The 71,356-nt window shown below is 33.9% G+C and overlaps 3 protein-coding genes and 2 long non-coding RNA genes across 7 annotated transcripts in view; all 5 read right to left on the bottom strand.

The window, feature by feature from the left end:
• LOC112035124 (uncharacterized) overlaps window positions 1–4,068 on the bottom strand; it is a 20,131-nt gene extending 16,063 nt beyond the window's left edge. The window contains exons 1-4 of the mRNA XM_065775993.1: window positions 3,939–4,068; window positions 3,171–3,327; window positions 2,683–2,755; window positions 1,957–2,167 (exon numbers count right to left, since the gene is read on the bottom strand). Coding sequence (XP_065632065.1) covers window positions 1,957–2,167; window positions 2,683–2,755; window positions 3,171–3,327; window positions 3,939–4,068 — 571 coding nt within the window. The remainder of the gene's footprint in view (window positions 1–1,956; window positions 2,168–2,682; window positions 2,756–3,170; window positions 3,328–3,938) is intronic.
• Window positions 4,069–19,933: 15,865 nt separating this feature from the next.
• LOC112017391 (uncharacterized) lies at window positions 19,934–28,815 on the bottom strand. The gene is made up of 4 exons (XM_065776013.1): window positions 28,673–28,815; window positions 28,377–28,540; window positions 27,163–27,373; window positions 19,934–24,930 (listed from the first exon to the last, which is right to left on the bottom strand). Exons 2-4 carry the CDS (start codon window positions 28,536–28,538, stop codon window positions 20,204–20,206), a joined length of 5,100 nt encoding a protein of 1,699 aa, XP_065632085.1. The 5' UTR covers window positions 28,539–28,540; window positions 28,673–28,815; the 3' UTR covers window positions 19,934–20,203.
• A 4,139-nt stretch (window positions 28,816–32,954) lies between these two features.
• Window positions 32,955–39,193, bottom strand: LOC112017378 (uncharacterized). Of its 2 annotated transcripts, XR_002883469.2 has the most exons (4): window positions 35,871–39,193; window positions 35,346–35,420; window positions 33,511–33,669; window positions 32,955–33,417 (listed from the first exon to the last, which is right to left on the bottom strand). It is a non-coding gene; the product is annotated as an uncharacterized LOC112017378 (long non-coding RNA). The 2 variants fall into 2 exon arrangements; XR_010629978.1 differs by lacking the exon at window positions 35,346–35,420 and having other exon boundaries at window positions 35,871–39,192.
• Window positions 39,194–44,536: 5,343 nt separating this feature from the next.
• Window positions 44,537–47,084, bottom strand: LOC136068626 (uncharacterized). 2 transcript variants are annotated; one of them, XR_010629977.1, is made up of 2 exons: window positions 45,822–47,084; window positions 44,537–45,057 (listed from the first exon to the last, which is right to left on the bottom strand). It is a non-coding gene; the product is annotated as an uncharacterized LOC136068626 (long non-coding RNA). The 2 variants fall into 2 exon arrangements; XR_010629976.1 differs by having other exon boundaries at window positions 44,537–44,946.
• A 10,175-nt stretch (window positions 47,085–57,259) lies between these two features.
• On the bottom strand, window positions 57,260–57,637 carry LOC136068615 (serine/threonine-protein phosphatase 7 long form homolog). The gene has a single exon (XM_065775992.1). It carries the CDS (start codon window positions 57,635–57,637, stop codon window positions 57,260–57,262), a length of 378 nt encoding a protein of 125 aa, XP_065632064.1.
• Between the last annotated feature and the right edge of the window lie 13,719 nt (window positions 57,638–71,356).

Here is a 71,356-nt window from a genome sequence, read left to right as displayed (position 1 = left end):
GGGGGGGGGGGGGGGGGGGGTGGGGGTGTGCTTAAACCCTAGGAAGCACGGGTGCGGGTGCAGTGTGGCGACACAACAATTTTTAAAAAATTAGGACATTGGTGCGGCAGGATAAATTTATTAATTAATTATTAAATATATTTTTATTCATATTTTCTATATATTGCTAAGCATTATATATATATATATATGATGGTAAACATGTACAAATTTAAGAGTATTAGTAGATAATAAAGAGAATTGAGATGACTTTAGGGTTTTTCTTTTAAAATTTGCCAACAAAACGATGTGTTTTGATCTAATATTTTATGTTTTTTTTTTCCTAACAAGAATATTGGCCCATATCGGACCATTTCGAACTGAATTGGGCCGAATCGAAAAAATAAATAAATAAATCTCCACAGACACACGTGCAGCCGCGTCCACGGCCACATGGCACGTTCGTGTGAATCAAACTCGAGTGCACCAGCCAAATCAGCACACCTGTGCTTCCCAGCTTAAACCTAGATGCTATCTTTCATCCCTTTTTACAAGAGAAAGTGTCATTTGAACTAGAGCTTATTGGAGACTAAGAATATACATTGGGTTAAATAACAAATACTAATACACATTATTTCTATTAAAATTAATTGTCAAATATTAACATTCCCTCATACCTTCACTTGTTTGTTCATGTTTTCTATAAAGTGTATTTTGACTTTGCAAAATTTCATCATGCAAGCAGATTTATTTATTGATTTTATGTTTTGAACTCTCTTTCCAAGGCAACAATATTTCATTCCTAATTCAAGCAACTTACACATGACTTTTAAGTGAGCATTACTAATTTCCAAGACTCTTAACTAACCATTTATCACTTTAGAGTATATATGTGAAAGTTGCTCCTTTTGTGAATCAAGAAATTTTGATGTTTGACATAAACAAATAAGTCAACAATGTTATGCTTGTTCTGACTTCTTTCCAAGTCAACCCAATTAAATTATTAATAGTCTTCTTGACAAAATAGCATTTTAAGTAACCCATATATAACAAATTTTGGTGTTACTAGTTCTCATAACAATACTTACACTAGAGTGATTCTAGGAAACTAGGTAAAGTACCTTTCTCTCCAATAAAACCACGTTTCCTGTTGCCTTTCTTGGTGGACCGACCAATACTGCAAATAGAGTCAATGTTTTTTTATGAGAAACCTTTCTCATTGTTGAAAATCAGCAATGTTGCTGTAGCCATTGTGTTTGTAATGTCCTCAGAAGTTATGACAAACTCAAGAGACGGATCCTTTCCCTCCAAGTAATCATTATCTTCAGCATTCTGACGAATAAAAAAAAATTCAACAATATACATAAGTAAACAAAAGTCAACCCTATTCTTTTGCTCCAAAAATACATCTAACACTAAGTCTATATACAAAACTTTTTTCACAGAAAACTATCTTTAGAAGTTTGGAGGGGGAGAGAATAGAGTGGAAGGAGAGAAAATTAAGACTAGGAGAATGATTGCACTTTCCCCCATTTAAATGTTTTAAAAATTTGGTAAAAAAGTACTCTACTTTGTTTGGATATTAATTTAGAAGAAGAGAAAGTGATAATATCATATAAATTAATAATTATAACCATTTTTCACTAATTAAGAGTTCTTTTGTGGCCTCTTCAAAAAAAAAAAGAAAAAAAAAGAGTTCTTTTGTGGCCATAACAAAATTTCATCATTTATCACTTTAGAGTATATATGTGAAAGTTGCTCCTTTTGTGAATCAAGAAATTTTGATGTTTGACATAAACAAATAAGTCAACAATGTTATGCTTGTTCTGACTTCTTTCCAAGTCAACCCAATTAAATTATTAATAGTCTTCTTGATAAAATAGCATTTTAAGTAAACCATATATAACAAATTTTGGTGTTACTAGTTCTCATAACAATACTTACACTAGAGTGATTCTAGGAAACTAGGTAAAGTACCTTTCTCTCCAATAAAACCACGTTTCCTGTTGCCTTTCTTGGTGGACTGACCAATACTGCAAATAGAGTCAATGTTTTTTGATGAGAAACCTTTCTCATTGTTGAAAATCAGCAATGTTGCTGTAGCCATTGTGTTTGTAATGTCCTCAGAAGTTATGACAAACTCAAGAGATGGATCCTTTCCCTCCAAGTAATCATTATCTTCAGCATTCTGATGAATAAAAAAAAATTCAACAATATACATAAGTAAACAAAAGTCAACCCTATTTTTTTGCTCCAAAAATTCATCTAACACTAAGTCTATATACAAAACTTTTTTTCACAGAAACTATCTTTAGAAGTTTGGAGGGGGAGAGAATAGAGGGGAAGGAGAGAAAATTAAGACCAGGAGAATGATTGCACTTTCCCCATTTAAATGTTTTAAAAATTCAGTAAAAAAGTACTCCACTTTGTTTGGATATTAATTTAAAAGAAGAGAAAGTGATAATATCATATAAATTAATAATTATAACCATTTTTCACTAATTAAGAGTTCTTTTGTGGCCTCTTCAAAAAAAAAAAGAAAAAAAAAGAGTTCTTTTGTGGCCATAACAAAATTTCATAAGCGGAAGTGTCAATCTATCATAAGTCAAAATAAAATAAAATTACATCCGAAACACTCAAATCAAATTAAAATTATTGTAAATGTTGTAAGACTTTCTCTAATTTCTATTCCCTTCCCTTTACATCCCTCTCCTTCTCTTTCATCCAAACATAATTGTAAGAGAATTTGTGAACATAAAACAACAAAGTGGTGTCCCTAGTGGGCCCGTGTAAAATTAATAATTTGTCAACCAGTGAGTTTGGCATCCCACAAATTTTAGTAGTTTATCTGTTAAAAGATTTTGTAACTAAGTTTTGTTAAAAAAAAAAAAAAGTTAGTTAAAATATTTATATAAAAAAAAAAACCTAATCTTGTTACTTCTACGGTAAAAAAGTAAAAAAAAACTAAAAAGTGTAAGATCAAGCTAAAATCTTCTAGCCAGTTAAAACTGTGAAATCACGTACTCACTCAGTTAAAATTGTAATAATCATTACTCAAATATTTAAAGATTAATGACATGGGCATTCTAATTCACAAACATATATATCAATATCATTTACAACCCATAACAAAAACACACACAAACAAACATATAATATTAAGAAAGAAAGAATGAGTTTGAGAAAGTTACCTGAATGAGTTCCATGAGACATCCTTGGCATAAAGCTCAGCAGAGAGGTTCTTGACAGCTTGATGAAGATCCTCAGTTAATGGGTTCTGTTCCCCTCCAATGGAGAACTTTTTTCTACGTATCTCTTCAATGTGTTCTGTCGCTGCATCCGCCATATCTGTACACACACAAAACTGAAAAACCAGAGATTTCTACTTTTGCTTACACAGAGAGGCAGAGAGAGAGCAGAGTGTGTGAGAGTGTGTGAAATGTACACACATATATATGGAACTCTACGTGGAAGGTGCTGACGAAGCTTACTTCTCAGTTCTCAACGAAGTAGAACAAAGAAGCTGAGGTTGCTTTTGAGAAAAAGTTGAAAAATGCGGGTTTTTTTTTTTATTTAATTTATTTTTATTTATACTACTATTTAAAGGGTTGTACCTATCTGGATCGGATTTTTTTTGTTCCAAAATACTCTTATTTCTCTAGATTTAAGTAGAGATAAAACTGAAGGATAATTTGGTAAAATATATGTCTAACTTGCACTAAAATATTATCTAAAAATAGAAATACTCTTCTACTAACTCATTTTTATTGTTTTTTTTTTAACTTTATTATTATTTAAAAAGAAAAAAAAAAAAAAAAAACCCCACGTATTCAGGGTTTTGAAAGTTTCCAGGTGGTCCAGAGGATCCTTCACCCCGTCATAGCTATCTATATTCGGCATGCGAAACTTGTGGGGTAGGGGGAAGGAGTTCACGGCCATAGTGAAGGGCGAGTTGGTACGGTTGACTAGATCGTCAAGATCACTAGAGACTCGCCCCTTGAGGGCGTTCATCATAACCTCCATTTGTTCCCTCATTGCCTGCATCTCGGCGGTAATATGTGGTGGAGTCGCATCCGTGAGGGATGGCATGCTCACGTGCTGCCTTTCCGGCCTGCTTAGGGCGTGGCTGCCCTCAGGTCTCTCCTGATTCCTCTTTGGAGCGCTAGTCCCTTCCTGATCTTCCGGTTGGTCATTTAGTGCTGCATCCTTCTGGCGCAGCTATTCTTCCAAGTCGAGGTTCTGTTTGGTGAGACGCTCCACGGCGGCACCGAGAATCCGAACTTGTCTCTCGAGGGTAGTCGTGGGTGGTTCCTCTCCTTGTATGTCATTAGTAGTCGCCATTGAGCGAGTGAGTACCATGCAACCCTTTAGTCCGGGAAACGATAATATGGCTTAATTACGAGTTTCCCACAGACGCCGCCAACTGATGATGCCGAAAATATCAACAGTTAGTTGCACAACGCTCGTACCCTCGAAATGACACCTGCACAAAGAAAAGAGGACCTAACAGAGAGCACCGGCGTGGCGCCGGCCAAATACCCTCCGAAGGTCAAGTTAGAACTTCTTTCAACTCTAGAGTGCTAGAGAGGGGTTCATTATGCGTACTTCGATTTATGAGAGTATTAGGCTTTTATAGTAGTTGAGGGTTGACCTTTTTCCTTGGAGTAGAAGTCTTTTTCTTATAGGATTCTAATACTGATCGTGGGATACGAATAATTTCCTTAAATACCACGCGTGGAGGCCAAGTCAGAATTTTACACATATCCGTCGGCATAGGGGTCGTCGGCTTGCCTTATCCCCGTCAGCCATGTCGTCATCAGTTCATTGCCGCGCTACCTAAGGGCTTCGAATCCGCATCCGTTAGCCTTGGATCCCTCTATTTTTCCAGTTGTCCGAGGGCATCAGCTGGCGAGTTGACCATGATTTATTTTTACGTATCACTACTTTTGCTTACACAGAGAGACAGAGAGAGAGCAGAGTGTGTGAGAGTGTGTGAAATGTACACACATATATGGAACTCTACGTGGAAGGTACTGACGAAGCTTACTTCTCAACGAAGTAGAACAAAGAAGCTGAGGTTGCTTTTGAGAAAAAGTTGAAAAATGCGGTTTTTTTTTTTATTTAATTTATTTTTATTTATACTACTATTTAAAGGGTTGTACCTATTTGGATCGGATTTTTTTTTTGTTCCAAAATACCCTTATTTCTCTAGGTTTAAGTAGAGATAAAACTAAAGGATAATTTGGTAAAATACATGTCTAACTTGCACTAAAATATTATCTAAAAATAGGAATACTCTTACACTAACCCATTTTTATTGTTTTTTTTTAACTTTATTATTATTTAAAAAGAAAAAAAAAGAAAAAAAAAACCCCACGTACTGATAGTTAAAATAATAATAATAATAATAATAACACACATAAATGTCCACTAACCCACTTTTTTTTTAATACTTTATTATTATTTAAAAAGAAAAAAAAAACCCCCACGTACTAATAGTTAAAAATAAAAATAAAAATACAAATGTGCTAATTTAAAAAAAAAAAAAATACTAACACACATAAATGTGGGTGTTGTGTTTACATACATCTACAGTTATTGTAAGAAAAAAAAAAAAAAAACCAACTGTACACTCACATTTTAGTCACACACAACTCCAAACTGCTACCTAACAAATTTAAATCTCCTTAACACCAACTGTACACCCACATTTTAGTCACACACACAACTCCAAACTACTACCTAACAAATTTAAATCTCCCCAACAATTATAATGTTTTCAAATTACTTCCCATCTCTTCCATAAAAAAGAAAATACTCACCATCTCCATACTCAAGTCCCTACTTTTTATACTAAGAGGAACTATAGTAATAGGTGACTACATGCCAGAGGAAGCCACTTAAAAAGGTATTTAATCATCATTTTCTTTCCATTCATGTCAGATAATTTAAGTTTTTATGTTTTTCCAGATCTCTGTCACCAAATTCTATTTAATACAACAGTTCAATAGCTTCTTTTGGAATATAGCTTCCATTCATGATTCTTTTTTTTTTCTTTTTCTTTTTTAAGAGATTACGCTGCTACTTGCTTTCCTAATCAAACACAAACTCTAATAAAGTATCTTAGAATCATTAATGGTGGATAAGTTTTGACCAAGACCATCACTACTTTCTCTGGTAAATTCTTCCAAAAACCTTAATCAAAATGAATTATAGACACTTTGTATTTTTTTTTTGCCTTTGAATTGTTTTTTTAGTTTTAAATCGCATACCCAATATATGGATACTCAAATGCACATTAATGACACACACTTTAAGTTGATAGAAAAAGAGTGAATTTATAGTAAACTCTTTAATAGCACGCACACTAGGTACTTGGTTTGTAGATTAAGTTGTTGTTGTTGTTGTTTATATATATGTGTGTGTGCGCGTGTTTGTGTTTTTCTCAAATAATTTTTTTTTTTTTAATACTTGGCTTAACATTAATTCTTTTATTCTTCTTAGGTTGACTTGATGTAGTCACAAATTTATTGGATTGCATTGAAGAGGCATTGGAATGGAACATTAGCATTGACGAGGTATCGGAATGGAAAGTTTGGGTGACAGAATTAATAAAAATTATTGTATTAATTTACTATGGTATCAAAATTGTTACTTACCTTTTCTTGGTTTTAAAGGTAGTTGATAAATTTTAAATTTAATTTCTTTTTAACTATTATTATAGATGTGTAGTAAGTGGCTAACTCTTAAGATTAAAAAACTAAATTTATAGATTAAAAAAAATTGATAACCGTTGAGCTTTCCTTAAAAAAAATAAAAAAATAAAAAACTTTGAGCCTTTTATCGTATATTAAAAAAAAAAACAAAAACAAGTAGTTGCAAAATTTTAAAATTAAGCTTTTATTTACTTTTTTGATGGATGTGTAGTAAGTGGCTAAATTTTAGGATTAAAAAACTATATTTAGGATTAAACAAAAATGATAACTATCATAAGTATAATTTAAAAAAAAAAAAAAAAAAAAAAAAAAAAAAAAAAAAAACAACAACAACAACAACAACACCAACACCAACACCACCAATTGAAAAAGTCAGCCTTTTACCATAAAAAAATAAATTAAAAAGGTTTAGTTGTTAAATTTTAAATTTAAGCACGTTTTAACTTTTTGTTATGGATGTGTAGTACATGGCTAAATTTTAGGACTAAAATACTATATTTAAAAGAAAAAAAAAATCTACAACAACACCCAAACAAAAACAAACGTGGATCTTGGATGCTTTTCATTTAACAAAAATAAAATAGAAAAAAATACTAACACAAAAGAAAAAAAAAATGGCAGCCATTTATTGTAACAAAAATAAATAAAAACTATTAAAATTTTGTACTTTGTTTTTTTATGAATGTGTAGTAAGTGGCTAAATGTTAGGATTAAAGATAAGTACTAATAACTAGCCTCTGAGCACGCGCTCACGTGCGTGCTCAGAGACTCTTCTATTTTTTTTTGGAAAAAAGTTAATAATTTGCATCAATTATAATTTGGGATTATAACATTTTTCAATCACAAAAAAAAAACTAGGGGTGTGATGAGTATTATGCGCTTGCAGGTGAAATAATTTGCGCGTGCTCAGAGGTTCTTCTATTTTTTTTTTGGAAAAAGTTAATAATTTGCATCAATTATAATTTGGGATTATAAAATTTTTCAATCACAAAAAAAAAAAAAAACCATAGGGGTGTGATGAGTATTATGCGTTTGCAGGTGAAATAATTTTTCATCACACCCTTAGCTTTTTTTGTGATTAAAAAATGTAATAATCTCAAATTATAATTGATACAAATTATTAACTTTTTTTTCAAAAAATAGAAGAATCTCTGAGCATGTGCTTGAACGGGTACTTAAAAACTAGTTATTATTTACGAGTTTTATTACACCTCTATAGTATTATTTATAAGTTATACTATAAGCTGTTCCAAACAAAGTCTCAAGTGATGAAAAGAAAAGGGTCCTAGGAATGTACGGACAGGGAGCTTTTCACACTGATTCGACCCCCTGGGTCTCGTCTTTTTTTGTTTTTTCTTTTTCATATTTCCAAAGGTAACTGGCTAGTGGGCGTGGAATCATAGTGGACGACTGAAAGACTTTTGGATTTTTTTTTTTTCTTTTGCAAAGAGAGATTTTTGAACTTTGATTTGATTGGTCTCCTTTTTACTTTGTAAAATTTTAATGCAACATCCAAAATTACAATTTTGCTCATAACTCGCTTATATAGTAAGTTGTAATTGATAGAAAGATGATGGTGAATTTATATGGAGACACTTTTCTACTTTCCACAACTCATCATATAAGCAAATTGTGAATAAAATTGTGATTTTGAATGTGATACCAAAATTATTTTTTTACTTTTCCAAGAATGTTGTCTTTTACTTCCTCCGTCCCATTTTTTTTGTCCTCTATTCCATTTTAAGATGTCCCAAAATATTGTCCTGTTTCTGAAAATAAAAGTCATTAATTTACTAATGTTCCTATTATACCCCTATTAATTAATTAATTCAATTTTTTAATAAATTTTTTAAGGATAATTTTGGAAACTTATACATTTTTAAAAGGTAGACAAAACAATAAATGATGTTCCCTTAAAAAGTTTAACTTTTCAAACAGGACAAAAAATTTGGGACGGAGGGAGTATTTATTATTATCACTCTTGTGGTTCTTTTGGGTTTACTAACGTACGATGCAATTATTGACGTGACTCCTAGTTCTTAAGATTTTTTTTTTTCCTATTCTGGTATATGGCACTTCCAAACTATACCTATACATTTACCTTTGGACTTAGAAGAGCACATATTAGGGAATCCAATTCCTTATTTTCCAATAAATCTTTATCAACTTTTTTGGCCTGGTCCCACAGGACATTGCACTGTTAAGCAACCTCAAAATTTTTGTTTCTTTGAGGGAGTAGAATCTAATGCAGCTCACTGGAATTGGATTTGGAAAATTGCATGTCCTCCAAAGATGAGAATTTTCATATGGAACTGCTTTCTCAACCGTCTCCCTACAAGATCTTTTTTATCTTGCATCATTCCGAGCTTTCCTAACTTTTGTCCACGGTGTCTCTGTCCTGAAACAACTTTACATATCATTCGCGATTGCCCATGTGCTAAAGATTTTTGGTTGTCTCTTCCTGGAACTAGATCTCTCGATTTTTTTCTCTTTGGATCTTCAAGCATGGCTAAGGGTTAACATCACTAAACACCAACTCTTTAGCCCCTCTTCAATCCCATGGCATTTTATCTTTGCACAAGGCCTTTGGCAATTATGGCTTGCTCGAAATAATATAATTTTTTATCTCCTCCTTCAAATTCTCGTAATCATCTTCTCGACAAAACTTTAAATCTTGCTTTGGAATTCTTCCACGTCATATCTCCAAGAAAAACTAAAACATCTACATGTGTGAAATATATTGCATGGCAACCCCCTCTTTTTCCTTTTTCATCGTTAAACACGGATGACAACTTATTAGGTAATTCTGGTATTGCAAGAGAGAGGTCTAATCCGTAATCACTTGGGAAAATGGGTGATTGATTTTTCTTGCCACATAAAGATTGCTTCTAATAATAAGGCTGAATTGTGGGCTATTAGACAGGGTTTAATTATTGCTTGGAACATGGGTATTAAATTTTTAAATGTTAATGTTGATTCCACTTTTGTTCTTACATGTCTAACTTCTTCTGGAAACTTAGTTTCAGAATTGTTTCCCATAATTTCTAGGATGCTCTTCAACAGCGAATGGGTGGTCTATCTACATTACATATACTGTGAGGCAAACTCTATAATGAATGGTCTTGCGAAGAGGGGGAGGATGCAAGCTAGCTTTTTGGAAACGTTTACTGATTGCCCATCTTTTTTGTTTTGTAAATATGTATGGGACTTTTTGTGCATAGGGACTTCACGCAAGTGCTCTTTAGTTCCTGTAACTTAACACCTTTTACAAGTGTCTATTGGACAAATCTGATATGCTAGCTTTTTAATATAAATAAAATTCCCTTATTACCATTTTTTCTTTTTCTTTTTTTTTGCTAAGATAAGAAATTCCTTTTATACTCCATTTTTTTTTTGATGGAATATTTCATATATATATTTATATATATATATATATATATATATTTAATGTTTTTTAGTATTTTTTAATATTGGAAAAAAGAAAAGAAAAAAAAAGTTAATATAAATATATGGCTTACTTTTTAGAAAACAACATTATTTCATGGCAAGCTAAATAAGAGAAGTTAATAAATCTTTTTCAATACATTTAAGATGGCTATCAAATAAAAGAAAATGAGATAGTTTTATAAAAAAAATATTATTTGAAAAATGGCTTATTTTCTAAAAAACTTTAATATTGAAACAATCATTTTTTAGAAAACTTTAACGTTGAAACAAATCTAGAGTAATTTTTTTTTTTTTTTGGGATCAATTTGATTTTAATTATACTCTAATTTCTTAGTTCGAATTTGGACTCAATTTTTTTAAACAAGAATTTTATTACGTGATAGGTCCATTAAGTTTCTATCTTCTTATGAATCTGGATTCTAGTAAAGTTTTCTCTCATCAAATAAGAGATCTGTAGTTTGATTTTCACCTATACCAAAAAAAAAAAAAAATAGTATATTGGTCTGATGATAAAGAGTTATCATCAAAAGTAGGCATTATAGGTTAAAACTATTTCTCAAAAAAATTCAAAATAAATTTTCTAAGTGGGTTTGACATGAATTAAGTCACAATAGTTTTTATTTTATTTTTTATGTTAAAGTATAAAATATAATTTATTTAACTTTTTATTCCTTTTAAAGTATGTTAAAGTATATGCTACAGATCAGGACAACAACTGCTTTAGGATAAGTTATCTATCCTAAAGAAGTCTTGATGTATTCGAATTCCTTGACGCCATCCTTCTTTTATAACAGAATATTATCTAATTGATGTAATATCTATATATAAAATACAAAAGCTCTCAAACAATTTTCAATAGAATAACGTTTATTCAAACAAATGTGTTCTCACATTCAGATCTGTTGTCATAGAGATATAGTTGTTGTGGGGCCTGTTGGTTAAAAAGATATAGTAATCCTCAAATGTGGGCTCGGGGCCCAACGGCCCAATCCGAGGACGCGTAGTTATCCGAGGATAGCCTAGAAAAGTTTTATTATTATTAAATGAATAATATAGGAGAAAGGAATGGATATTGTATACAGCGGCATAACGTACGTCCGAGGACGACAAAGTCCGAGGTGAATGTAACTTTCGTTTTATTGAGGAGACTCCGCAAAGTTGTATCTGAACTGGAAATTGGGTATAGATCTAAGGGGGAGTCGGGGAAGGTATCAAATATCTTCCAAGGCCATCACCTCCACATTAAATGCTTTCCAGCTAACCCTCTGGCTGCATTAATGTGGAGGTGATACCAGAACAGTGACTAAGCAGCTTTATGGCCACTGAGCAGAACGTTCCGGTAGGTGCTGGATGGGACAGAAAGGCGTTCCCACGATAAGAACTATACGTGTACAATGGAAACGGAAGGGAGAACGGAGTATATAATGGAGAAACGAATGAAATTGGAGGAGGGAGATCTTTTTAGAAAGAGGAAGAAAAAAGCAAAGAGAGAGGGACTGATAGAAGGCCGAGGAGAGTTTTTCTAAAATAATAAACCTAAAGTATCCCTTGTAACCTGATGAGTAGAACTTTTCCCATCATACAGCACTAGTTCTTGGACCCATGCTCTAAAAATTTATTGTTTGGGCTTGTTGGGCTGAAAACTCATTCACACTCAGGGTCAATCCAAATTGAGTCCCTACAGTTGTCAATGTGTTATTGTCACAGGGATATTACTCAACCAAGGTCCACAACTAAAATGGACGGAGTGAAGGCTTATGATTCAGTAAATTGAAATTTCATGATCAATATTATAGTTGTTGCTAAGAGCTTTATAGTTCAACTAATTGACATCTCATAGTGTTTTCAATGGCCGGGGACCGTCTAAGATACAAATCCCCCATCTCTCATTGTAACTATAGAGTTAAAAAAGAAATGAAAAAAAAAAAAGTCTCTACCTGTTGGTATTCTCAAAAGTTCATTAATTAGATCAAAAGGCAATTGATGTCTCTTTAATGGTTTATTTTAAAGGTGGAAGGGTTCTTAGACAAGAAGTCCTTTTTGACCTTCTTGGTTTGTCATAGCTATGGTGGAAGTTTTCTCTAAGCTGATTAGCCGGTATGAAAGATAACTTCAAATAACATCCAAAAAGGTGGCTCTCTACCATCTTTGTTTTGTAGATGACTTGATGCTTTTTGTTGCAGCTGATGAAACCACTATCCTTGCAGTCCAGAGAGTTCTCTTGCAATTCAAAGACATCTTTGGTTGTTAATCAAGCTAAAAGTGAGTTGTATCTGATGTAATGAAGCAGAGAATTATGCCCATCTTGAACTTCAAGAAGGATCATTACCAGTTAAGTATTTAAGAAGACTTGAGAAAGTTCAGCTGCCCAAGTATCTAAGAGTAAAAATTTCATTGTGCTGCTGGAATATTTGGGCTATAATTATGCTCAAGTTGTTTCTTTTAGAATTACAAAGAGTTGGCTTAATGTTTCTTAAAACCTTATGATATCTATAAGGTCTTGTGTTTGAGTTTTGAAAATCATTTTAAGTCACTCTCAAAAGATTCGTTCAGGTAACAACCTAATGTGTGTATAACATAATTTACACATATCCGAGAGAATAATCTGGTGCTCAAAATGGTGTCTTAAAAAAAAAAAAAAATGTATGCACGTCTGATTGTTGGACCGAGAAAAGTCCAATATCTTGCAGGAAAGATCTTGGACCTCATTAGGCCTGGAGGTCTAACGAGGCAATACTGTATTCAGTTTGTATTCTTTCTTTTCTATTTTCCAGTGTCAGTTGTTAATGTTACTTAGGCTTAGAGGCCCAATTTCCTTCCTACAATGCTGACCTTTGATGTCAACTTGTCAACGGTCTTGGGCTTTGGCTGATTATTACCCACCATCACCATCAACAAAACTTTAGTCCTAAAATTTAGAGTCAGCTATGAATTTTTGATAGATTAAATTGGATTGGCCACATAATTTTTTTTTCTCCATTTTATCTTATCTAAATTCATGTTCTCTATTACTCTCGTAATTGACATGTCTTTTATTATTATTATTATTATTATATTGATGTTATTTTTGGCCTTCTACTTTTTTTTCATTCTCCAACTTGGATCGATTCACTCTTTCTTATCAATTCATTACTTACTATCCTTTGAACATGACTAGACCATCCTTTCCTCAATATGGGCTACCACTATTTTTAAGCGGATTTTATCATTTTGATTTTGAATTTTATTTATTATTTTTTAATGTATTTCTGCTTATCCATCTTAACATTCTCATTTCCACTATATTCATTTTATGTATATATTGCCTCTTACTCGCCCAACATTTGCTACCATAGAGTATAGTTGGTTGTATAGCCATTTTATAAAATTTTCCTTTTAATTTAACTAATGTGTAACTTTATGCATATGCACAGGTATAATTAAAAGTAATCACACTTACACAATTCAAATTATACTATTTTTTTAAAAAACGTTCAAATTATACATGATATTAGCTTACATTTTTTTTAAACTATACACTAAAATATATAATGGTTTATATATATATATATATATATAAGGTTGGGTTTAAGTTACACTTGGTATAACTCTAAGCAATGTTACACTACCCAATAACTTGTTATAAAATTCATATTTTGGAAATCCCACTGTTGAATTACATGTTTTATATGTTTTTAACATTCTTGCCAATTTTTATGTCAATTGAATGTATTTTACTATTCGATCCATAACCTCATATTTTACACATTATTTTAAATTACAAAAATTTGAATTTAAACAATTGATTGATAAAATGACTATTGATCTTTGATAACCATGAAAATTTTCAAGAATGGAGAATATACGAAGATAATGTAATCTAACAGTGGATTGGTTAAAATTCGTATTTAATTAAAAAATATTGAGTGATGTAACATTGCTTAAAGTTACACCAGGTGTAACTTGAACCCAACTCATATATATATATATATATATGTATGTATGTATGTATGTATATAGCCTAGATTATGTCTTAGTAGTCAGAAAATCTAGCAGAGAGTTAAAAGATCTTGCAGACCAGATGCTCCTCCAGGCTTCTCAATTAGAAGAAAAAGAAAAGACTTCTATTGCCTCTTCTAAAGCATCTACCAGTCACCATCCATTTGACCTCTTCCAAGATTCTCAAGATCCCTACGAGGGTCATAATTTGGACAATCCCTAGACTATTTTGGTAACACTAGTCACTACCGAGAATGACTCCAAACAGCTCTAGATTCAGTCACTATTTAGAACTTGAATCAAAACAATACCAACAAATAGAATACTATTCATGATGGTACCAGCCGACACAAAAAGACATAAACAGTACCAAAGCCATATGAAAGACCCCTCTATTGTTTATATATATATGATTTAGAATTTAATTGGATTTAGATTTTTTTTTTTTTTTTTTTGCACTCAATAATTCACTTGCCATAAAAATTAAAAAAAATTAAATGAACACGTTGCATAAAATTTGATTTCAACTAAAATCCAATTTATAATCTAATTAAATTTGAACTCTTTAATTTTTACACTAAATAATTTACTTGATACAAAAATTAAAAATTGGATAAAACACGTGCAAAATTGAAAATCCAATTGAAATATAATTGAATTTTCTCTGAATTTTGGTTATTAACATATATAGAGGTAACGGTCACACAATACTTCTAATGTACTTCTCCACTTCATTCACCCTGCTCTTATTCTAAGAATCACATCATCTTCAATTTCTACATCTTTATGAATTATTGATCCAAGATAAACATATCCAACAAGCTTGCGCAGATAGTTCTAGCTACAATTTATAATATAACTAATTATATGTCATTAAACAATGAAAATAATTTGAAAAGTACCTTTTTTTAATTAAAAAAAATCAGGGAAAGGACCTTTCAATGCCATCAAAACATTGAACATCATAAAAAATTTATAAACAATGATCTTTCTGTTGACTCCTTATACTCTTAAACTCATTTACTGGTCCACACTTTCAATTCTACCAGAGGTTTAGGCTATCAAGCATCCATAGTCTGAAGTCATAAAGCCTTCATAGGCACCTCACCATAGTACACAAGGTGACCACTGGTTATGGAATGAATTTTAATTATTGCACTCTACATACAATACAAACAATATATATATATATATATATTTCTCCTTGCATATTTGAAAAGAAAGCCTAATATGAGATGTCAATGTTTTCATAGTCTGAAGTCATAAAGCCGTCATAGGCACCTCACCATAGTACACAAGGTGACCACCGGTTATGGAATGAATTTTAATTATTGCACTCTACATACAATACAAACAATATATATATATATATATATATTTCTCCTTGCATATTTGAAAAGAAAGCCTAATATGAGATGTCAATGTTTTCACCAAGATAAATTAAAGTTATATTCAATCAACCATTTTTGTAACATAATTCTATAACCATTTGTAATATAAAAAAAGTGGACAACATGTAAGGGATTTAATCAAAATATGCAAAAAATAAATAAATAAATAAATAAAAGTGGAGCTAATTGATTCACAAAGAGACCTGATCAGAGAGACCGAAAACATCCTTTCAATTTCTTTGATTCTCAAAGTTCAATTCCATCACAGAATTGGAAATCAACACCAAGTGATAGGGCTGCTTTCTCTTAGTGCAATTTTTTCAATTTTCTTAGAGCTTCTAAATGTAATGAGGCTGAAATGATTTTGAATTTAATACACCTATCCACAGAATTTCGGCCTTGGGAGATTTAACATGCCCGATATGATAATTTTGGCTCAATTCAAGTACAAACTTCTGATTTCCTAATGAATTTCCAACTACATTACCAATCACTCTAAAAACTCAAGCTAAAGAGACAAGTTACCTATTCACAAGTTCCAATAATCTCATTGTCTAATTATACACCAAGATTTATTCCCATTTACTAATTAAAAAAATGCACTTAATTTTGTTAATTTAAATTCAAACAGCCTCTCCTATGACTAGAAAAAGTTTTTAAGCTCTCCGTTTGTTTACTTAAAAAACAAAAGGAAAGATAGCAAAATTTTGAGCATTTCATGATTTTTTTATCCTTTTGGGATTCTCATGATTCAACTCTCACCTTAGCTTGCTATCATAGTTTCAACAAGACAAGTAATAAGCTCACCTTCTTTTCCATTCTCCTCCTATTGAAAGACCCCAAATCCAAAATAACACAATCTGGACCATTTTTTTTTTTTTTTTCTTTTTCTACTCCTTTGGGATTTCACATAATGGAACTCTCACATCAGTCGAACTAAGTGAAAAGCTCAACAAAAGTAATAAGCTTACTTTCTTTTCCATTTTTCTCTTACCAAAATACATCGTTTCATAAAAAAACTTGGACTATTTCATTAATTTCTTTTGGCACCTTCTGTATTTCTTATAATTGAATTCTTACATAAGCTAATAGCTTCAACAAGACAAGTAAAACACTCAATTTCTTTTCCAGCTTTTCTCTTCTAATAGAGCCAAAATTACAACGAAACACACATATAGATGTGATGTATAGAGGAAAGTGATATAAAAATTAGAAAAAATGACATTAGGCCAAAGGAAACAAAAGCAACCTTATAATCATTATGTGGCATGCCATTAAATCAAAATTGTTCATTCCTTTGGCTTCCTAATTACTGTTTACAATTTAACTCTAAGAAACACATTTTTCTAAAGAAGTCACAATTTCAACAAAGTATGTAAGTTTCTTTTTGTCCATTTATATTGGTAGAAAGAAATATAAAGAGTGCCAAATTATGGTTGAACTGAGTTTAAATCGCAAAGAGATCTCATTTAAACATCTACTGTATCATTTCTCTTCATAATAATGTTATTCAGGTCTTATGAACCATAAAATTGCAACATTCCAAAACCAAAATAGGCCTAAACCACAAGGGGGTAGAATGCAGTTCCCATAATTTTTACAGTCAAGGAAAACCACAAATTTGCACAACTAAGAACTGAAACGTATTTATGCGATATTCTTATATTAAACAGTAAGATAATTATAATTGTGAGTATATGATCCATTAGATCTCTTAGACACCTAACACAATAAACATTAAAAAATAGATAAAAGTTCTAGATGTGAAAACCATCAGTTTGCTCATCCAGAAACTTCCATTTCCAAAAACATTAGGGGTTCGTTTGGATACAGCTGAAAACTGAAAACTGAAAAACACTGTAGCAAAATAATTTTTAAATGTGTGAATAGTACTGTGGACCCATTTTTAATAAAAAAGTTGATAAAAAGTGAAATTTGTGGGTCCGTGAACAGTGCACAACTGTTCACAAGAAAAGTCAAAAAAGCCGGCTGGGAAAGCTGAAAAAAAAAAAAAAAAAAAAATGCAAACGCGTTTGGGAAGCGCAAAACGCACTTCCCAAACGCACACTAGGCCATTTCATCAATTATATTTTACATGCACTGTTAAAAATATGATTTTTTTTTTTTTTTTTTTTGGGTTGCCATTTAGCATGATTTTAGCAACTATTTTGTTAGTTGGCAGGTTTTTGAAACATTTTAGTAAACTAGCATCTCGAGTTTCTTAGACACGAGTTCAATGAAGGAACTCGAGTCTCACACACATGATTTTGATGCTTTGGAAGGCTGATGTGGAGATTTTCATACATGTAAGACTCGAGTTTTGTTTTTACAAATCTAAGAAATGGAGAAGAAGAATGAAGAAAGGAGAGGAAGAAGAAGAAGAAAGAAAGAAAGAAGAAAGAAGAAGAGGAAAGAAGGAGAAGAAGATCTAAAGAAGAAGCAAACCTAGCATGCACAAACCCAGATCTTTCTTTAGCCAGAACTCGAGTCTTAGAAACTCAAGTTCCACGTGCACTTTTTCTTCCGCATCAAATTGCCACGACTTTGAACTCGAGACATAGAGACTCGAGTTTCAGAGCCTTGAGATGATAGTTTGCAAAACTGCAAAATAGTTTTGCAAACTTAAAAACTAAGTAGTTGCTAAAATAATGCTAAATGTCAAATTTCCTCTTAAAAATATGCCAATATTTTCTATAAGTAAATTAAACTTTCAGTTCCTCACTAGTGGTCGAGAAAAATGTATCGCACGTATAATATGTTGGAATGATAAAGAAGTATTACCTTGGCATGCACAGAGTTAATATATTCATAAAGCAAGAGTTATGATGATTAAATACCTTAGTTTCTCTAGTGAGGCACAGCCTAAATACATATTGCATATTGGACAAGGGTTCATTTTCTCATCTGTTAACTTCTTGTATATAAGCTTCCTGCAAACTGTTTTCAAATTTATAAATAACAAGAATCAGATATTGTACTTGGAATATACATGATACAAAAAGGAAATACAGCATTTCATGCTGCCCATATGCCTTGGCCAACATTTTGTTAGCTTGAGAAAGCGAGATTCCAAAATCAAAAATCACGCACGTTATGCCTAGAATCAATATATTATAAATTTACACAAAACAAAAACAAATCAAAGACCTAACAATTTTTCCAAAAACAAAAGCATACCTTAGTGAGGATGATATCCAAAAGATCAGTCTATGCTTTTGAATTGCACTGCTCAGTTTGGTGGCTGCAAATCAAATATACCTAGTAGATAAAAGTCCCCTCTGCTTCTATCATTCTCATCCTTTCCCTCTTCCCTTCTCAGTCTCCCCCTGCTGTCCCATCTCTCTTTTTTTCTCACCCACTGCTTCTGTACAAGCAATTTTTTTTTTCTGTGTTTCTCTCTTGGACATTTTTCTCACCCAAATCGGTGAGTTTGTATGTTTTCCATTAACGCTTGAAAAGAATCGTTTTGGCTCAATAAAATTGAGCACAACAAAAAACTATTCAGTTGGCTCCGCTGCTCTTTATTATAGATAATAGATAGATGCTCACATGCTGACACAAGAACATCATAGGGCTTTGGACTAGTCATCATAATAACAATTAAGCTAAACGTTTAAGGTTCTAGAAAGACTATTTGAAGTATTTTCAAAATGAGGTCAATTGATCCAGCATGAACAAACAATGAACTTGGTAATGCTAAGACTAACGTAGTAACGTGTTCAATGAAGTGATATGAACCTAGCAAACTTCAAAACTTATGCGCAGCAAATGTTTAAAAAATAAATAAATATACGGAAACTGAAATACTTTTGTCCAGCAAATAACATTACCAAAAAAAAAAAAAAAACACCAAAATTAATGTCATGACTCATGACCGGAAAAGGCATTAACCACAATGCAATAAAATTAAGGCTTATTGTGATTGCTTACATAGTTCAGATCTATCTTATACACGCCTTATGTAGGATTCAATAAATCCTTGAAAAAAATAATCATACAATCCAATCTGATTAACACAATCTCGAGTATCATAATTTTCTCCACTAATATCATTAACGTCTGAGAGAAGGATCATGTTGCATTACAGTGTCCCCAAGCCACACAAAAATATTGACCTAGCCCTAATATTGTTTGTTACAACTTGAGGAAAACAATAGCCATGTCTACGACATATTCCAAACAGACTAATAACATTACAATTAAGAACTCTTCTTAATCATGTATATAAGACAATATACACTCAGCCAATCCATACAATCTGAGATGCCACAACAAGTCATTTGATTGATTAAAAGTCAAATAAAGAACATAATTAAGTTAGAAATATTAAAAGTATGATAATATATTTAAAATTATTAAAAGTCCTATATGTCAAAGACCATGTTTTGGTCCACCGCTCAAAAAAATCAAAAAAGACCAAACTTGAGGCACAAAAATATATATGCATTTCAATACCAAACATTACCATTTAGTTCAGAATTACAAGAGTATCACCTCAAGATAGAAATACAAACAAAGGAAAACCTAGGACAAAACAATATAAGGTTAACACCTTATGACTGACCAATAGAATTAGAATAGAAGCAACTGACTCATTCTTTTGACATTTACGCCAAAAACAAACTCAGAAACACACAAGAAGTATACGAAAGAAACACTTACAAATATTAACAGTTCATGGCATATATCTAACTAGTCAGAAGGAAAGACAGATGCAAGGAACCCCTCGTCCTCCAAGAAAATTTGCAAATTCTTGGACTTCATTAAAAACCTTACTGCTTCCTCGTTAAATTCCAGCATGAAAGCCAGCTTGATCAGTTCAGAGAGTGCACCAATATGCTCGCTGTTCTCCCATAACACACCCTCAGATATTGCTTCAGAAAAGTATGTAGCATATTCAATGAGATTCTTAAATCCCCTAGACCTGCCTAACTTCTGTGAGAAAAACTTAGACGCCTCTCTATCCCAGCGTATCATTCGGTTTGCTCTTGCTTTAACAGTCTCCCCGGAAGAAAGTAATAAACTGTAGTTTACAGTTATCGGTTCAGCTGTCTCAAGGAAAGTAACATTCAGAAGCCTTCTGATAGTTTCATGCCTCCTTTCTGCTTCCATTTTCATCACAGGATTTGCTAGAAAACCAAGAATGAGTGTAACCAGATCTTTTGTAATCAAAATCTCCTTTGGATTCACCTGATTCAGTTTCTCAACATCCACTGAGGATGATTCTTCCTTCACTACAGATTCAGATATAGTGCGAACACCAATTTTCCTGTAAATATCAAACAACTGCATCTGAGGTAAAGAAGCCACACTTGGCTGAGGGTACCAGACAAATATAGGTTGATGAGAAAATTGTTCAAAAAGACCCTTCAGCTGAAGATCATCAGCAATAAAAACATCATTCTTGTTGAACAGCAAAATTTCATCTGAGCTGGAAGCAACTGGCAGTTTCAACAGCTTATCAGTGAGAGTTCTCTCGGTCTTTGCACTCCAGTGCTTCGAAACATAAACCCAGAACTTAAGGCAGTCAGCATGTGACAATTGGTGTCCTGAACTTTCCCAGGCCTCCCAAAGCGTACAGTAATCATCAACTGAAGGATTGCATCTAACACAGAAAGCATGTAAAAAATAGTTAAGCAAATTTGGTTTATAATATTTGTCAAGAACTTTCAGCTGCGTCCTGAAGAGACCATCCTTGTCATGCAGAACACATTCTTCGGGCCTCAGCCACTCTCCATACTGACTTCCCTTTGGGAGCCAAATCCATCTCTCAACTTCATTGTCTGGCACCCAATTAAACTGGCTCAAGTAATTATATATTCGAACAATACTAGAAAATTGAACATGGGAATCAAGGTGGCTGGCAATCAATGAGCATCCTTTCTCAACATCAACGGTGACTCCTATTGCCTTGAGCTCTTTTTTGTAGGATGTAATGTTAGAACCATAAAAATATTCATCAATGAAAGGTCCATCTGTCCGCTCCAAATAAGTGCCCCAACTAGAATCGAACAATAAGCACTTGTCTGGAGGCTGATAACCTTCAGTGGTTTTCAACCATTTCTTGCAAATTCTTTTTGAGAAATCATCTGGAAAGGAATAACTACTATCTTGCAATAAAATCTGAAAGCATTTCAGCAATGAAAACACATTTGCAGGAGTTATGCGGGTGTAGTCCGAGGGAAAGTGAAGACCAGCAACCACAAACTCAACACCATCTTTGAATTCAACAACTACTCCCATGCTCTTCAGCTCTTTCTTGTATTCATGAATGCCCTTGCCATAATAGTTATCAGTATCTCGTATGAAAGGGAGGACAGTAATTGGTGAAATTGATAGCCAATCTGGCCCAGACAGAATGCACTCGCTTGGAGTTTTTCTGATACCTAACGTAGTCCTCAACCACTTGACCTCACGGATACATTTCTTAAGATCTGAAGGAAACTTGTGATCCATATCCTTTAGCTGTCTCAAACATGACAGAAAAGAGAGAACATTTTCATCTGTCATGGAAGATGCCTGCTCTCTGAATCTTTTAGCAAATTCATTGGCCGCCACCTCAAAATCTACCTTCACCCCGGCTTGCTTCAATTCATTTCGGTAAAAGAAAATGCTGCTTCCATAGAAACCACGATCAATTATTGGAAAAACTTTGAAAACCTGTAGAATGCAAACCCACTGATGGTCAAACAAGAAACATTCTCCTGGAGACTTGTAACCAAGATTCGTCTTGAAGCTTTTCACACCTCTTAAAGCCTCAACAAGTTTGTTGGAAGATCCTAGACGACGCATACATTCCAGTATCAAAAGAACAGCCTCAGGTGTCAGAGATGTCAAGCGTGAAGGTGATTTTAAGTTGTCTATAACAAGTTGGTAATGATCACTGAAGCCAATTACCACACCAAGCAACTTGAGTTCCTCTCTAAAAGAAAGGATTTCCTCTCCATCGATGAAGGGGATGTTACTGATTTGCGATGCAGTTTTCCATTCCTCATCAAGCAAAACAGATTCAACAGGAGACCTGTCACCACAGCATGTCCTTAGCCATCTCTTATCCTTGATACTGTTGATGAATTCATCCAGGGGAAGAAAACTTTTTCTCAAAAATCTAATGAAATTTAGCACAGACATGGTTAAATTGGAGTATTTGAAAGACATGAGACGCTCCCCAATAAATTTACATGCTTCCACATACTCAGACATAACTCCAATTTTCTTTAGCTCCTCCTTATACTCATTTATTCCATCACCATAAAACCTTATATCAAGCAATGGAATATCAACAAGCACTGATCCATTCTGCAAAATGTTTCCCAATGAGGAGGAAAGCATGAATGACTGCGAAGGTGGCCGGTACCCAGGACAGCCACTAGTAGTAACTTTCAGCCAGCTACCTTCCTTTATGCATTTCAAGAACTTCTCGGGAATGTAAATTTCTCTACATTTCAGGTTTCGAATCCAACCCAATAGCAAGAATGCATTTTGCTTGGTGAGTGGTGATGAGACCGTAGGAATTGTAGCATTAGGAGGAGATATATAAGGGATATCAGAAGCTCCAACATGGGTTTTAAGGAACTCAAAGAGTCTCTCTCCAGAAGCATATTCACCTGCAAAATAGCCTGGTTGCAAGTAGTCTTCTGCTAACTCAACATAGCCTTCATTTGTCCATGGATTTGAACCAATCAATCTCACCCATTTGCTTCCATTGGCAGGGACAAGGACCCCTTTTCTGTGTGTCTTTAGATTCCAATAGTTATCCACAAGTGGCATAGAATCACATAAAACACCAACCTCCCATTGGGAAAGGTAAGACTTTTGAAGTGAGTGGAACAAAAAGTGAACAAAGGCAATAGCACGCTTCTGGCAACTATTGAGATATTTGTTAACATGATCTGCATACTCATAGACACTCATAGCACCAACCTTCACATGATCTCGTAGCCACTCCAACACTGTATCCCTCTTAGTGAAGAACCGTATTCTTTCTTGTGTGCTTTTCGGCCAAAAAAAGTAATTGGCTGGACATTTGAATTCCTTGTTCCAATCAATGAGCCATGAGATATGCTCAGAATGACGGGATAACGACACCACTCTGTCACGATTCAACTGCATGGATTCATTTATGCTACACAAAGACACATCGCCATAAAGACCCACATATTTTATTAGTGGTATGTACTTGATGTTGGTAGAGTCAAATTTGAACCTCCAGTTATCAGCAATAAATAGTAAAATCTCCAAATACACATCCTCTGACACTCCTTCAACAAGTTTAGAACTTTGGATGCACTTTGCATACCATTCTTTGTTGACTAGTTCCACACCCAAGAAATTCAATATGTGATCATATTCTGTTCTATCAAATGAAGAGCTCAAAATGTACTTCCCATGTGATGAAAGATGAAACAGGCTCACCCCTTGCTTCCTAGCCATCTCCAGAATGGTCCAGAAAGCAGGCATAAGCCTACCAACTTCATGAGGTTGATGAAAGAACCTCTGCTCCATGTAAGACTCACTTGGAAGAATACTTTCTTCAAGAAGCTTTGATTTGATGGACTCCCTGACAACATTCAACTCTTGATAAGAAGAGCTGTTGATGGGAATGAACCTGAACATGGGAGCCAAACTAGACATTGGAACATTTTCAGAATTTTTAACTAGTGAAACAAACGCATTGATAAAAGCAGAGGGCACGCAGTCAAGAATCCCTTGGTTCCACTTGTTGTCCAAGAGAATTGTTTCCCTTGACGAGGCAAGAAGAAAATCTGCCTGAATTATGAAGGGAAAGTTGGTAAACATCTCTGTGGGAAGAAATGCATAGATCCCAGGTGAGCTCATTCCCCTATGGAGGCGCTCTTCAAAAGGAAAAGCCAATGTGATCACCAACTCTTCAACTTCCATTCTCCTTTCCACTTTGTTTTCCTGCCTGACAGGAAACTTTTGCCTCCACATAAAGTACCTGCATTCTCCCTCAGACTCCTTACCCTTTTCATCAGCAGAGAGATGGATTGTGTAGGACACAGCATCAATGTTCTTTCTCACCACCAATTCAGTCTCACTTGTAATTGCGATTGCACTTACAGTATTGAGCCTGGGGTCATTGTTATGTTCCCTTACTGAAAGCCGCTTAATCTTTGATAGGAACAACAGAACTTCAGGATGAACATTTGAGAGCTGCTGCTTCACAGGTTTGACCTTATCGAACTTCAGAGGTAAGACTATTGTTGTTGTTGGAAGAGTAGTCCCAGAACCATATATTTTTTTGATGTCAGAAAGTGTTGGATTCTCCTTGACCCATTCAGGAACTATGTACCCAAGATTGCAATGTGGGCAAGGCTTTTCATTGAACCGTATCTGATATCCATTGCTGAATATGTGTGGCTGAGAACTAACTAGAAAGACACTCTTAAATCCAATTCCTGCATATTGACCAGAAAATAAGCTAATTTGAGCAATAAGATAACAGCTAAATTGTCATTTCCGGTAATTATCAACATCATTTTGATTTTACCGTTTTCTTTCACTATAATTGAGGAGATAACATATAGTACTCTGGATTGACATCTTAAGATTAGCATGGGAGTCAATTCACAGGCATTAAGATAGATGAGAGAGAGAGAGAGAGAGAGAGATTAGAGACAGTCAATTCCATTGTTTATTTGTATTTTTCAAATTGTGAAAAAAAATAGTTCCAACTTTTACGTCATTTTTTCATTGCAGTTTCTACAAAAAAGAATTAAAAATGAGTAAAAAAAATGAAATAAAGACGCGAAACAATTTTTTTTATTCCATATTTAAAACAAATATAAAAACATGTTTGGAAAATATTTTCCAATCATGTTCTTACACATTTGAAAACATATTTAAAAATGGTGAACCAAACAGACCCTAGAGTTTCGTTTTAGATTTCAAGAACTATTTATGGTTTTGAAGATTTGCATTTAATTATAATGAATTTTGCTCTAATCATTTGGCTTTGTCTTTTGTGATCTTGACTAACACCATGTTTGTTTTCACATAAAACATTTCTCAAAAAATGTTTTCCTCATTTTTGAGCATTTGGGACTACTAAAAAACTTGTTCAAACTGAAATTATTATTCAATGACCAGGAAAAACACATTCTTTGGGGCTAAAAACGTTTTACACTTTTCACAGACAAAAAACATTTGCAAGAGAACACAAACCTCCAAAATGTCAAAAGTATTCCTAAAAGCTAAAAATGACCAATATTCCCTCAAAAGCACCCAATTGCTATTGAAACATTGAAAATGACTAAAAGATCATTTAAACGTCTAAATTGACAAAATATCCCCCCAAAACCTATATTATGTCCTAGATATCCTAGAATCGTCTACGACAACAAAAATAGCCATAAATATCCAGAATGGCCAAACTAACTCAAAATTTTAAAAATGACCTTGAAACCTACAAAAAGAGAAAAAAATAACATCAAAAACCCTTAAATGACAAAGATACACCCCTAAAAACCTCTAAATGATAGAAGAAACCTTAAAATATCCAAAAATCAAAACCTACAAAATAGCTAAAATACCTTTACAATACTGAATACTCCCTAAAACCACCAAAATGACAAAAATATCATAAAACCACTGAAATGACAAAAAATCTCTTGAATCCTTTGAAATGACCATGATATGGCTCAAAATTTTGGGAATCGCCCACATATTTCAAAAGTCATACAAAAAAGCACTTTACAGTATCATTTTGGAGCTGTCAAATGCTTTTAATGATGATCTAAATCTGTAAGATCTTTTTTTTTTTTTTTGGCACTCTTATTTTGATTGGGCTTACTAGTGTAATTTTCAATAGTTTTTTTTTTTTTTTAAGTGTTGAATTAAAGTTTTTATTTAAAACATAATTCAGAATAAAGAAAAGAGTTTCAAGGACAACCAAACTCGGAAAAACAAAAAAATTTCCATCTAAAAGCATTTTGTACCGAAACAAATAGAGCCTAACTTAATAGCACGATTTTGTTTTGATGCCAGGGTGGAGGGAGGGGGGGGGGGGGGAGGGGATTTGTAAGCATCCAGTTAGTTATAGACTTGAACTAGAGCTTATTGATGACTAAAAATATACACTATCTTAAAAATTCCAAAGACTAAGAATACATACCATTTCTATAAAATTAATTGTCAAATATTAACATTCCCTCATACCTTGATTTGTTTGGTTATTTTTTTACAAGCAATATTCTGACTTTGCAAAATTTCATCATGCAAGAAGATTTACTTATAGATTTTATGCATTTGGACTCTCTTTCCAAGGCAACAATCTTTCATGCTTGATTAAAGCAAGTGTTGTAATCCAAATTGCATACGACTTTGAAGTGAGCATCACTAATTTCCATAACATATGAACTCTTAAGTTAGCATTTATCAATTTAGAGAATAATATGTGAAAGTTATTCCTTTTGTGGATCAAAGAATTTTGATGTTTGACTTAAACAAATAAGTCACCAATGTTATGCTTGTTCTGATTTCTTTCCAAGTCAACCCAATTAATATTATTAATATTCTTCTTAACAAAATAGCATTTTGAATAAATCATTTTGGTGTTACTAGTTCTCATAACAGTACATACACTAGAGTGGCTAATATAAGCTGTAATTTTAGGAAACTAGATAAAGTACCTTTCTCTCCAATATAACCGCGTTTTCTATTGCCTTTCTTGGTGGACCGACCAACACTGCAAATAGAGTCAATGTTTTTTGGCGAAAAACCTTTTTCATTGTTGAAAATCAGCAACGTTGCTGGAGCCCCTGTGGCTGTAATGTCCTCAGAAGTTATGACAAACTCAAGAGATGGATCCACCCCCTCCAAGTAAGCGTTATCTTCAGCATTCTGACAAATAAATAAAAAAAATTCAACATTGAACAAAGGTCAATAAAAGTCAACCCTATTCTTTTGCTCCATAAATACATCTAACACTAAGTCTAGATACAAAACCTCTTTTACAATTTTTTTACAATAACTGTGTTTAGAAGTTTGGAGTGAGGGATAGAGGAAACAGGAGGCGAATGATTACATTTTCTCTTGTTTAAATGTTTTAAAATTAAGGAGTCCTCCCTTGTTTGGATGTTAATTTGGAAGGAGAGAAAATGACTATATATCATATAAATTAACAATTATAACCATCTTTGACTAATTTTGAGAGTTCTTTTATGGCTACAACAAAATTTTACAATATTTTTACAAGCCAAAGTGTCAATCTACCATAAGTTATTGTGAAAATATTATGACCATGAGCTTTCTCTAATTTTAAAGTAAATGATATAAATTGACATCAAATAAGCAAAATTAACAATTGAAAATTTTTAATATAAAGAAAAGGTTAATTAAACCTTCTCTATTCCATTACCTCTCCTTCCCTTCCATCCAACCACATTGTAAGATCTATATTGTTGTATATACTTGTCATTATAGTCTTGATATAGACTATGTCTGAATACATAATAAGGATTACATTTTTATAGGATGCGCCACCAAAGGGTCCAAAAATCTACCGGATTTCTATCATGAAAGGCGAAATGCTTCTGGATTTTTTATCATGGAAATATGGTAAAGATTCCAAATTTACAATCACCTAGCAAAGCATTGATGATGGCTATACACCATCCCAAAACAATTTCAGTATATAACAAAGAGGGGTCCCTAATAGTTTATTTGTTAATAATAACACAGAAAGATAAGGGCAAAACTTAAACTAAGGTCATGTACCTAAGTTTTATGTCCAAAAGAGACAAACATGTACATCATCAAGAACCCATAACAAAAACACACACACACACACACATACAAAAACATATACTATTTAAGAAAGAAAGAATGAGAACGAGAAAGTAACCTGAATGAGTTCCATGAGAAAATGTACATCCTTGGCATAAAGCTCAGCAGAGAGGTTCTTGACAGCTTGATGAAGATCCTCAGTTAATGGGTTCTGTTCCCCTCCAATGGAGAACTTTTTTCTACGTATCTCTTCAATGTGTTCTCTCGCTGCAGCCTCCATATCTGTAAGTAACAAGTAACAACACACACTCAAAACTGAAAAACCAGAGATATTTCCTGCTTTTGCATACAGAGAGAGAGAGAGAGAGAGCAGAGTGAGAGTGTGTGGAAGTGGAAGTGGAAGGTTCACTCTACCTAATGTGCTGTCGAAGCTTACTTCTCGAGGAAGTAGAAGAAAGCTGAGAGAGACTGAAAGTGATAAAAGAAAAGTAAAGGGTCCTAGGATTGTACGGAAAGTGGAACTTATTCGACAGCTTGGGTCAAATTGCTTAGAGCTTTTGTTGCTTTTTCATTTTTTCCAAAGGAGAGTAGAGAGAGTGTGGAATCATAATGGACGACCAAGACTTGGTTTGGACTTTGATTGGTTGCATTTTCACTTTTCCGAGAATTTTGTCATTCACTTATGATTATGATTTATGGGTCTTCAAGGTTGGTTTGGATACAGTTTATTTCACTGAAAATTAAAAATTGAAAACTGAAAATATTGCAGTAAAATAATTTTTAAATGTATGAATAGTATCATGGAATCCATTTTTAATATTTTTTTTTCTGAATAAAGTGGTTGTGAGTCTCGTGAATAGTGTATAAATAGTATATTTTGTCTCTAAAAGCTGAAACGTGTGCCAAAAAAAAAAGAGAGGAAAATGTAAAATGCTAGATGCAGGATAATTCCTATACAAACGCTCACTCAAAAAAGAAATATTCTTGATAGTTGGAGTATGTGAATGATGCTCATTTGCGTTTGCTTAACGCGTTTTTTGCTTTTTGCGTTTTAAATCTTGGGTCCCATGACAATAAGTTTTCAGCTAGCTTAAAAAACGCGTGTTTTGCCTATCCTGAGTCCCACGGAAATAAAGTTTGCCTAATGTGCGTTTTGCATTTTGCTTATCAACTAGTTTAAAAAATTATTTTGCTATAATGTTTTTAACAATAAATTTTCAATTTTCAGCAAAATAAGCGATATCCAAATAGACCTTAAGCTCCATTGAATCACATTTTGGCATTTGCGTTTCTGCGTTTTGCCTTTTTTTTTTTTTTTTTTTGACCAGTGCCTCTTGCACTGTTCATGAGACATGAACAGTGCATTAAGGTAAAGATACAGTGCTGAACAGTGTTTTCAGTAGTGAACAGTAACCTAGTAATTTTTTTTTTATTATTTTCAGTAATAAATTTTCAATTTTCAACAAAATAAGCAGTATCCAAATACACACTTAGTCATTCCTTTGATATCCATGGTGGAATAATATATTAATTAAAGGGTCCATTATAAGTTCAACCAAAATTTTTTAAAAAAGGTCTATTAAATGTCATTTGTGAAAAATGCTACATTTATAATATTTTCATAATAAATTATAGGTAATCAGTTGTTATTGGTTCTAATTTGAAATTGTCATTGAAATTACTTTTCTACTATACCAATAATTACTCATAACAACTTATTATATAAAATTTATTGTAAAAATATTGGGCATTTTTCATTATAAATATGATAAAAAAGAGGACAAGCTCACTATTTTTTGAGTGCTTAATAATTTTGTTTATTTATTTGAAATGAAATTCTACTCTAATATCATCAAATAATTTTTTCATTTATTTGAGACAGAATTCTACTGTAGAAAAGAGTGCCAGCTCAGTATGTTTTGAAAACATAATAACGAAATTGTCTTTAAAATGAATGACAAATTTCCTCCCAAAAAAGGCCGATCAACTCTTTCTCTTCCTTTCATTCCCGTCCGTCTCCCCAAAAACAAAACCCAATCAACGCAAGCTCACCCCAATCAAAATCTCTCCTTCTTTCAAACGCATAGACCAAATATGAACCAAATTGAACCGAATGGTCGTCGTAAAAAGCATCCCCAGTCCTCACCAATTCGAGCTCCATCAATCTCTACCTGCTTCATTGACAACGCGAGGTACTCTGTCCCAGGCTCCCAGCCCAGAAGGCCATTGATTTGCATATGGCCATCTCAAAATAGCCCAGCCACCCTTGGTGCAGCCTAAATACTGCAATATTTTGGTATTTGTGGTAGCCCATATATTTTCGCCTAGCTATAATTCTTTGTTGGATTGCCATATTATCATATTATATATATATATATATATATTTTTATATTATATTTACACTAATTGTTTTTGACATAAATAAGTAGTTTCTTCAACTAAATCATGTGTATTGCTGTAATAACACCTCTGTTAAGGATGTAGATTTGGATTTATGAATGCTTGTGGCATGTTTTATTCTTAGTTCAAAGCCTGTGTATTGTTATGATAGTGTCTGTGATATTGTGATTTAAAGATGACTAATATTTTGGTGATTGATAATACTCAAGGCCAAGGCTAAGTTGTGATATGTTTCTAGCGTTAAATTCTTTACATGTCTTTGTTGATTTCTTTGAGTTTTAATTTTGCTTATATAGAACTGTTGGCATTTAGATGTGTTTGTGTGCGGTTATCTTTAGAATAATATATAGATTATGGCTGTGGGAATTTACTTTTTGACCTAAGTAGTTTATAAATCTTGGGGCCTTGAAGCTTTATTTCATCATAGTTTGCCACAAATCCATTGTTTATGTATAACATATTATCTATCCCTTTAAAAGAAAAGGTCTATGAAAGGGGTTTTTTTTGGCCCTGTTTGATGCTTTCTCAGTGGGTATCAGCACCTCTGTGCGTTGCTGCTGTGTGCTGCTATGCTGCAGTTTGAGCATTGTTGTTGATGTACATGCTTATATGCATTATGCTTCTATTGTTCTTAGTGTGAGTTGTATTGTGATACTTGGTAGCTGTTAGCATTGTACTAGGAATTGATATAAAGTCTGAGGATGTTTTGGTGGTTATTGGCAGGTTACATTTTGTTATAGATGACCTGGCTAATTAGGCATGTGCCCAACGTATTATAGAGCATGTGATAGATTAGGAGATAGTTAATCAGTTTCAGCTGCAACTTAGTTTAAAAGGGTGCAATAATTGCAAGGAAGAATATCAAAAGAATAATAATCTAATTCTACTTGGGCTTTGTCTTGAACTCAGGGAGAACCACTGAACCATAGAAGATCAAATTCTACCTGGGCTTTGTCTCTTTAAAGAATAATTACTGATATTTTTACTTTAATTTTAGGTTTTTTACCTTATCAATATAGAATTTTCTAATGTTCTTTCACGATCAGATTTTTATTACTGCAAAGGCCAGTTTCGAGTGTATGATTTTTTGAAATTGTGTTCTAACCCATGCATGACAGGAAATTTGATGGGTTGATAAAGCTTTGATCTCAGAAATATGAATGAGAAACATTTAATATTTTTCTTTCTTTGGTTTGTTGGTTGGGTTGGTGCTAAGATGTAATTGTTTGGCTGAGGAGGGTCACTTTGTCAACAGTGTAGTAAATATGTGGTTTCAGATTTCAGCTCTGTTTTCTTTACTTTTAATGCAGACTTAGAATAGTTTGAAATTGTTGGATTTCTTTTATTTTGGGTTTTGGATTGAGGTTGGAAAGTGTATTTAATTGAGTCACTGTCCAAGATGGGCTATATTTTCCAGTTGCAAATATTGTTTTTCCAGTTGCAAATATTGTTTTGCTATAATTTTAGTAGAAAAAAAAAAAAAAAAAAAAAAAAAAAAAAAAAAAAAACAAACATAGCCAACTTTGATATTGAAGGAACAGTTACGTCGCATTTGCCTGATACTTGTACTCTACTCACTGCATATTTGTTATTACTGCTGGCTCAATTTGTTTTCATTATGCAAGAGGGACATAATAGTATCACTGCATACTGATGAGCCGACACCAGTGATCAAGTGGAGACTATTAGCTAACAGCGGAACGGTGACTTTTGTAACTGTTAAGGACTCGAGCCTTTGGAGAATAGAGGCAGCATAAGGGTTTTATATTTTATTTTAACTAGTCGCTAACCCGTGCGATGCACGGGAAAGCTATTGTATATGAAGATGTAAACTATTCTTTTTTACTTCCTCTTTAATTGTTGATATGAAACATTAAATTACATAATGAAAAATAGAAATCAAACTTAAGTTTAAATTAAAATGAAGAATCAAATCTTTAACATCCTCAATTATCCATTAAATATACGAAACACAAATTTAAAGAACTACTCAATCAATATTTCAAATAAATTCCTTCTAAAAAAAATTATTTCAAATAAATTGAAAGACAAATTTAAAATGTTCTTTGTATCTTCTTCCTTCGTTGCTTCGTAGAAGTCACTAAATATGCCCTTTTGTTTTCCTTGATTACAGATGTTAGTGTGAGTTGTACATAACTTTGAACATAAACTTTTTGAAACTTTGTAGAATCACCATCTTATTCACTTGATAATTTGTTGTTACATTTATTTGAAGTATCACTGATGTAAGCCTGGTAATAGAACAAGTTGAGAAATGTATTACAACATATAGAAGTTAAAAATCAAATTTGTAATTTTGCTATATTAAATAATACGTACTTTTGTCATTTTATCAAGCTGAATTGCTTTGTCAGTTTCTTCAAAAGATTCAAAAACTTTCTTGACAGTGAAGAATTCTCATCCATACTTGAGATTATAGTCATTTAGTTGTATTTGGAAAACAAATTCTTTTCCATTCAAATTTTCCATTTAATTAATGAATATCACATAATTTTTGTTAGTTCACTAATGGTTCTTCTGTTGATGTTCATCTCTTCTTGAATTGTCACTTGTGATTTGAATTGTTTTGGCATCAGCAGCATGCTCCTCCAAGGCCAAAGCTTGAGCCTTGTAAATAAACACATTTGTAGACAACATATCCTTCCTTAACGTAATTTTCTTCCGTGGGTATCCACCAAGGATAACGGCAATATTGACATCTTTACACACTTCGACAACGTCTGTGGTGGCAACCACACCTATTGAATCGTATTCATGACATGAGTGAAGAAACCTGAGGGAAGAGAATAATTCTACCTACCTATAATTAGCTCTCAAGATAAGGGACATACTTTTCAGAAGAGGAAAGGCAGCATTAGTCATTTCCATTCTTATCCCATTCAAGGATTCAGCTGCCTATTCAATATCAAGCAAGTGCAGAATCACAGGCTGATCAGGACCCAGCATGATTCCCCTTGCAATCATAGGAACAATGGCATAACCTATTTGCCCTGTTGAACAAAATCAAAATTTTGAGCTACAGATACAAAACTATATATTATAATGTCTAGAAGAAAGAATCACCAACCTATACAATTGAAAATCATCTACACCTGTTCCTTAACATAATTAAGGACATGCAACAACAATCATATTGTTGTAAATCAAGCCTTTCTTTCAATTTTCATTCTTTCCAACCATTTGGAAAAGACTACAATGTTTAATAAGATAATAATGATTATAACAACAACAAAGCGCTTAAAATTTTTAGGACTTCTTTAGATTATCTGCTAAATGGCATTTAAACTTGTCACAAAGAAAACCACGGATTTAAACAGTTGCATTAAGAATTATATCATAGAATAGCATTGCAGGAAGTCGTGAATTGAATAGAAAACAGGATTTCCAAATGAAGTTATGGATAAACTTGTAGAAAACTAATTAAAAATGTGAATCCAAAACAAAGATAAACTTGATTTGCAATTGATCCCCAAAGTGTAAGCTTTACTTCCAATTTCTCTATTCAAATTTTCCAATGTTATAGTGCATGTTGGCAAATCAAGAGAGCCCCGTTCAAACTATATATATGCTAGTGTTATTACAGCCTCGCATGTGGAGTCTTTTCACACATAATTATAAATGTTCATTTAAGAAGTCTTCAATTGTTTTGCAGAAGATTTATATATTGACTTTTTTATTTATTTAATTTTTAAGCAAGTATGTTACCATGTGATTCTGTCAGCAGGTCTCCATGGCAATATAAAATCTATCAATATTAATTGGTAGACAAACTATGGAATATTGAAACCATTATCAATAGTCATTGTTTCACTTTGTAAACAATTGACATACACGCTTGATCAAATTCAATAGGGTTTTATGAACTTGTTTTTAGAGTAACTCAAGTTAGCTTGATCTTGTGGCTTCCATTATAAATTATTATAATTTTGGATTTAGCTGCTATAAGGGAATCGTCTTTCTAAGTAAAATAATAAAACTTTCTAAAAGCTTTGATTCCTTTGAAGTTAATAAGGGTAACAAACTCCATGAAATAAATCATTAAAAAAATCAAACCTACTTCTCAAATGGAATCATATCAAAATCTCTTTCAATACTCCACCAAAACCCCATAGTGATAGACACCTCAAAAGTATCTGTCATGCTCAGAATTGGGACCATAGGCACCTGAAACAGTGACTTGTATTGATCATCCACACATTTGAACTTACATAAACTGAATAATTTCCCACAGCCCCATCAACTTTCTTTACTACTCTTCTAGTCCACAGCAATAGCAGCCCAACAGAGGCCCCTAAAGCTCCAAAGTGACACCAGCAGACTAATAATCAATATGGTAAATCATTGTTACAATAGTACAGTCAAAAACAAAAAACATTTGTACACTACTATCAACTATTACCAAAACTATCTAAATGTTGTTTTCTACTATATAAACCTATCTCACCATCGATGCCAATAAAACTTTCTAAAAGCTTTGATTCCTTTGAAGTTATAGAGGGTAACAAACTCTAATCTTAATGCACAATCCCACCATAAAATAAATCATTAAAAAAAATCAAACCTACTTCTCAAAGGGAATCATATCAAAATCTCACCATCAATACCAATACCAATCCCAATATCAAACATATGACATTGAGAAAATAAGGCCAACAAAACATCTCACCTTGATTAAATCAACAACACAGCATCACATTCCCTACTTATCTTCCTCCTTACCACTCTCCATGTATTATGAGTTCTAGAACAACAACAAAAAATCACTTAGGAATTTTATCAAAGAGTTTGTGTACATGTAAGAGAAACAACACTTAATGAAAGTGGACATCAATGAGAATGATCTTTTACTCTGCAATTCTTTAACTTTAGCTATCTTTTGCCTTTTACATGGATTTAGATGTATATTATTGCCTACACAACAAAGCAAAAACCCAACCCCGATCTGAATATGCTTACAAAACAGAGATAAAAGAAACAACTTTAGCTATCTTCTGCCTTTTACATGGATTTAGAGGTATATTATTGCCTACACAACAAAGCAAAAAACCCAACCCTGATTTGAATATGCTTAATTTCTACATTCTTTCTAATTAATATATAAAGAAAAAACAAAACAGAGATAAAAGAAACAAAAAACCCAACCCTGATCTGAATATGCTTAATTACAAATTTGCTAATAAATTAAACTTACCTTGGGACTGTGACAATGGTTCAGAACATTCATAGCTTTCGCTTTCGCTTTGGCTCCTCCTCAGCTTCGAGAGAGACAGCCTCAGCCCCAGCCCCAGCCCCTTCTTCCCACCAACGGACTGTGGCAAAGGTTCACGACAATCATTGCCCCCTTAGGTCTCTTTCTGCATTAGCGTTAGGAATTTTTTTTTTTTTTTTAAATGGAAGAGATTGCGTGCGTGAGGTTAAGGATTTGGGGGAAGGTTAGAGATTTAAAGAGTGAGGGAGTCGGGACAGAGATAGAATAGTCGGGTTATTCTAAAAAAAAAAAAAATTAAACTTAAATAAATAAAATAAAAAGAATCTTAAAAAAAAAAAATAGTAGTGACGTAGAAAATTGTGGGAGCTTTGAAAGCTTCAGTTTTATATATATACTGGTCGCTAACACCAAAAACTTACATACAAATAAATACAAAAATAATTTGTTTATGCTTATATGCTTCCATTTCTCCTGGTTGAAAATCTTCATTACTGTACACAATTGTATCTTTGTATGATGTAATCTCATTTTTAACCTCAAGGAAAAGTTAAATCATAGTCCCAAAGGGCAACATAAAGTTGTTTTCAGGCCCCTAGCAGTGTTCTTTCTTTTCCATGGTACCCTAGATCTCCCAAAAGTGAAGCTTATATGCCTTGAAAAAGAAAATAACTTATTAACTTCCTTGACAATAACAAAGACCCACCATATGAAAATGTCCACTTAACAGAATAAGAATCATATTATTTAGTTTCACTATTCCACAATTGAATTTAGTAACTCACATTAAAGATAACACCAAAGACTTTAAATTACATGCAGTCCATCATTTCCATCATGAATATCAAAAGATATGAGCATGTGGTTTGAAAATAAACCTACAAAATTATCAACTTGCAAAAACATTGTATTTTTCAGACAGCAACACTTAAATTACCAAACAACATCATAAAGAAACATGTGCATCTGCAACTTTAGGGCCATCAAATATCAAAGGCACCATACATAAGGACTTCCCCAATTGCCATTCCTAAATTCCTATTGAATATTAGAATAATCAGCACTATAGTCATTATCACTGTATTTTAACACCCATAACAATTCTTTTTAGTAGACTGTAACCTGTATACATGTCACGCACAGATGCCTTTATTTGAGAAAAGCTTACAACCATTAATTGAAGACATTTCTGCTTGCGTTAACTTTTCTCAAGAAGAAGATCATGGAATCCTATTGTCTTCTTAAAGTGTCCAAAGATTATGTTCAAATACAAGAAGACTACTATATTACTCAACTAAAGGACTATAGTCATCAGTTATCACAAATAGTGTGCTACTCTACTTGAAAGCTAGAAATCCTTAATCCCGAGAATGGAAAAAAAGTTAAAGACAGTAACAATGGAGCAATGCTAACTTCATGCTTTTTCAAGATCAATATAAATACACTGCAATTGCAAGAAAAGCAATATTCCCATCAGAGAGGCCCTAACTGCTTGAAGGTAGGAAGCATATCTAGTATAGAAAAATTACTATTTGACTTCATATGTTTTTCATTGGTATCAATGCCCTCTTAGTGTTTTTTGTCCAAAATAGAATTTATCATTCTCAAAACAAATAAAGGTTATCAATTTACTTTGATTTTGTTTAACAACCTATAGTGTGGTGAGTCAATAGTTCTTTCTATATTTTACTTTAGGCTCGTTGCCCCTTTCTACCAACATCCTTCCATGATAAATTTTAATTACGATTGATTAACAGCTGAATCCAAACAAAGCTAAAAGAAAGTACATGACAAGAAGTTGTAAATACCAGAAGATTTTCACACACCAATATAAGTGTGAAATCGTAAACACAAAGTGCAGAGCAGTCAATAGAAGATCATCCTTAGAATAGTAAAATAAAATAAAAGGGTATTTACAACCCTTCTCTGATTGAACAAATATGATACTCTCCTACTCAAAATAAAAACATCAACATGCTTGTGGATGATATCAAAGTATGTTGATGGATACAAAAATACGTCGGTAAACAACAATGTTGGAGAATTCCACACACACACACACACACACACACACACATATATATATATCAAAGTAACAGCTAAAACCCCATTAGCCAATGTTTAGTGACAACTACACTACAGTGTCATGGGACTTAAAGTATAAATCTCATTATTTTCTTAAGGAATTGTGAATGACAATTAACAAAGACAACAGCATAAAAATGACTACAGATAGGGCATGAATATGAACATGTACAAATACAAATATGAAACAGGCTACAAAATGACAAATGAGCATAGATATCAATCACACAGGCACAAAATTTACTGACATTCCATGGAGCAAACAAATCCCATCTAGGCTTAAACCCAAAAGCACATATCACAGCTTCAGAATCATCACCTATAGCTTCTGCTAGCCTCTCAGAACCCTCTGTTACATCAGTTCCATCAAATCCCATCTGTTCTATAGATCATCATGCATAATTCAAAATCTCATTCAACCCTAAAATCCCTTTTTTATGAAACCAAGAGGAATAAGTTTCAAATAATAAAGCTCTAACATAAATTTTCTAATTCCTATTGATCAACAGTGAGTCAGCAATATCAATAAAAGAAATTTGAAATTTAAAAAAGATTAGATTGTAATTGTTCATACATGAAAAATAGTCCAACATCAGAAAAGGATCCCAATTCTTCAGGTCAATCTTGAAAATTTAATACCCAGAAGATAGAAAGTCAAGAACAAATGAAGTAGGAAAAGCTATGTAAACATGGAATTATGGAGAAGAGTTTATCGGGTTTTAGAAAAGTTTGTAGGAAAATATATGAAATTTTCCCCTATGCATTGAACACCATATGAGTTGTTATTTCAGATTAGTATACATGCCCAAGCTGAAGGAAATTAGCAAGAGCAATTGGAGTCAGTAAAATTTTTATTAATTTAAAGGAGAAAAGAACAGCGTTCATCTAGAAGTTACCATCTCGATGTTACTCTTCTGCTATCTCTCTTTCAGAGAGTTCATTTAGAATCGGACTCCCCCAGATTTCGCAATCACAGATCTTTAAAATGTTTGTTTTTGCTTTTGGGTTGTGGGTTTGATATGGTCTAATTATGTTGGTTTGTGGGTTGCGATTGTTGTGGGTGGTGGTGCTGCTACTTCCTGCTCAGTTGTGGTGGTTGTGGGTGGAACGGGAAAGGAGAAGGGGAACGGAAGAAATAGGGTCTGAGGGTTTGTGGGTATGGCGGGTTTTGATTGATGAAGGAGAAGGCAGAGAGCTGGTTTTGCGTTTATCGGGGTTTAGAAAAGATTTATGTTGCGTGAAAATGCCTTTTTTTTTTTTTTTTTTTTTTTTTTTTTTTTTTTTTTTTATATTATGTTAATATGAAAAATTGTAAAATTTCAAAAGTTTCGGTTTTATATATATTATATTATTATATATAATAAAAGTTAGAGTTAGACGACGTAGTTGTGCCTCTTGACTTTATCAAATTACAGAAATTTTTTTAAATTTTTAGATTTTTCAATAAATTCATTTACTTAAATTTTTAGATAAAAACAAAATTTTTTTTATCTTTATTAACTTCTTTGAATAAAGTAACAATAAATATTCTAATAAATTCTTTTTTTTTCTTTTTTCTTAATTTTATAAAAAAATATTTTACTAGCTTACGTTAGTATTTTTTTTTTTTTTGGATAAACATTTATCCTATTTCATCTATTTTCTAATAATAAAGTAACAAATTTAAAAGTATTATTTTTTCTTCTAAATTTTTTTTCTTTTGGAATAAATAACAAAAAAATATCTAATATTTATTAGCTTTAAGGTAAACTAAAAAAAAAATTCTAATAACAATCTAACAACATTAACAAATTTAAAAGTAATATTTTTTTTTTTTAGATTTTTAGATTTTAAAAAAATATATATAATTTTTTTTTCCTAGAATTTTTAAGTTAATAAAAATCTTAATTTAATTATAATCCAAATTCTTCGTCAAATCCGTATAATCCTTATTTTTTTTAAGAAGTCTAATGCATCTTGAATTGCAACATTGTAGACTTAGTGTAATCTAATTCTTCTTATTTTTTTTAATTACTATATTGCATGGTTTAACTTAGATTGTAATCTAATTAATTGGATAATGTACCTATCCTTAAAGTAGTTGAATGCAACAGGGAAGAGTGATGGATTTAAGGTGTAGAGCCTTTCTTAAGAGAGACCGTAAATGATAAGCCATGTAGCTATATATTGTATTAAGCATTTTACGTTATGCAATTTTTAGGTTCTGCTCCTTTCTTCTTCTTTTTACGTTAATTGTGACAATGTTATTCCTGATTGGTAAGAAATCCAACTTCATCATCTAACTTCTTAGATCGTACATTTTGCAGGTATGTATTTGTCATTTTTTTTCTTTTATTTTTTTTTTTTCATTAAATTGATTAGATTTTGTGTATTTCTTGCCTTTTGTTTAAGATAATTTTCTTAACTTTGATCTAATTTATATGAATAATTCAATTCTCATGTGATGGTATGAGTCTCTCTACTTCAAATTTTTAATGTTTAGTAATTTAGATTGTTCTTAATTATTTAATTGAGATTTTCACCTAAATATTCTTTCAATTATTTTTTGGATATTTTTAATTATTGAATTCATGGTTTTTTCATTTGAATATGCGATGCAGAGATATACAAAGTATCAAAGTAAGATAAGCATTGTTCTTTCAATAGAATGACTGCCAGAAGGACTAAAATTCTCTTGAATTTCGTTTGGTACAAACCTCTTACCAAATCAAAAGTTAGCAACTCAAACTCAAAGAGCAAGACTGCAAGAGACTTCCATGTTGGATGGTAACAATCCTTAAGACCTACATTTATCCCTTCATGTTTGGTGTATTTGATCAAAACTTTTGGCCTTCGTGATATATTATCATTGAAAAGTTATTAGATAAATCTCATTTTCCCTTTGTAGTGGGTTGGATATGAAACTTATTTTCAAATATATATTATGCAAAATTATAAAAAACAAAATCCATAAATGAATAGATGGTATAGGTATAACCATCCAAAAATAGAATAGAAAACTATTGACATTTAATATATATATATATATATATAATTTGCAAGTAAATGGAAATAAGAGAATAAAATAGAATTCCCTCAAAAGAAAAAAGTTTCTACTAAGAATTCTTTTCATATAACGTATAAACAAAGAGCTTGGTTACCCATTGTATATTTTGAGTATACAAAAAGAATGTAAGAAATTGTTGGGGATAGATTACCCAAGTTCACAAAAGAGAAGGTTCAATAGATTTTATGTTATCTTCATCCTCCTTATTTTCAGTTTCCATAACTCATAACTCAAAAATCAGAAAATTGAGTGATGGAAACAGAGTTATCGTTTGCCAAACAACCTTTTTGCTATGGGTCCTACCATTTTTGAGTTATGAGTTATGGAAACTGAGAATTGAATTATGGAAATCAAAAATCTAAACACCCCCTAAATGTCACTATTTATTCTCTAAACAGTACAAAAATTTGGAGAAGCTATTGGAGATGCTTTAATCATGAGTTTGCTCCTTCTCTAATGAAACACATGTTAAGATCAAATAGGAAAATTACACTTGCCCAACAAGCTTTTGCAGATGATGCAGAAAAATCTGGGGTATCAATAAAACAAACCATAGATTTGTTGAGCATGCAAGTTGGTGGTTATGAAAATTTTGGGTTTTTGAATGTTGAGTATAAAAACCATGTAAATTCCAAGAGGAGAGAGGCTTTAAAGAGAGGAGATGGTCGTGTTGTGATGGATTACTTTAGAAAGATGCAATTAGAATATCTATCTTATTTTTATTCTATACAACTTGATGATGATAATCAAATTTTGAATTTTTTTGGCTGATTCTAGATCTATAGTTGATTATGGACACTTTGAGGATGTTATATGTTTTGACACCACTTATCGAGCAAATTCATATAGTCGACCCTTTGCTCCATTTATTAGGGTTAATCATCATAAACAATCAATTGTCTTTGGTGCAGCTTTATTTTATTATGAAACTATAACGTCATTCAAGTGGTTGTTTGAAACTTTTTTGAGTGCAATGTCAGGGAAACAACCAATAACTATATTTATAGATCAATTTGCTGCAATGGCTAATGCAATAGAAGATGTGTTTCTTGAATCAAATCATCGTCTATGTGTGTGGCATATTTATCAGAATGTTGCTAAGCATCTACATCATATATTTAATTCATCAAGCCAATTTCGAAATGATTTTAGTAATTGTGTGTACGATTTTGAAGATGAAAATGAATGGATAGTTGTTTGGAATGACATGCTTGAGACATATGATCTAACTGATAATCCATGGTTGCGTGAAATGTTTGATGTGAAAGAGAAATGATGTATGGTATATGGTCGACGTATGTTCACTGCTAATATGAAAAGCACTCAACGCAATGAGTCAATGAATAGTGTGTTAAAGAAATACTTGAAGCCAAAACATGGTCTTTTGCAATTTTTTGGACATTACTCTAGAGTATTGTCTAGTAAACGAAGTCAAGAACTACAAACAGAGTTCAAAATGAGACAAACAACACTAGTTTTACTATTTGACTTTGAGATGTTGAGACATGCTGCAAAGTTGTACACTCCAGAAATATTCAAAATGTTTCAAGATGAATATGTGAAGATTGTGGATTGTACTATTTACAAGGCTAGTAAATCTGATTCTATCACAGAATACAGAGTGAAATATTGAAACAAAATTCAAGAGCACTTAGTCAATTATGAAGCCTCAATAACGACAATCCAATGCAGTTGCATGAAGTTTAGCTTTTTGAGAATTCTGTGTTCCCCTTCTTTGAAAGTATCAAGGACTATTGTGGCATTGATGTTAAAGGTAGTGCTCAAGAGTCAGTGGGAAAGCGTCTTTCTCACTTGAGTCACAAATGTCTTCAAATTAACACACTTGCAGCACAGAGAGAGATGATGTATGAACATGTTGATAAATGTTTTGACAAATTATTGCAGGATTTGCAAGAAATGAGAATTAAATGTTGTTTGTCCTCTATGGAGGGTGAGTTCCATGGTGAAGTTGTTCTCGAGAATGTTTTACAAGGTGACGGTGGATTTGAGTCACATGTGGACATTTCTCAAGGCATACGTGGGATCAAAACAAAACCTATTGTAGGTCGTCCAAGAGGAAGGTTGAAAGGTTCATTAGAAAGGACAAAAAAAAAAAAAAAAACTCAAAGTAAGAAAGATTAACCCAAAAAGACTAGTGAAGCAAGACAAGTTTAATCACGTGGTGGCCTAAATAGAGTAAGTTCATTTACATTCCATTATAGAACAAGAATTTATAGGTTCATAAATTTGTTTTATGTGACAATTGTTTTTTCTTCCCACATAGGTCGATTCCTTAGTTAATATTAATTCTCACAAAGAACATAGTAATGTTGAACAACCATCACAATTAGTAGATAACATAACTTAGGTATGATGCTATTACTTACATATTTTTTCTAATATCCTATTAAACAATTACTACTATTAAAAAGTGACACATAAATTTATTTAAATGTTATGTATAGGAATCTTTCAGTTGTAGTAATTTGATTGGACAAGACAATGTTGTTGGATTAAATGGTCTGAATTAGGTATACTTATAAAATTTGTCTAATATCCTACTATCCAATTACTTTCATTAGCATATAAAATGAAATATTGATTTGTTTAAATGTTATATGTAGGAATCTTTTGATTGTGAATTTTTAGTTGGACAAGATCATGTTGGGTTATATGGCTTGAATTAGGTGTGTATAGTTGTTATGAATTTTGCTACAACTTAAACTTATATTTTCCTTTTAGTTATTTTTTCCATACACTTATTTTATATTTGGTGGCATATTTTGCAGGTTTCAATAGATCTTGATAGTGACACCCTTTGAAAAATACCGTATTGGTTTTTTTGCTTTGTGTTTTGCACAGTTTTTGGACAGCATATTGGCTGTTATATAACATCTAGTGGACAGCACTTAACAGTAGTTTTTGGACAGCACATCTGACTTTGATAGATTTTTGGAGAGCATATCAGTCAATTTGGATAGATTTTTTGGACATCACAATTTGGACAGATTTTGGATAATTTTATATTCAATGGGAAAGTTCATTTTTATATTTTTTATATCTATGTATTTGCATATTTGAACAAGGCAGCTTTAAATGAATGCAACAAAATGATATGGATGAAAATTTAAATTTAGGAACTTTAAACTTAGCAATAGATTTTTTGAGCTTTTCTTTTTATTTGGCTCTCTTTTAAGATTCAGTAAGTTTAAACATACATATAGATTTGGTTGGCAGAAAACATTTCAGGTGAACGCGCAACCATATCTGACAAATTGGATTTGGTTGGAACATGCTTATTTCTGTTGTGAGCTAGTTGCATGTGGTACATGATCACATGGCCCACTACAAGAGGTCCATAATCTTCAATCACAAGTAACATCAATTAAACAACCAAAATCTAAACAAAGGGAGAGGAATAAAGAGTGGTACCACAATGTCACCTTTATAAATAAAGTAAAAGAACATATAATAATTCTTTTGGTTGGCAAGGAACTAATAACATTATGTCAAAACTCAATTTGATGTAACAAAACCATATATGATTCTCAGAGCTCGTCCCAAATAAATATTGCAAGAATTGTAATGTAACACATTACTAATGCAAATGACAAAATTATACAAGGCTTATAAAACATTCTCATGATGAGATTTGACATTAATTCCGAGGATGTGATATGGACTGCAAGCTTCTATACATTTTTGAACATGAACGCGCAAACTCTGACAGCCCTCCTCCTCTTCCACCTCTTCTTCAATACATCAATCGCTCTTCCGCAATGAGATAGTTTTGAGGTTTATCTTCCATCCCATCTTGTTCCAACTCATCTGGCCCTCTCTTCTGTGAGCACTTATCTTGTTCCAACTCATCTATTGAATCCAAGGATTGCATGTCAACAATGTATGTCAACTCATCTGATAGCCCTTTCGCTTCACCAGCTCAGAAATTGCAACAGCCATATCATTAGCAATACAACCAAACTTATCTAATATAGCTTCAAAGCAGGAACTATCATTATAATGTGTAAATGACATTAGGCCCTAAAATACACCATGAAAAAGAGAATAATGTATCATTGAAAAAAAAAAACGTAAAAAGACAATGAGATTTGATGGTAAACAACATGAAATTGAAGGAAAGATGATTAAGCGACATTTTCAATATTCCTTTGCCAAATAACTTGTCCTTGGACACCACCAAGCCACACGGCAAATGATTACCCACAAACAACGATCAAAATTCACATTCCAAGAAGCAATTTGTATGGTTAGTAGTTCTTTGAACCAAAATAAAAAAAGGGGGTGGGGGGGTGGGGGTCTTTTCTAGAATGGCAAAACTCATGTACAGATTACAGAATGTGCTCTCATATTCATAATTACAACTTATAACATAGCTGAATTTAAATGGTGAAGTTAAGTTGCAGTACCTAAGTTTGGATATGAAAACTAACTTAAGATACCTACTAAAGCAACTAGCAATTTCACCTGTAAATGTTTCTCAGACTCAAATTGTGCATCATACCCCTAAAGCACATCACCAATTTCATGACAAATTGACATGCAAGCTGAGATAACTAGAAGTTTTTATTTTTTATTTTTTAGAAGTAATAACTAGAAGATTATCTACGTGCACCAATTCTTATCAACTCAAAGAAAATCTCCATTACTTATACTCAAGAAATGCTCAAGCATACATGTGAAGGCCCATAAATTTATAATTAAGCAAAAAATTAATAATCAGTTCATGTAAAATGGAACCGCACTAGGTACAACTTTTTTTCAGGACAAAAAACAAAGCAATATACCTTCACTTCATCATATAGCTTCTCTGAGGCTAGCAACTTATCCAGCACCGTGGCATGAGTTTCATGCTCTTCTGAGTCAAAGTCATCCTTCCCATCATCAACATTAGGTAACCCTCTAAATGACCGATTCCATGTAATCACACGCATCAATCTAGCAGAATGATCAATATGTCCTGTCAAGCAATTAGCAACAAAGTTTAGGTATGAATACCCAAAACATCAGTAAAATCTAAAGATTACAGAACAGCTGAGAAATGTTGAAGTTATAGGAGTGGTGGTCCTTGGCGGCGAATATATGGGCGTGGGATGGGAATGGCAAAGAGAGAGGAGGTTGTTAGAGGCGGCAACGGTTGAGTGGGAAAGGGAATTAGATGGAATCGGCGAAGAGGGAAGGGGGTGAACAGGCGGAATTGACGACGGCCTCAGTGGCCGTGATTCTATGGCCGGACTGGGGTTCCTGAGAAAAACAAAGGTGGAGCCACCGCGCCGTAGAGGAGGAGGATGAGAGAGAAGCTATGGGTGAAGCTGTTGTTGCACGTGGCCGGTTGTCCGGTGAGATTGGCGGCTGCTGCACGTGGCCGCCGTAGATTTCGCCTCACAAGATCTTGCCGGTTTGAGTTTGCTCAGAAAACAAGCTCAAGTTGAGATGCAGGTTTGAGGAGTTTGAGGAGAGAGAGAGAGAGAGGGGCAGTCCAGTTGTCGCTTGCCGGTTTGAGTTTATGTCCGAAGGCCATGTGGCCTCTACCATCTAATTATTTCTCCATGAAGATCCTATGTTGGAATTGCAGGGGAGTCCTTAACCCAAACTTTTGTAACATTCTTAGAGATTTAGTTTATGTCCTTATTCTTGATATGGTCATGTTGACAGTGACCCGTTTGGATGGGTCTAGAGCTAATCAAGTTGTTGAGAAGTTGCCCTTTGATAATTGGCACACCACAGAAATCATTGGCTATATAGGTGGCATCTGGTTCCTCTAGAGAACAAACTCAGTGGATGTGCACATCCTTAACTCCACAGAATGTGCACATCCTTGACTCCACAGAGAAGGAAATCCATGCTTTTGTAAGATTCCTTTCCTCTGATGTTAGTTGAATTCTCTCTTCTATTTATGCTAGTCCTAAGGTGGCCAAAAGGCACATTTTATGAAATAACTTAAAAACTGTTGCTAGTTTACACTCCTTACCCTAGTTAATGATTGGGGATTTCGATGAAGCCATTTGCAATCAAGAAAAGTTAAGGAGTAACAAAGTTAATGTCAAAGGGGCCTTTGATTACCAAAGTTGTATGAATGATTGTGAGATGATTGATCTTGGGTTTGTGGGGCCAAAGTTCACCTGGTCAAATAAAAGGGGTCTTGCTGATTTAATTCAAGTTAGACTGGATAGAGCTTGGGCTAATTCCAAGTGGAGGGTCATGTTTCTAGAAGCTTTTGTTAAGCACTTGCCCAGGTCACACTCAAACCAATGTCCAATTTTACTATCTACGGCTTTTACGGTTTAGTTGTTTAACAAACGTTCCTTCAGGTTTGAGAAGATGTGGATGGCTCACCCTACCTTTTTAATGTTGTTAATTTGGCTTGGGCTAATGCAAATGATGAGTATAACAGGGCTATCCCTATCTTCTTTGAGCGGGTTAAGTTCTGGAACTTACATGTTTATGGTGACGTTTTTTTATAAGGAGAAGTTTGTGTTAGCTAGGCTTAAGGCTGTCCAAAAAGCCATCTCTATCCACCCTAATAATTTTTTGCTAAACTTGGAGAAAAACCTTATGGAGGAATTTAATTCAATCCTTAACCAAGAGCAGCAACTGAGGGTTTTGAAGTCAAGAGTCTCTTACCTTCTAGATGGGGATAGGAACACCAAATTCTTTCATGTATTTACACTTGTGCGTAGGCATAGTAATAAGATTCTCTGAATCAAGATTAATAATGATGATTGGATTTCTGATCCCTCTGAGATTGGTGGGTTTATTTTGCTAAGCTTTTCCACTCGTATCATATTTTCTCTCTTGAAGTTGTCGAATTTTTGCCTCCTTTTGCTGTCATGCTCCAAGAGTCTAATGTTGACCTTTTGGTGGCCCCTATTGAGTATGAGGAAATAAGGCAGGCTTTGTTTTTTGATCAAGTCTTTTATAGCCCCTTGTTCTGATGGGTTGTATGCAGGGTTTTATCACCAATATTGTTGGGAGTCAGTTGGGCCTTCCTTCACACAAGAAGTGCAAGATATCTTCAACTCTTGTTAATTCCCTGAGGGATATAATAATACCTTGATTACCTTAATCCCTAATTGTATCTCCCCGGAGTTTATCTCTCAATTTCACCCTATTAGCCTGTGTAATACTATTTACAAAACTGTTACCAAAGTTCTTGTTGCTAGGCTTAGACAAGTTCTCTCCCCCCTTATCTCCCCTGTACAAACTGCCTTTGTTCTGGGTAGGCGTGGTATAGATAATGTTATAATTATCCAAAAGCTTATTCATTCCCTAGCTTGTAAGAAAGGAAAAATGGGAGGGATGGGCATTAAGATTAATCTAGAGAAAGCCTATGATCATATGGAATTGGGGTTTGTAAGAGTTGTTCTCCATCATTTTGGGTTCCCTAACTTGTTTATTAAGCTGGTTATGGAATGTATTTACTCCACTTCTACTAGCATCCTGTTAAATGGAGGTCTCTTTGATTCTTTTCTCCCTTCTAGAGGCCTAAGGTTGGGCAATCTCGTCTCCTAACTTGTTTATTCTGTGCCTAGAATTTTTGGGATTGCATATTGTGGATAGTTGCAACCAAGGTCTTTGGAAACCACTCAAAGAATCTAGATTGAGTCCCTCCTTTTCCGACCTATTTTTTGTTGATGACCTGGTGTTGTTCTCGTTGGCTCCTTCTTCTTGTGCTCATGCCATAGAAAATGTCCTTGGGAAATTTTGCAACTCCTCTAGCCAGAAAATTAGCATAGCAAAATCTCGTGTTGTCTTCTCTCTTAATGTGGATAGGTCCACCCATGAAGATTTTTTTAATATTCTGAGTATTAGGGAGGCCTTGAACATTAGATCATACCTTAGCTTCCCTATCTCTCCCTCGGCCATTAGGGCTAAGGACTTTGACTCCATTATAGAGAAAGTATCCGCTAAACTTACTGGTTGGAAAGCAAAGCTCCTCTCGTTTCTTGGTTGAGCTATTCTAATCCAATCTGTAATTGAAGCTATCCTGGCCTACATCATGCAGTGTGCTCCCTTCCCTGCCAAAGCTTGTGATACGCTTGATGCTCTTAATGGAAACTTCTTGTGAGGCTTTTCTTCGGAGAAAAAGAAAAATGCACTTGGTGAATTGGAAGAGGGTAACTAAGTCGAAAAAGCTTAGGGGGCTTGGGCTTCATTCTACTATGGCTAGAAACTCGGCTTCCATGGCTAAACTTTTATAGAGAATTGTCAAAAGCTCTAATGAGCCCTAAGCTGAAGTTTTAAAAAGAAAATACATTGGGAGGTTATCTAGTCAGAGTGCTAACGAGGGTAGGAGCTTGAATGGTAGGAGCTTGAATCTCAAAGGCTCCATAAATTGGAATGGGTTAAAGAAAGGTTGGCCTCTATTTGTCAAAAAGTTGAATTAGGTCATTGGTAATGGTTCTATTGTTAATGCTTGGAGAGATAATTGGGTCAGCAAGAATTCTTTATGAAGCTGTGGGACCAATTACTTCTCAAGAAGAGGATTTGTTGGTAAATGAAGTGTTGTTAGGCAATGGTAATCTGGATTTATTTAAGCTCTCCTTTATGGTACCTGATCACCTTATACAGGCTATGAAGGCCATCCCCACCCATGGTCACGGCTCTTCCCAGGATTCTAGAGTGTGGGTGGATTCTCCTAATGGAGATTTTTATTTTAAATCGGCCTATATCCTAGCGTGTGAAGATGAGGATGGAGTGAGCAACTCTTTTCTCTAATGCTTGGGTTTGGAAAGTTTCTGCTCCCCTCCAAATTAAATCCTTCTTATGGCTGTGCCTCCTTAATAGCATCATGATTAGGGAAGTCCTTGCCCACAGAGGTATTAACATCTCCCCTTTGTGCCCCTACTGCCATAGGTGCCTTGAATCTGTTACCCACCTTCTAAGGGATTGCTGTCATGACCTAAACCTATACCCCAGAATTTAGAGCACGACCGGCATGTTAATATCAAGTTTACCTCAATACTAACATGAACCAACCTAAACTGAAGGTGCTTATCAAGAATTGTATATTGTATTCCTGCTTATTTCTTGCATAAAAGCCACAATATACAAAAATGATGAAAGCCTTGAAACTTCATTTCATTTGAACTTGGAAAGATTACCACTTGGTTGAAACGTCAGGTATTCGTGTAAATATTACATAACTAAACGTTTAGAAAAACTTTTATTACAAACCTAACCCCAAAGAAATACAATTGGGGTTCAAAACAAACTAAGGTTTCAAATTATATCTGTACTCAAGGATCAAGTACATCTTGATTCCTCCTATACAACAAAAGAGCTAAACTACTATACAACAAAAAAAACTATACATTTTAACAAACGAGAATCACAAAATCCTTGCGACCTCTAATACTCTCGTTGCTTCTAGGAAGAACTTGTGCATTGAAATATAATAGGGTAAACTGCGAAGCCTAATAAGGTTTTAAGGTCCATGGGCCTTTAATAAGAATGCATGTAAATCAAATATTTTATGGATATGCCAGTTTTGATAAAATAGTCTTCATACTATTCACGTTGTTCTTAAAATAACTTATGAACTTTCAAATAAAAAATACTTCATTTTCCTTTCATATAATAATAAAAGGACATAATAAGGAATTTAAACATAATTCAGTAATCTTATCTTTGAATAGACTATAAAAAATACTTAGTTGGGAAATTTAGACCCCGATTGATAGAATTAACAAATTTTAAACCCAAGTTGTTAATTAGATTTATTATAAATAAAACTTGTTAAAAACAAACAAACATCAATATCATGTCAAAATCATACAGCAAAAAAATAAATAAGACAAGATATGATAACCTAGGAAAGCTAATGAAATAAACTAGTTTCACATTAAAAAAACTGGGGAGAAACCTTCCCGAAAAGCAATCCACTATAGTAAAGAGAAGTTTCAGATATAGTACAAAACATTTGTCCCTAGACTCTACAATCCTCGTAGATGAACTCACAGTAGAAACCTTCTACCGCTTCAGAATCTCTGAGCTCTTCAATATATGAACGCCACCCTTTGATGCATGAATCCTAGTACGTGACTAACCAATTGCGCGGATCCCAGTACGTGACTTCAATCACCAATTAGAAGAAGATGTTGGCTGTAAATTTCTTCACTTCATCAACAATGAAGATCAAGAAGCACTTGGTTACAAAACTTTAAGGTGCAAAGATGCAGTAGCTTCTTTCAGAGAGAATAAGGCATCGATCACCTTTTTCATATGTTCTTCTTGTATTTTCTTATATGACGGCCTCTAAAATAAGCCTTATATAGGTCTAAGGTTGTGAGAAAAGAAACCTTATAAAAATACAAAAACATGGGCCGAAAATCAGATCTGAAAATCTGAATTCCCGTAACCTTGACAGATAGCCAGGTGTCGAGCTTTAAATTTCAACAAATACAGCTATCAAGAAGCTATCGACGGGACAGATTGTTTCTCGATCGATCGACCTAGCTATTGAGAGATGTCGAGATTGCGATAACAATCAACTAAAGAGCTCGATAGATAGCCTAGTTGTCGAGAGGTATCGAGCAGCTATCGAGTTTTAAAATTCAGTAGTTTCTCATTTGATTCTTGGACAGACTTGTATGATTTTAACATTTGAACTTGAAATCTTATTTCTTGAAGTATTAAAAACACCTAGAACTACTCAATTACAAGTAAAGTGCGTTTTGTCAAAGGATTAACCAATTACATAAAAGAATGACATATGTTCTTATCAAGTGAAACACATATGTCCTAACAGTCTCCCCCTTTAGCAATCTGTGACAAAACCACAACTAACAAATGAATATATGAGAGAAGTCATAAATCACTTAACTCATATTCACTTGTTAAACAAAACTCATCAAGGTATCTTAGTATGAAACAGAAATAATAGATTACATACAAGTAATAAGAAACATGTGTATAAAGATAGAAAAGAAACAACACATGTAAAGGTAGGTGAAGAAGACATATATTAAAATATAAAGAAGATAAGTACAATGTATGTAAACATGGTCACAAGACCGGTGTACAAGAACAAGGAAGTAAACACTCCCCTAATAAGATGAAACACATCTCCCTCTTACAAAGACATGTATTTCTCCCCCTAACATGTAGAATCTTCAAAAGAAACCACAAATTCTCCATAATTTCTCCCCCTTTTTGTCATGATTGACAAATGGTACAAGAAGTTAGAAAGCTTCACCTAAGAAACATAAAGACGAATGATCAATAGGGTACAAGAAATCTATATAAATGCATGAATGTAATGAAACAAGATGCTATGGATGACAAGATAATAGAAAGATGCAAAACATGTGAAAAACAAACCTTTCAACAAGAAAAAATGTTAAGCACATTGATCCCAAAAACACACACACACACTAAACAAGTCTAACCAATTTTATATTTCAAAAATAAGTTAAGACAATTTAGTCAGCATACATGAACACATGTAAAACCTTGTGATCGCCAAATCACATTGTATCTACATATGTATCAAGAGTAGCAAAGAATATTGCATGTTGTGTGTGAAAAACATCGCAAGATTTCATAAGTGTATACATGTTATAATAATTTGAGATATGAGAAAATCACTTTAACTCACACACAATCATAACTGTTTGATGAGGACTATCCCCTTCAAGGTACATCCTTTAACTCTCACATCTCCTAAAATACACACTTGCAATCATATTTAAAGCATTTTTGTTCTTTTTGTTTTCTATTTTTCTTTGCATATTTTTCTTTTATTTAGCATATCATGCATGGGCATATAAGAGAAAGAAAAGAAATGCCCAATGATAATTGACATTTTAATTTTGCTATGCCGAACCACACAAATGTCATTGACATCACATTTTTGCTATGCCGAAACATACAGATGTCTTTCATGATTGGCGGATTAGTGGTGAGATGGTTATTTATGCCTTTCTCTAAGGATTTTCTAGTCCTTCCGTCAAAAAGAGTGATATAAGTGCTAAGTACAAGAGATAACTTAATCTTACTCATAAAAAACAAGAGCCATAAAGGTCACTTGCTTAGTTGTGCATAAAGATGCTCATCTAAGTTACAAAAGATACAAAGTTTAGAAAACTTTATTTCAGTGGCCATCCAAGGTACACAAGTACCAATGTACACAAACACACACTGTTTTTGTATTTTTTTGATTTTTCTCTTTTTATTTTGAAAAACAGACAAAATAAAGACTAAATAATACCAAACAAAAACAGACAAACAACATGAAAGCATGAAAGAAATATGCATATGCATGAAGACATGATAGAAGGGTGCAGATGCATAAAAGCATGATTCCAAAAACAAATAAGAAATCAAGTAAAGAGAGTCCTACTTTAGATAGAAAGAATTAAAGCAGAGGACAAACAAAAAAGACAATTAAGTCTTAGGCTCATTTCTCACCTATACAACATGAATCTTTGGCTGTGAAGATGAAAATACAAGTGTCCTAGTATGTCTACTAAAGAACATAGAAGAATTAAAATTCTCCTGAAATTGAGTTAAAAAACTCAAAACTTTTAATAACTCTCCAAACAAAGGTGTAGGTCCTTGAGAGGAGACCTGTGACCTTTTGGACAATTGCTTATGAGGATACAATTTAAAGCAATTAGGACGAATGTGTCCAGCAACACCACAATGATGATAAACATGAGGTCTAATAAAGGATTTAGAATTAGACAAATCAGTTTTGAATTTCATGTCTTTATCACATTTCTCAGATTGGGGCGCAAAGACAGTCCTTGATCTAGAATCCGTAGAAGAGGAGGGGCTGGAGGAAACAGCATATCCTAAGCTAGTCTTATCAGAACTAGGCTTTTGAGCACTCAAAACCTCATTAACCTTTGCACTAGACATCCTCTTTATTTGAGTTCTAGCTTTACTAAACTCAACCTCAAGATTCTTGACATTCTCTTCTAATGAAGTGTTCTCCACAATAAGAGTCTCAACTAACCTTGTAGTCTCATCTAGTTTGACTAATAGATCAGTTTTTTCAGTTTTTACCTCATTAAGCTCTTTTCTACAAAGATGAGAATTCTTTTCCCATTTTATGAATTCAGTGCATAGTTTATCATAGGCTTCCCGAAGGGTTATCTTCTTGGGTACTTCATCATCAGAAGAATCCTCACTGTCACTAGCACTCTCCATAATCACCTTACCGGTTGAGGTAGCAAAGGCCATAACGTGATGACATTCATCCATAAATTCATCAGAAGAGTCATCCTCAGTATCACTCAAGGTAGCAACCAACCCTTTATCTTTTGACTTCTTGATCTTTTCCTTTATAAGGTAATTTGGACTCTCTATCCTCATATGACTAAAACGTTTGTACTCATGGCATTGGATGAGAGGTTTTTCATTCTTGCCATTCCTAGAGGATTTAGATTTCCTAAGAGGTTTGCCGTTATCCTTTTTCCTAAATTGAAGAAACTTGATAATTTTATCAGTTATGAAGGTTAGATCCTCATCCTCATCTTTACTTTCATCTTTATCTTCAGAGTCCTCAATCTCTTCCTATATACCCTTGAGAGCCAAGTTCTTGCTCTTTCCACCTTTTCCCATTGAGTCTAATCCCATCTCATAGGTTTGAAGGTTCCCTACAAGCTCAGTCAAAGGAATTTTATCAATTTCCTTTACTTCTTCAATGACAGTGATCTTGGCATAAAATCTTTTAGGTAAGGACCTAAGGATTTTCCTAACAATTTTGGATTCTACTATAGATTCTCTAAGGTTGAAAGCAGAATTCACAATATCCTTGAGTTTGGCATAGAACTCATCAAAGGTCTTATCCTCTTCCATCCTTATTTCTTCAAAACTACTAGTGAGTCTTTGAAACTTCACAGTCTTTACTGCCTTAGGACCTTCATAGGTGGGCTTAGAATGGTCCATGTTTCCTTGGCAACTTCCGTGGATGATATTTTCTTGAATTCCTCATTAGTCACTACACAAAACAAAGCATTCAAGGCCTTACTGTTGAAATTTGCCGATTTGATTGTTGCATCATCCTAATTCACTAATGCTTCCTTTGGCTTAATCCAGCCAACTTCAACAACTTGCCATACCTATTCACCTAGAACCTGCAAAAAGAACTTTCATATGAACTTTCCAGTACGCATAATTAGTTCCATCAAATAATGGAGGAATCAAAAGAGATTGTTCACGATCCACGACAATGGGGTTCAAGGATCACACTCAAAAAATTAATCCAATCAGAGTGAACCTGCTCTGATACCACTTGTTGAAAAATTTAGATCCCGGTTGATAGAATTAACAAATTTTAAACCCAAGTTATTAATTAGATTTATTATGAATAAAACTTGTTAAAACAAATAAATATCAATATCATGTCTCCTTCTGCTATTACGAGGATCTTACACCATTTTTCTGTCCCTTTTCCTGTGTTCGACCACTTCACACAAATTTGTGTCATAGATGCCACTACCTTAAAACATAGTGAGGTGCAATTTAGGTCGTGACAATCAGATTCCAGTCCTCTCTCCCGTCTGGCTCCATCTCGTTCAACTCCATCCACATCTGCCCCCTCCTTTTCCATGGGCAATGTCTCACTTGGAGACATCATAGCGCAGCTGCAGCGCATGGATGCTCGCCTTAATACACTCTCTACTGAGTTGTATAATGTGAACGTTCGTGTCGGTCGTATTGCACAACGGTAGGTGACTATGGGTGGTTTTGCTCCTAAGGCTTCTCCTTCACCACCTCCTCTAATGGCTTCTGATTCTGATGCTGAGGATGATGATGATGATGGTGATGACGATGATGCTTCGGATGATGATGGAGATGCTAGCTCTACCGATAAGATGTCTACTTGACACTCTTACCCTTTGTCACTCGTGACAAAAAGGGGGAGTAGTTTTGGGGATATTAAAAGTAGTCATTCTTAAGGGGAGAGTTAGTGTAAGACATTTTTGTTAGGGGGAGAGTGATAATATGAGGGATGTAGTGAGGATATGATGTATCTTGTTCTTTTCTACTTTTTTAGATACATTATTCTTGTACATTAGGTCTTGTGACTAGTTTTTACATACATTGTACTTATTTTCTCTATATGTGGATGTATGTTTCTTTCACCTACCTTTACATGTGTTGTTTCTTCTCTATCTTTTATGTAATTGGCTAATCTTTTGACAAAACGCACTCAACTTGTAATTGGGTAGTTCTAGGTGTTTTTAATATTTCAGGAAATAAGGTTTCAAGATCAAGTGTTGAAGTCACCAAGTCTGTCCAAGAAATAAGCTGAAGAAGTGCACAATCATTAAATCTCGACGCCTGCTCGACAGCTTCTCAGCACCTTGCTATCTGTCAAGGTTTACAAAATCAGATTTTCTGATCTGATTTCTTGGGATTCATGAATGTGTCTTTGGGCCTTCTTTTCTCCTAACCCTAGACATATAAAAGGATTGTTTTAAGGGTCGTCAAAGAGTTCACAAGTTGCGCAAGCATTGAGCAAACTCTGTTCAAGCAAATTGTGATCGAAGACAAAGTTTTGCGTTAGTTCATCTCTTTTGAAGAAGTTGCTGTGTATGTGCACCTTTCGGTTTTGTGATCAAGCATCTTCTTGATCTTCATCGTGGAAGAACTGAAGAACTTTGCAGCCAACAACTCTTTCTAGTTGGTGATTGAAGTTGTGTACTGGGATACGCGCATTGGTTAATCACGTACTTGGGAGCCGTGCATTAAAAGGGGAAACTGTCACTACAGAACAAGTCCAATTGGGTATTAGGGTAAGGGTTCAACTGTAGGTTGGTAAGGTACTTGAGATTCCTTTACTTGTAACCGCTTGTTGTGATAATAGTGGAGTTTTGGGAATTGTGACCTAAAAATCACCCAGTGGGGTTTTTGCCGTCAGGTTTTCCCCATTCGTAAGCAAATCACCATGTTATTTATTTTCCACTGCATAATTAGTTTATTGGTGATTTGCTTGTGTTACCACGCGTTTGCATGTTAAAATTGATTAATTAATAACTTGGCTAATTATTTAATTAATTTATCACAATGGGTCAATTCGTTTTTGACTTATCAGAGTGGTGAGCGGACCTGCCTCCACCGGTAGTTGTGGTGGCCTTGTAACAGGGCATATTAGTGGGAAACTCGAATACGCCCACAACTGCACCAACATCAGTGCTCCTCCAATCTGCAACGCCTTCGACTCCAATGCCTTGCATAAGTGCCTGTATAGCCAAGCTTATGCTTTACTACCCTAACTGTACCTTTTCGTGTTGCTGATTAGGTTCAGGAATTGTAAATGCATCACTGACACCCGGTCTGCTGACTTGTCCATAAACAGAATGGTCCCCAACCACGCGAGTATGTGATAGCGTGCATGTTGCTGCACTACCTCATTAGTAGCATCCGCAGCTAGGGGACCTCTAAATCGTGCCTCCAAACAAGTGACTCTTAGCCTCGCCCCAGCAAGGATAGACTTGTCTTCATAGGGATGCAGTATTAGGTCTGGAGGACGATGACCCAATAACTTAAGACACAAAGCAGGCCAATCTAGCTTGACACTTCCAGTCACTGGCAACCGATCAACAAGAACCCCTAGCATCACCTCAATATCTTGAAAGGTGATGCCCATCTCTCTATGTGGTAGGTGGAATGTGTGCGTCTCTGGACGTCAATGCTTGACCAGTGCTGTGATCAACGTGTGATCCATTTCCAAGTTTGGAACCTTGAATAACCCTTCAAAACCCGCCTCAGTTATATAGTAAGCAATCTGTGGGTCTAGCCTATGTCGGGGTAACGTGCAAGATTGGCGTCTGCACTTTAGCACGCCTGGCACTACCTACACACGAAAGAGCACTATCTTAGGATAATGCACATGAAATAACTATAAGAATGCTACATAATAATAATATCCAAGAAACAGTAGGCTAACTAGTAAGTTACGAACATTTTGCAATATGTTAGTTACGATGTTAACTGGTTATTCACTCTAGCTCAATAGTAGATAGGATCAATTCAAGATCAATGACATTGTTTAAATTAGCACTAAGGTGATGGGCATTATGTTTTGAAATGAATGAACAAAGTGCCTCACTATGTCAAATGCAGTAGGGAATTAGGAATCAAAGTCAGTTGTGTGTGCACATTTGGAAAAATAATGGCAGCGGATTCATTTTAATTGATTACTATAGCTTCCTAATAAGATCTACTAACTTTGAATATTTCTGCTTCATACCATTTTCTTGATGCTGTTAATGAAATAGTGTTTTTAAATTCACGATTATTTCTGCGTCATACCATTTTCTCTTTGGATTAAATAAAATTCTACCTAAACCAAAAGAGAAATGCTACCATGTCCAACATCTATTTACAACTAATTAAAGAACCCTACAGAAATAAAAAGAAATGATTTCAACATGTCTGAAGTTCAGTACAACTATGTACCTGACTAGTAGGCGTCTCCCACAGTGCCGTGGATCGATGACCCAATTGCTACGTCAACTGTGTACCAATCATGGGTATATGACCCAAATTTTGCAGTTGCTACATATTTGACATGCATGCAATCATGTTAGACACGTAGGTCTATGTTTAATAGTGAAGAAAAGCTTGGCTTTTGCAAGTAAACACAAGCAAGTAATTGAATGTTCTAGAACAAACTCACAGAAACAAATATAAAGAGAGAGAGAGAGAGAGAGAGAGAGAGAGAGAGAGAGAGAGAGAGAGAGAGAGAGAGAGTGTGTGTGTGTGTGTGTGTGTGTGTGTGAGTGAAAGTGAAACAAAGTGAGAGAGAGAGATTTGACAAAAAAATGAAAACATATAATTGCTTAACTGAATTATACATCATACATCTATATATACACTGATTTTCAATCTATTTAATCATATCAAGGAAGAGTTAAAGTAAAACACTAAAATATAAAACAGCTAGCCTGAGCATATATGCCTAACTTGATCCTAATGTTCATGGCTGCAAGGCATAAACAAAGTGTATAAGCAACCTAACCAACCAACCAACGTGAGAATCAATGTCTTAATCAAACAAAGTAAACTAACAAATGAACACAGCAAAATGCAAACCAAAGAATCAATTAAGCACCACAAAAAACACCATTGTAAAACACTAAAACATAGCTCTAAAATTAAAACTTTAAACAAAGTGTAAAGTTCTTTCCTTTTACTTGTTCCCCTAATCTTTAAGTTTTTCCGTACTTTCTATCTTTTACATTCAAAAAAAAAAAAAAGTTTTTCCGTACTTGACATCACATTCTAGAAGAAATTTTATTTCATAAAGCAAGAAGTGAAAAGGGTTCATTGTAACTTAGTGGCTAGTGAGGTGTGTTTTCAACAAAAAAGGGGGAAACAAACATGGAAGTAGGTAAAGGTGCCATTAGAGACTCTAGTGCAATGGACATCTCACTCACAAGCACAGCTTTGGAGGCAACTAATAATAATCAAATTAATATTGAGCTTAATTAAATGGATTAAACAACTATGAGACCTATACCATCAAATGATGGTGTGTGCATAGTTATGTGTCAAATGAACATTGAATTGGTGACCATAACAGTCCAAGAGCTTTGCTTTCTTTTCTTTTGGGTTTTTTTTCTTAATTTTTTTTATGAACCCCACAATCCAAGAGTTAACAATTTTGAGATTATGGATACAAACGAGACAGAAATGGAAAAAGAATTCTTAAATTTTTGCAAGAAGGAAAAAAAAAAAAAAAAGATTATCTAGCATTTTTCTATAAAAGTCACAAGCCTTACAAAAAGAAATCAAATTTTCTTTTACCCTAGATAGAATTCAAGAACTGCAAAGTCGATTATGTACATAAAATTTATGAAACCTACAAATTAAATATTTTGTTAATATTAGAAGTCAATTATATTTTTATTGGTCAAGTCTTGGTTGTAAATTAGGTTATTAGTAATTCATTTATTTTCTTCGAATCAAGCACATTTTTGTAAATCAATAGTTGGCTTTCCTAAGTCAACTAGAAATAGGGTCAAGGTAGTTAAAGGTGGAAGGCAACCTTAAGGTGCCAAGGCCTTATATCGCCTGAGGCCCTAAGGTGTGAGGCGACAAGGCCTTTGGTGTAGCCAAGGTTAGCCCATTCCAGAAGACCTGGAATTTACCAAATTGTCTTTATTCTGGGAGAACTTAATTAAAAGCAATCCAACAGGGAAAAAGAAAACAAACAATCAAATAAGAGTCAATTCAACTTTAGATTGACCAAGGAAGGTCCCAAGAAAACTCTTCATCATCTGAAACATCCCAATGTAGTATGTAATTTTCCTTATTGCCTTTGTCAAATAAAATCATTTTATTTATTTATGAAAATAAGAATACATAAATATATAAAAGTATTAATTGGCTCTATTGAAATAAACCAATAGCTTCTCAATTCCAGATCATTCAGCATTGAATTAAAAAGAAATTTTCCCTAATTCAAAATCATGACATAACTTATGACATAATTTGTTGAAATTATAGAGTTTGATTTGATACACTTTCAAACTACATGAATTAAAAAGTAATTTTCCATAACAATGAACACCATTGTCATGCCAGTTGTATTTTACATGAATTTTTGCCCTAGATGTGAATCAAAACCCAATTCAAAACCAAACCTAGTTCAAAACCAAACCTAACAAAGCTAAAACAGCAACAACAATAATGAATAGAGATAGAGAAAAATCTAACAAAGAAAAACTTAAGAAGCCACACTCAAATCAGAGTACATGCATAAGCAACACTTAACTCAGATTACATGCAAAAGGGAAAAAAAATTTTGAACTCAGTTATTTGGATCTACACACTCTTTTATCTCCTCTCGATATGCTAAGCTATGTGATAAGAAACTGGGACTTATGGATTATGACTAGTCTGTGGCCACACCTATGGGTGATTCTTTGGTGTATAATTCTATGCTTAAGTCTTATGTAATCCAAATTAAGGATAGGGAAATGTTAGCAGACTTGATTTTTATGGACATATATGACTATGATGTAATTTTGGGAATGGACTGGTTGGCGGCTTATCATACTAATGTAGATTGTTTTAGAAAAGAGGTGGTGTTTCGGCCTCTAAGAGAACCCGAATTTTGGTTTAAGGGCTTTAGGATGCATGCTTTACCTAGGGTGATATCTGCCCTTCGAGCTTAGTGTCTTTTACAGAAAGGATGCCAAGGGTACCTAGCTCATGTGGTGGACACTAGGAAAGAGGTATTGAAGTTGGATGATATCTCTGTTGTGAGGGAGTTTCCTGATGTCTTTCTCGAAGACCTACTAGGGATAGCTATAGATAGAGAGATTGAATTCTCCATTGATTTGCCCCCTAGAACTTCTCCTATATTGAAAGCACCATATCGGATGGCACTAACTGAACTTAAGGGACTCAAGGAACAGTTGCAAGAACTCCTTGATAAGGGGTTCATCAGACCAAGTGCATCTCCTTGGAGTGCACCAGTTTTATTTGTGAGAAAGAAGGATGGGACTATGAGGTTGTATATTGACTACCGTGAGTTAAACCGGGTTACTATGAGAAACAAATACCCTCTCCCTCATATTGATGACCTATTTGATCAATTGCAAGGGGCACAAGTCTTCTCTAAGATTGATCTTCGTTCTGGGTATCACCAGTTGAAAATTAAGAGTGAAAACATACCCAAGACAGCTTTCCGGACTAGGTATGGGCACTATGAATTCTTGGTAATGCCTTTTGGTTTGACCCATGCTCCTGTTGCATTTATGGACTTAATGAATAGGGTGTTTCACGAGTACTTAGACCACTTTGTTATTGTCTTTATTGATGGCATTCTAATCTTCTCCAAAAGCATGGAAGAACATGAAGAGCACTTGAGAATTGTTTTTCAAATTTTGAGAGAGAAGAAGCTATATGCAAAGTTTAAAAAGTGTGAATTTTGGCTTGACCAAGTAGTGTTCCTAGGGCATGTGATATCTAAGGCAAGGATTTTTTAGACCATAGTAAGGTTGAAGCTGTGGTGGATTGGGCAAGACCAACGAATGTGAGTGAAATTAGAAGCTTTTTGGGCCTTGCTGGATATTATAGGAGGTTTGTGGAGGGATTTTCCCATATTGCAGCCCCATTTACTCAACTAACTCGTAAGAATGCCAAGTTTGTGTGGATAGAAGAATGTGAAAAGAGTTTTCAAGAACTTAAGCGAAGGTTGGTCACTGCACCAGTACTAACCATTCCTAGCAACTTGGAGGGCTTTGTCATTTATAGTGATGCTTCAAGAAAAGGGCTTGGTTGTGTGTTGATGTAGCATGGTAAAGTCATAGCTTATGCTTCCCGCCAATTAAAGAGTTATGAACAGAATTATCCCACTCATGATTTAGAGTTGGCTGCAGTGGTGTTTGAATTGAAGATTTGGAGACATTATTTGTATGGTGAAAGGTGTGAGATTTATATAGATCATAAGAGCTTGAAGTACTTCTTTACTCAGAAAGAATCGAATATGAGACAACAAAGGTGGCTTGAGTTGATTAAAGATTATGATTGTTCAATCAATTACCATCCAGGCAAGGCTAATGTGGTAGCTGATGCACTTAGACGGAAGTCTTCTGGTTTCTCAATTGCCTTGTTAACTACTCAAAAAGCGATTATTAAGGACTTGGAGAGGATGGGAATTGAAATTGTCATAGGTGATTCCCAAGCCTTATGGCCAGTTTGACAATACAACCCACTTTGATTGAGAAGATTAAGAGGTCATAGGTTGATGATGCACAAATTGTAAAGATCATAGGAGAAGTACAAGAAGGGAAGAGACCAGAATTTAATGTGTCTAATGATGGTGTTTTGAGGTTTGGAAATAGACTTTATGTGCCAAATGATTTTGCATTAAAGAAGGAGATTATGGAAGAAGCCCATTGTATGCCATACTCAATGCACCTGGTAGCACTAAAATGTATCGTGACATTCGAGAAACTTATTAGTGGAATAACCTGAAGAGAGAGATAGCTCAGTTCATGGAGCAATGCTTGACTTGTCAACAAATTAAGGGACTACACCAGAAACCTTCAGGTTTTCCACAACCACTTCCCATTCCCAAATGGAAGTGGGAGTGTATATGTATGGATTTTGTGACTGGTTTGCCAAGATCTCCTAAAGGACATGAGGCCATTTGGGTAATTGTGGATAGGATGACAAAAACAACACATTTTATTCCGTTAAGATGACTTACTCATTTGATCAGCTAGCACAGATATATATTGATGAGATTGTGAGTCTTCATGGAGTCCCAGCATCAATTGTGTCTGATTGAGACCCAAGATTTACCTCAAAGTTTTGGGAAAGCCTACATAAAGCTTTGGGTACTAATCTTAGCTTTAGTACAACCTTCCACCCACAAACAGATGGACTATCAGAAAGGACCATTTGTACTTTGGAGGATATGTTAAGGGCTTGTGTATTGGATTTCAAAGGGAGTTGGGAAAAATATTTGTCTTTAGTGGAATTTGCCTATAATAATAGTTACCACTCTAGTATTGAGATGGCTCCCTATGAGGCTTTGTATGGTAGAAAATGTAGGTCCTCATTGTGTTGAGAAGAGGTTGGTGAGAGGAAATTGTTGGGACCAAAAATCATTCAAATGACATCTGAGAAGATTAATCTGATTCATAAAAGATTGCAAACAACACAAAGTCGACAGAAGAGTTATTATGACAACTCGAGAAGGAAGGTGGAATTTGAAGGTGAGGATATGGTATTTTTGAAAGTCACCCCAATGAAGGTGTGATGAGATTCGGGAAGAAGGCGAAGTTGAGCCCCAGATTTGTTGGTCCATTTGAGATCCTAAAACGCATTGGTAAAGTTGCCTACGAGTTGGCCTTACCACCTACACTTGCAAGAGTGCATAATGTGTTTCATGTTTCCATGTTGAGGAAGTACATCCCAGATTCTTCACATGTTTTGAACTATGAGCCACTCAAGATCAAAGACAACTTGACTTATGAGGAAGTTCCAATCCAAATTCTTCACCGCAAGGATCAAGTGCTACGCACCAAGACCATGTCATTGGTTAAGGTCCTTTGGAAGAACCACACAATGAAAGAGGCATCTTGGGAGCGAGAAGATGAGATGAAATCAAATTATCTAGAGTTGTTCGTTAATGAAGGTATGTACAATTTCGATGATGAATTTTTTTTTTTAAAGAGGGAAAGGATGTAACACCCCATAATTTTGATACCAATTTAATTATTGTGCGTAAATTATGAAGGATGCCTACAATTAAATGGATTAAATTGATTTGGGCCTAAAGTATTAAAAATAAGATAAATACTATGGAATATGAGGCCCAAGTGAGGTAGCATAAGTAAATATATGGGCCTCGATAACCCTCGCCTTTTATCTTTTAAGTTACACATGTATGTACATAAGAATGTTCCCTTTTTTTTTTTTCAGCCGCAACACACTTTTGAGCTGTTTCCTTTCTTCTCTATGGTTGTGCACAAGTAGTTCAGGTATGGTTTGTCTTGCTCTAAATTTAAGAAGTTTGAATAGTCAATAGCTAGTAATTGTCATGAATCTAGACTATCATTATACTAATTGAAAAGGGCTCCTATAATTGTATTATATTAGATAAGGGATGGTCAATATGTTAGGAAAGGGCCACAAGCTTTGAAATTGTACCTAATAGAGTAATAGGCTTGGACTTTATCATGTGAAAGGGAAAAGGTTTCTTTGTGGTTTTATATGTATATCCGTATATGGCCATCTCAGATCTAAAACTATGATTATTTTAATGGGCAAAAGGTGCTTGTGGTTAATATGTAATTGCATATAGCCTCTATTGTTGACTGTCAAACCATCACACTTTTGTTATGGTCCAAGTACTTGTCCAGCGGCATCAAGGGAAAAGTGTAGGCAACTAGATTGATAATTTGAGGGCTATCACGTGGCTTCCAATACTAGGTTGAATATATATAATATTAGAATGAATGGATATATATAATATATGGCTTCTTTTGTTAGATGGATCAGCCATCCATCATTCAGCCTAGTCTTATTTTACTTGAGGCTATTCCATACACGTGACCCTGCCATTAGGTTTGGCCATATTGAAGTTTCATGAATATCTATGATTACATTAATGGAAAAATCTGATTAGGCAGCAATATTTTTAAGTCCAAAAATCTGATCAATGTTGAAAGTAAATTAGATAGTTAGGTGAATAAATGGAGAATTTTGGATATATCAATATCGTCTAGGATAAAACCATTTAAGTGTGAAAATAGATTTTTAAGTGGGAAATTGTGTATTGATGAACCTATTTTTGGTGTTGCTAGGTTATAATTCTATTGAATTGTTGTGATTCAAGGGAGGTTGATTTCTTTTATTTTTGCAACTAAGAGGTAAGTGGTGTTTACTAATTTTGGGGGGTTTTCCCAAAACAGTGTTGATTATTAAACTATTTTATATCAAAGAAATATGTTGATATTCTATATATAAATTGATATTTTATAAATGTTTGATGTGCACATTGACTATTCGTTTTATGAAAAACTTGTGGGACAACTTGAATTTATTTAAACTTCTATACATGAATATATCTTTATATTTTGAGAGTTATAAATGGATTATTTTTGTGAGCATATTGAATGTGTTTTGACTATTCGTTTTATGAAAAACTTGTGGGACAACCTGAATTTATTTAAACTTCTATGCATGAATATATCTTTATATTTTGAGAATTATAAATGGATTATTTTTGTGAGCATATTGAATGTGTTTTGAAAACCTATGGCAAGTCGTGATTAAAAGCTCAGTATTGTATTTAGTCCTTAGTATGGGACAATCATACTGCAGCTAGTCCTTAGCAAGGGATGGTCCCAAAAAAGGGGACAATGCACATTTGATAGCTTCTTAGTAAGGGAGTATACTATTGAGGATCCATAAAGGAAACTCCTTAGCAAGGGAGTGCACATTTAGGTTCCAAAGGAGCCTTCCTTAAGAAAAGGGATGAAAAGGAGTTTCTAATCCTAAAAGGGGCACACCTTTAGGTTTAGGTTTTAAGATATTTATATATTACTACTTAGTAGTTGAATTTCCTTTGGGCCTACATAATGTCAAAAAACTAATTAATTATATAAAATCAAAAATTTTGTTTTTTTATTATTTAAATAATGCTGATGTGGAAAGTTGTGGAGAGGTCAGAGGTTTCGGTTATATATATATATATATATTAGAAATATAAACATACGGTGGAATATACATATATATGAATTCCCAAATTATTAATCCAATAATATAAAAAATTATTGGATTAATATTTTGAGAATTCAAATATATGTTTATTTCACCATATGTTTATATTCTAATAGATTCTCAAATATATGTATATTCCACCATATGTTTATATTCTAATAGAATATAAGTCCAAGATTTTGTTTAGAGAAAAAAAAAAAATTATTTTAGCTTGTGGTTTTGTGAGAGAGAGTTTTTTTAGTGCATTGAGATTACTTAGCAGCATAGCTAGCAATAATTGCTTAGAAAAAAGAGCACATATGGCTCTAACAATGATAGCAGATGGTGTTAGGTTTTGAAGACTTAGGATTTTATGTATTTAGAACTCTAATGTGTATTGTTGGCAAACCATGATCAAAACAGGTTGTTAGTCTTGTTTAGACTTGCTCAAAGTGTGGGCGTTTTATGTAAAGTTGGAATTGAGTGGCTGCAGAAGTATTAGTGACTTTCGGCCTGGCTCGATCGATCAAAAATTAGACTCGATCGATCGAATCTCGGGTAAAACGTGTTTCTGCAGAATTTTCCAACTCAACCCAAGCCCATTAAGGATTAGGGTTTCAGATCTACTTCTCCCACTATATAAAGGAAACCCTAGCCACGTTTTTGGGGGAGCTCTGGATGCCCTTGTTGCTCATATTTTACGGTTTGTGTGAATCTCTTGTGAGATCCTCGAGGAGCTTTCCTTCACATAAACTTAGAGTTTTCAAGGTAGAGATAATATCAACATCTTGATGATCAACTCAGTTGCTGCCATTGAAGTTTAAAGAATAACAAGCGTAGGTGCTTGTAGCTGATTGGAGAATCCAAGAAAGAAGGAGTCTGTGGATTTGAAGCTTGCACGTGGTCGTGTCAGTAAGTTCTACTGGTGAGTAGCATTAGGAAGTCAAGCGGGAGCTTGTAAGTCGTTTTATATGAACTTCAATTCTTTCAGATAGTGGATTCAAGTTTACCTTAAGGATAGCTAGGTTAAATCCTCTCCAGATTTTTACTGTGTGGTTTCCTGGGTGATCATATCATTATGTTATTTATATTTCCGCTGCTTTATTTTTTGATATGATTAATTGATTGTGTTAACCTAGATTTGCATAATTTGACTAAGTTAATCACTTAGCTAAATAAACTAGGTTAATCCAATTGTTGTTTTATCAATTTTTGTGATGATATTTCATAAATTGATCATCAATTATTTCTTCTGCCATAAGTCTAAATAAATTATTTCATATGCTTTTGAAAAATTTAAGTTGTTGGCTTGTGAAAGGAATTTGCAGGATTTTAGTCTTTCTTAGAAGATTGGTGTAATTCCTCAAATACACTCTGCTTCACATGGATTTTCCCCTACAAAGCCGAAGTCTCGTACTATATGGGTGAGAAAAAATTCTCTAAGGTGAGTGTTGCTGACTTGTTCCTGATTTAATTCTTTCAATTGTTTGTGGACATATCTTGTTTCTGTTTTTGGTTGTTTTGTTTTTTTAGTTGTTTTTTTATTTAAAAAAAAATCCAAAAACATTGAAAAATTTCAAAAAGACAAAAATATTTTATTTTGTGTCGAGTTTTTCTTTTTGTGGATTACATGAATTATGATATCTCTCTCTTAATTTAGAACATGTGTGACATTGTGGAGAAACTTGAATAGTATGCTATGCTACGCTACTTCTGATTTTGTGTGAGTATGTACTAGTTTGTACATGTACTCAAGGGTTAATTAAGAAATTGATATTTCTTATTTGTGTACCCTCTATAGCTTAGTTAAGCACTGTCATACATTGCATTTGTATTGTTTATTTAGCATAATATGTGCTTTTTTGTTTTTGGTCATATAGTTTTTAAAACCAAAAAGATTTTTGTGTTTTATATTTTACATCTTGGATTTATAATCAAGGATTGGCCATATTATTTTTACATAACATGTTTATGTACCTTGTTTAGCTTTGATGAGCTTATTTCTTGCACTCTACTAGTTTGAGCTTTGTAGTGTGTGTTGAGTTGGAAAGATGTTTATGGTGTTTATCACTTTGTTTTAATCTTGAAGTCACATGTTATTTGACTGTCAAACTTGATCCTTTTGAGAAAGGCATAAATAACCATCTTACCACTGTTCACTAGCCAATCATGAACACCTTAGTGCATATCTTAAGATTCTGTGCTCGAGAAAGTGTAGCATATGCACAAAAAGAATATAAGGTGAAGCCTCGGTTTAAATGCTTAATGCTTAAAATCTGTGTGTACTATTAGGCTTGATGCCAAATCATTTAAATATAAATTGGTGTGTATATTATGAGGTAAAATTCAAGAAACTTAAATGATTGCAAGCTTATGTTCTAGGAGATGTGGGAGTTATATGATGTAACTCTTTAGATGATAGTCTCTTTTAAATTCTATGTGATGAATTTTGTAGACTCTGTGGTTGATTTCTATTTACATATCACCTCACATGTATCTCAAGCTTTTGCTAGTTGAACACACTACACAAGTTACTCTTTGCTAAACTTGGTACATTTTATTGTGTGTGATCTTGTTGTGGCCATCCAAGATTAAAAGTTCCTTGATCTTAATGCAAAATGTGTTTAAAAGTTTGAGAAATTGGAAATTCTAGAGCTTGAATGTACCCGAATTGGGGATTTTGTTCAAATTGGTTTAATTGATGAAATTGGCTTGTTGATTTGATGTAATTGATCATTATTATCTGTCCTCTAACTTGTGTGATGATCAATTAGTCAAAATTTTTCCAAAATCTTAATAAGTGGTTTTCAATTTTGGGGGTTTTTTTTTATTAGAAACTTTGTGCTCAAGCCAATTTTGTGAGTTTGAACTTATATTGAACTTAGTTTCACCGCATTAGAGCATGCATCATGAAATTTTTTTTCATGCATCATTTGTGTTTAGGATTCACATGCATTACATTGATTTTTGTATCCATCTTGCAGTTTTGCAGTCAGATCTCTCATTGTTTTTACACAGAGCATGCATACACTTTGCTAAATTGGGTACTTAACTTGATTTAAAAATTGATTGATTAATTTTTGAGTTTTGTACATTCTAGTATATGCTATTTCTTATGTGTGAACTGCAGAAAATATTTTTCTTAAGAGATATGATGGATAATCAATGTGCAAATATTTCTCTCTATTCATGCAACTGTTTATGGGTCACATAGTGTCAAGTTTGCATTTATTGAAAGAGAGAATATTTTTTTCATGTGTATCCTCACCTTAGTTTTTAACTTTGGTTTGTGTGTTTTTATTTTCCCCACCTCCTAAACTTTCCCCAAAACTGTTTTTTCCAAAAACTTGTTTTGTTTTTCCTATTTTAATAAGGGGAGATTTTTTTTTTTAAACCTTTGTTGTTCATGGGGGGAGTTGTCTCTATTTTCTATAGAGTTGAAGTGGTTTGTGTTCCCTTGATTCTCTATTTTCTCTTATCCTTTATTGCATATGGTGACTATTTCCTATTTGTATGAGTTGTCTTTGTCAATACATGACAAAAAGGGGGAGAAATTATTGATTTATGAGAATCATGTTTGTCTTGTTTAGGGGAAGTTCAAATTATTTTTGAAATGGGAGAATATAAATAAAAACTTTTTGTTGTATCTAACTTAGGAGGAGCGTTAGTTTACTTATGTTTTTATTTCTGTTTCTTGTTCACTGCTCATTGATTGATATTTATGAGTTATTCATGATATATGTCTTTATTTTGTGTTTTGTGAAGTCAAGAATTTATTTGTTGATTTATTGTTTTTCTGTCACACATGCGTTTATGCGTTTTGTTTAGTGTTTTAGGAATATACAGGTTGATTCAATTGAGTCGCTGTCTACACTTGCAACTGATGGATAGTAGTTAGGATTGAATTTGTGTTATGAGCATTATTTTTGTAAAGGGCTTTTATTTGTAAACTTTGAGTTTTTAATTTGTGTTTTTGTCATGGATTGCCAAAGGGGGAGTTTGTTAAGTTCTAAAGACTTAGGATTTTATGTATTTAAAACTCTAATGTGTATTGTTGGCAAACCATGATCAAAACAGGTTGTTAGTCTTGTTTAGACTTGCTCAAAGTGTGGGCGTTTTATGTAAAGTTGGAATCGAGTGGTTGCAGAAGTATTAGTGACTTTCGGCCTGGTTCGATCCATCAAAAATTAGACTCGATCGATCGAATCTCAGGCAGAACGTGTTTCTGCAGAATTTTCCAACTCAGTCCAAGCCCATTAAGGATTAGGGTTTCAGATCTACTTCTCTCACTATATAAAGGAGACCCTAGCCACGTTTTTGGGGGAGCTCTGGATGCTCTTGTTGCTCATATTTTGCGGTTTGTGTGAATCTTTTGTGAGATCCCTGAGGTGCTTTCCTTCACATAAACTTAGGGTTTTCAAGGTAGAGATAATATCAACATCTTGATGATTAGTTCAGTTTCTGCCATTAAAGCTTAAAGAATAACAAGCGTGAGTACTTGTAGCTGATTGGAGAATCCAAGAAAGAAGGAGTCTGTGGATTCAGAGCTCGTACGTGGTCGTGTCAGTAAGTTCTACTGGTAGTAGCATTAGGAAGTCAAACGGGGAGCTTGTAAGTCCTTTTGTATGAACTTCAATTCTTTCAGATAATGGATTCAAGTTTACCTTGAGAATAGCTAGGTTAAATCTGTTGGGAATTCAACCTAAATTCCAACCTGTGAGAAACAAAAAATAAATAGAGAAAACACACGTCAAAGAAAAATAATCACATGCACAAGACAGTATTTATGTGGTTCGGCAATTTGCCTACGTCCACGCAGTTGCAGGGATTTCATTATTATCAGGGAAAAATACAAAGTGCGGCTACAGTGTTTTTCTTTCTCTCTAAAAACACAACAACAGTTTTTCAAACCCTAATCACAAAAGTGGCTTTTATATCCTGCGCACAGAATTACAATGGGCTACGAAACGGGCCAAAAATAAACTAGGCTCCACAAAACCCAACAAATCTCTCACTTAGAGACTAGTTCAATCACCAACATCAGCCGCTATCCTTCAAAAGCAATCCCTCATCCCTGCAACTCATCCTCCTGTCCTCAAGCTAGAAGACCAACTGAAACTGCACACAGCTTCAGCTTCTC

The sequence above is a fragment of the Quercus suber genome, unplaced genomic scaffold (genome assembly GCF_002906115.3).
Source record: "Quercus suber isolate HL8 unplaced genomic scaffold, Cork oak 2.0 scaffold_125, whole genome shotgun sequence".
Lineage (NCBI taxonomy): Eukaryota > Viridiplantae > Streptophyta > Magnoliopsida > Fagales > Fagaceae > Quercus > Quercus suber.
The sequence above is the reverse complement of the archived record's forward strand: the minus strand, read 5'-3'. Positions and strand labels throughout refer to the sequence as shown.

Coding starts and splice junctions, on each gene's coding strand:
- LOC112017391 (XM_065776013.1), bottom strand. CDS start 28,538: ATGGAGGCTGCAGCGAGAGAACACATTGAAGAGATACGTAGAAAAAAG. Junction 27,374..28,376: donor TTCTCATGGAACTCATTCAG/GTTACTTTCTCG, acceptor TTTATTTGTCAG/AATGCTGAAGATAACGCTTA. Junction 24,931..27,162: donor CGGTTATATTGGAGAGAAAG/GTACTTTATCTA, acceptor GTCAATATGCAG/GAATTGGATTTAAGAGTGTC.
- LOC136068615 (XM_065775992.1), bottom strand. CDS start 57,637: ATGGGCATCACCTTTCAAGATATTGAGGTGATGCTAGGGGTTCTTGTT.